Raw genomic sequence first — 70,819 nt, 5'->3', positions numbered from 1 at the left:
ACAGCCTATTAAAAGCATATCTTTAAAATTTTCTTCTTTAGTGCTGAAAAGGGTATGCTTCAAGTAATATTTAGTTCTTTCTTCAGAAACAACAAAGGTTAAATCTCCTTGAAAGAGAAGATATTAGATAAATGGCCAGAATAGGTATATAAGTAAATGACACCTTAAAGGCAATTCCTTGCGGTAAAATAAGTCTACTTCTGCACCCAAGCCTCGCCATATAGAAGCAAATTCAACAGCAATATATCTGAAACAGATAAGATCGAGTTAGGAAAAAACAACATGTACACAAAAATATTTGCTTTATGCATAAAATGAATATTGTGGGGCATATCCACATACCCTCCACCAAGTATCACGGCACGTTTTGGTAACTCATCTAGGCTTAATGCCTCATCAGAAGTAATAGCCAATTCCTGATATGCAAATATAAAAAGTAGGGCATGTCAGCAAAGAATAAAAACCTATAAGGGCTCGAGTAAACTAACAAATCCCTTATCCTACATTTTATCTCCTATAAAACAATCATATTAAACTTACATGCTCAAAATATATTTTGAAGGACTAATACCATGTACAATTATCAAATGTCACAGAAACAACTTCATGGCAAAAAGATCAGCGACAACTGAAAGCAGTTTAGAATCGACTGAAAGCAGATAATGTGGCTCACATTATCTTAACATACCAGAAGGCATACAGGAGGAACTTGGCATCTACTTTATAAAAAATATTTTCCAAATCCGATCACATTTTCAGATATGGCATTTAAAGTGACTGAACGGACAACGATATGAATCATGTGACCATGAATCATATACAATTAACCAAGATTTAATAAATTTGATAAAGAAGAGGAATCCATGAATTTAATGTATACTAAATAAATGGTCCAACGGGAATAAGAATTTTCAAGAACATTTGGACATTTCTTTTTCTAATATAAGAAACATTTTCAGGACTCTTCCCATGAGCTGAACTAGAAACGGTCATCGGTAATATGGTAGATGTACAATTTAGAGTTGAAGACTTAATGGTGCATGGAGAGGTAGAGGGAGACTAGAATAGGCTTTACTAGAAACAATAGAATAAAAAGATATTTATATGCACTAAGATTTAGTTAAATATGACACATTACACAGAGCTCAATGATGGGAAAGGATGCACATGGCCAGCCTCAAATAGCTGTTGTGAAGTAAAGCTACATGTGGCCAATGGATGAGTAATTGGCACAGTTGACTCTAGTAACACCAAACTCATTAACACGATCCTATACAATTGACACCAATTTCCTCGACTACATTTTTGTTTAGCTTTAATCACCTTGTGACACAAAATTTGCTAGGAGCGAAAATCATGAAAAGGTTTTGATAGATTTTACATATCAATATCCTAAAATATTTAATTTCATCCTCTCTACAGTTCTTCTGTTTATGCAAACACATACCCAAAAAATGTAGAAACAAGAAATATATAGGCATCAAAACTTGCAAATCCACAAAGCAAAGGAGCTCAACTACAGAATTAGAGTATTGAGAATCGAGTCATCGACAATGTCAAAATGTCTGTACAACCCTTAAAACGCTAAAAAACTAAAAGCCATATGTCCTTGTCTCGTGAAAATTGCATCAAGTGATTACCAATCAATCGGCATAATTTAAAGTTGAGAGGCACATCTGCTACAGTGCTCGGTACACCTGAGTGTACCGCTTGGTACACCTGGGTGTACCGAGCGGTATACCATACCGTACCGGTACCGAGCCCGGGTCGAAACGCCGGTACGGTACGGTACGGTACGACGAACCTTGGTTGAATCTATATTATACCATAGAATTTTAAACTTTAAGGGTCAGGAGAATTACCATTCTGCATATGTAATAAACCTCAGAAAATTTTCATTTCCAAAGTAGAGACATGTCCTACTTAAGTTCAGTCCCTTATATTATAAAACCAACCATCTAATTTTTGATGTTTAAGTCAGGATATACTCTACCAAACATCTAAATTTTAATATTTAAGTCAGGATATACTCTACCAAACATCAATGGTATATCCATTTTGGTGAATTTTATGTATAGGTAAGAAGCCACAAATTTCTTTTTCATTTTTTAAGCACTCAGGGTGCTTCATAATTCAATTAATGATAAAATCTACAATCCTGAACTACCAGTTACTGTTTTTAGGCTGGTATAATGCAAAGTATATCCATGTGTATAATAAATTGTTTAGTAACTTTAGTTAAGCAGCAGGTATGCAAATGTAAACTACATCAGTATAAAGAGTGAGCTACAATTCAATACCATCTCCAAGATGACTAGTATGAACATATCATGCAAGAGGACCAGCAGTCATATAAGTTAGGATGTAGGCTTTAATATCAAAGATCACATCAATGCAAATTGTAAAAGAAATTTTGGCTATGTTAAACTCTGGATTGTGCCTATGATAAAAAAATTATCATTATGAAAATCTTAATAGCACTAATCTTGAAACACATGGCATGCTCATGACTCACATTCACTAAAAGCTGTTTATATTCATACAAGGAGAAGTAAACAATAACATCAGACATTAACCACATGCAGATAAAGAAAATTTAATGATTTAGATATCAGACTGGACTATTTATAGCGCAAGTACCTATTAAAAAAATTATATGTTACAATTTTGTCAAAAACAAAGATATAACGAGACAAACCTCTCCTGGAATATTTACACGCTGAGCACGACTACCAGTGGCAATCAATATATGCTTTGCTGAATACTGCTTCGTTGTACCATCCGCCTGCGTCACTTCTACTAAATGAGCATCTATCAGCTTGCCCTCTCCTTCAAACATTGTTACACCAGCATTTGATAATAACCTCTTGTATATTCCATTTAACCGAGTGATTTCCTGTGTCTGTATGTCAATCACAGAAGAGATCAGTAAGTTCTTAATTAAGATGATTACAATATAATGTTCAAGTCTATTTAACAAATATTTTGGTCTCCAAGGAGCCATAACCAGTTGAATCTACACACGAACATCAGAGATAGTTTAGTAATGAAACAGAACTATCAGTACAGGATAACATGCAGGTCATATCATCAAAGCATATGTGAATTACGTTAAGCAAACTTCAGCAGTAAAGGGAGAAAGTTCATCAAATTGACAGGATTCAAAAAAGTATGTCAAAGTCCACAATAGAATGAATGTGTAGCTATTGATGTTACAAGCCAGCACCTAGTGGGACTGGGACATATGAAAAAGTCCACAAATGAAAATAACATTAACAAAGTGCCATGTTGCAGATAGCATAATACACATGAGAGGTACATGCAACCTAGTCTTTCTTCGTTGTTGACAATCCATAAAGAACCACAAATAAAACTTCAGAAAAATAGAGTTTCAAATAACTTTAATGTAGTACAAACTTCTGAGGTCATGTTGCAAAGTGCCACAGGCAAATGCTACAGAAATGGCACCACATGCAGTTTGATCTAAGCCATTAACTGTATTGAAGATGGCCACGGAATTCCATTGGTAACAAGAAGATGAGTCATTGGCCGGACAGGTTTACATACAAGAAAAACATAATTTCAAGGCTATAGAAGCTTAGTTATTGACTCTTATGAAATCTGCCATTCTGGTGAAAATCCAAATACCAATTAATTGTTACAAGCTATTTTACATTATTTTCCAAATTCTAGATGAAGTAAAAAGCTACTTCAGAATTCATGCATCTGGATAAAACCACGATCAAGGGTTACAATCATACTCATTGGTATGAAATTCATGCACAAAGATGACAAAGTGGCATGGATGAACACAGTCTCACTTGACACTGTATGCCAAGATTCGAAATGATAATGCACACCTATGCACAGTAAATTCAAATTTGTAAGGTCAATTCTATTTGTGAAATTGGTTCATGGTTACTTACACATCATGTTGTGGCCAAAGGGTGCAAACCATATACATACATGCGAAAGAGGATTCATAGCTTCCTTTAGCCAATGTTAATTTAAAGAGATATTAATGTAGATTAGCTATCTGAAGGTTAAACCATTAATTTGAAATTGTAAATGTAGTGAGTGTACATCATGGACAGCAGATATTAATAATACAAAGAAATACAGAGAAGAGGAGAAATCAGTGTTGCCTTAAAAAAAAGGGAAAATAGAAGTGGCATATAGAAAGAGGATAAAAAGTTCTGTTGTATTCTCAAAATAAACCACAAAACTGGCATTCCTATTACAGTATTATTCCTTATGAAACATTGAAAATTCTATAAAACTACTAAAACTATTCCAGAACAGAAGCATCTAAGCAAGGTTTCAAAGTTCACCCATTTCAGTAACCTACCAGACTGGAATGGTACCAGTACACCAGGGCGTAATACTGACTAATACCACCCAGTATCATTCAAGTAAAGATCAAAGTTTGTCATACCGTGACATATCGCCTAGTATGGGCAGTGCATACTAGTATGCCCTATCATATCATGTGTCGGTATGTCGGTACATATTGTATCAATGGCCAGTCGATACATCGATACAAACTGAAATGACAAACTATGGTAAAGATATTAAAAAAATTAAAATAAAAGCTATTGTAATGGTACCGACTTATATTTTTCAGTGTGGATACTTGGACAGGTGAATACTACATCATATTGACCAGTATGGTCCAGAACTAAATGCTTTCATATCATTATTTAGTAACCCAGTTAATAATGGGCAAACAAAAAAGATACTCAAGGAACCGATCAGCCAGTTCTGTTCCATCTCTGACTTCTGTCCTGACTCGAGCTGTAATCAACCAGCCCTATCAAATTGATGATAAAGACTCCTGAAGCCCATGAAAAAATAATGCATGGACCATTGACTCTATTAATAGATATAAAGCTGGATATGGATCCAAAATAATCCTAAAACCTTGGACTGCATGCATAGACTATCCCCACCTAATGGGAGGCGAACAGAGAATGGAAGCAAAATAATAAGAGCATCAGTCAAGTTTTTTATTCTGACCTTATTGTGCAAAAGTTTTTTCCAATTAAAGTCAACTTGATCACTGAGCTCCCACCCAAAATTTCTACAATCCTGTAAAGCAAAGGCCACCTTGACATGTTAAGCATCGAAAATCATATACTGTGGTCCGAAAAGGTAAATAATGAATTTCCATCAGAAGGTGAAAATAGAGAACATGAAAGTATAACTGTCATATATTGCAAGATCCTTGATTGCAGAACAATGAAAACCAAAATTATCAGTCATACTAGAAGGATTTCATGTACATAATAAACTAGTTTTGGTGTATTTGTTTTCACTATCTGCAGCCGTGCATATAAACAAAACATTTTTCTTCCCATTTCCTCCTTGAGAGTCAGTATATTCTGAAATTTAAGACCAAAAGCATAAATCGGGCATCACATATATAATGCAGCACCCCACTAACAGAAATTAAATTTAAACAAAAAATGTCGCAATATCCTTTTAAAGAACCACTTTAGAAGCCAGTGCTGGAGGAAAAGAAAGAAAGAGAAACTAGTTTGCAAAAATCTACTCCAAACATATGCATCAAGCCACCGCAAACACGATTCAATTCCAAATAACTTCTTCTACCTTTCTGTTAAATCCTTCATAAGAAAGGTACACATAGCTAGCAGGCAAACCCATTGTTCCCCAAGAAAATAAAAAGCACATTATAAAAGCTGCAGGAAACAGGACATGCCAAAAAAACAATCATGACCATGACTACAATAATACATGACACGTATTAGAAGATAGTGCTTCGTTAAGCCTCTGCACCAGGGTTTGCCGTACCGAGCCGTACCGCCCGGTACGGGCGGTACGTACCGGTCCGACAAGTTGTCGGTACGCGGACCGCCCTGTACCGGTCCGCACTGTAGCAGTGCTACAGTAACACTGTAGCGCACTCGGTACACCCGTACCGTACCATACCGAGCATGAGTCGAAACGCCGGTACGGTACGGTACGGCGAACCTTGCTCTGCACCTATAACAAATTGTTGTTGTTTATCTTATGAAGAACCAAGGACATAGCAAAAGCTTTACCAAAACTTAGCCTTCAAATTTTAATTATGTGAAGAAGGATCAAGCAATGAAAACACCCACTCAAACAAAAAAAAAGACAAAAACAAAGAGGTGTGCCAGAAAAGATATCACTGTGGCCATGCCCAGAAAAAGACAAAGGCATAACATAACTAATGTCAAAATTATTCATGATAATCTAGACAATTTGCAGGAAAATACAACGATATCCTGTAGTCAAGGCAACGATTATAGACACATAATAACCGAGACTAGAGCAGCCTACAACCAGCCTCCCAAATCCAATATCCCAACCATACAAAGAAATCTCACATTAACATATCTAACCATTCTGCAACATTGAAGAAATTAGAAACAAAGACAAACATTACATGGCATACATGGCATACCTGTCAAACAAGCCTAAAAAAGAGCAGTTCTTCACCTAAAAAGCATAACCTCTAAGAAATCAACACATCAACACAGAGACCAATTGCATTTTTGATCAAACACAAGAGACAGCAGATTCAATAATATACAAGTGTAGAACTCATGCTATAGAACATGGTATAAGGATTAAAACAAGTAGCATATAAATAACAAAAAAGTTACACCCTACACTCAAATCATAAGATAAATGATGGTTCTTTCCCAAATATTACCAGGGTTCAATAAATTTAGGCCAAAAAATATTTAAGGAACTGATAATGGCCAATTAGTTGATGTGCCTTGGGAGTTGGGGTCATGGTAAATTTGCTCCTTTGCAATCAACATGAATAGAATTAGAGTCACAAATATAGTCTCTACTTATAAAATTAAGGCTGCATATATTAACTTTTCCTAGACCGAGACCCAAATGATGTGAGCGTTGTGCACTAGAGCACCCTTGAAATGGTCTCAATCGATCGCAAGAACCATTATCACAAACTTCACATCCAGCATCAGGTTAGCACAGTCAATTTTTTTATTGTGTGGAAAAAAATGTTAATTCAGTAAATATTTGTGAAAACTGCAAATAATAAATATTGAAGTACAATAACAAATGGGAAACATGAATGCTGAAATTGTAACTTTAATTGTGACATACAAATCTATCTATGACATTCACAAATAGTTCATCTAATTTGTTGATGATTTGGGAATGATCCATACACTGATAATCTCGCAAATCAAATAAACCACAGAACAATTCACCCATGGAAGAAAATTACATATGATTCCCTAAATTTTTCAATAATGGTGAAATTCTATGAGCACCAATCATTCATCTTTTTTTCACACAAAAGATCATATGCTTGTGCCAAATGGTCCAAAAATATTTTTATCCCATAGTGCATCAGGAGTTCGGGACTAGAGAAGCCTAAACCAGCAGACAATATAAACAGCAACCGTTAACAGTAACCAGAAAATAAAGTGATGAAAATAGTTGGGAGCATGTGTACATTTATGGATAGAATACAAAGAACATAGGTATCAGAAATCCCTGAAGCAGCTTCCTATTCGAATTACTGCCAGGGAGCAGAGATATAGGATATGCTTGCAGTCACATCTCACAAGCCAGAATTTGCTGAATAGCATAATATTGGGTTAAAATTAGAGCAGTTTAAATATGTGGCCAAGATCATACCTCAAATTCACCTCTAAACTGTGCACCATAAACCAGAATCTTTTTAGGGACACATCCACGTATAACACACCTGAAAATCATATGAATTATGAGCAGAAAGTGCAATTTCTTAGCTTCCAAAACCTTCCTATCAAAAAGGAAAAAATAGAACAGTTGTAGCAAGCATAAGCTATGGATAGGACTATAGAACACAAAGATTCTATAAACCAAAGGCACACACAACTGACAGAAAATCACTGGAGTTTCTGTAACAAAACCAAACACGTGTGTGTTTCTATATCAAAACCACAAAAGAAGGAACCAAAGTTTATATATCGAAACCAAACACACACGGAACAGACAAAAGATCACTAGAGTTTCTATACTAAAACCAAACAAATGAAAGCAGGAGCAAAAATCAAACTTACGTTCCACCAATTCCTCCAATGACTTCCGAGCTGATGGGATGAAAAGGAAGCTCACAAATGGCAACCTGCATCATGATTTTACAAGCAGGCATGTGAAAATTCAAATCAACTACTAACCTACCCAGAAGAAGTCTGAACTAATGAACCAAATCGTATCAAACAGGTCAAATAAACTGAAGACTTGAAATCAAATAAATGTATGTGCAAAGTCAATAGATTTACTTCCCAAAGAATAATCTCCTCCAATAGCCGAGTAGCAATCCCACTTTGAAGCACAGACCACGAAGTAAATATCGAAATTAACAAAAGCAAACCAACAGATGCAAAACAGATAATAATTTTTTGCTATAATTGGACCGTGACCACAACACACTGGTTACAGCTATCCAAAGCTGGGATCTCTCTCTAAGCTAACAAATCATCATTCACATACTATATGTTAGTTTTCACGATCATACAGATTAAAGACCAGCCAAACCGTCGATTGTAAAACTCTCTTGAGATAAATCATTCCCCAAACGCACAAAAGATACAAAGTAAAGATTTTTGCAAGGAAGAAAAAGAAAAGGGAAGCAAAAATAGTCGTAATCCCTGACCTTGGCTCCAAAGGAAGCAGAAGTCCGAGAAGCTCGAACGCCGCCGCTTCCAGCCCCGATGACAAAGAGGTCGAAATCATACTGTTTCTCTTCTTCTATGGTCTGGCCGAGCTCTCCATCAATCAGCATCTTCCGCGCCATGACGATTCCCCGTTGATTCCAACCCCAACCAGACGAACTTCTCAAGAATGTTTCAGACCGTGATCAAATGGATTCAGATGCTCGGAGACAACGCAGAATTACCCAAAGGAAAAGAATAGCACGAGAGGCACGAATCCCGATCCCGACCCGATCGGCACTCCGTCAACCAAATCCACCGATTGCGAAGTAGGCAAACCGAAACTGGACTTCCACCGATAGGCAACAGTTCGATTTCGAGACGATACGATCGCTTCCATTGTATCTTCCAAACCTATCTATCAAACGGCTCCTAAGGTTCCACGTAGTATTTACTCTATCACCCATTTTCAATTTTTGCCCTCGAAATTTACCCAATGCCGTACCCGATTGTTTGATTGGATGATAATTCGCCGCTCGAGGAGGCTCCACTGTACCGAAACGCAGGGCGGCGGGCAAGACGTATATAATCAATCTCAGCCGTAGAATTTTCCAATGAACGGATGGGATGTCGCGATCAGGAGAATCACCTTAATAAGTGGCTCTTCGGTCAATCAAATGGTCGAGTCTCTTTTATCGCATCACCACCGTTGATATCGTTGTGGAAGTCGATCTCGTCAAAGTAAGACTTTGCTTCGGAAGGGACCGAGAGAGGAGATTTAGTTTGACGTTGACTAGTAAACAAAGGGTCGAAAACGTTTTAAATGTGGATGTTCATGTGGGGAAAATGTTTTAGATGTTGATGTTTATGTTGGATGAAGCCGTCGGCGCTGCCCTCATAGGAAAAGGCCATTGTCAATCTATGATACTCGTAGTTCTAATGAGAAGATTTTCGCATACCACTTGTTATATGTAATTCTAAAACTGAGTTTATTTTGATTGAGTGGTGAAAAAAATGATGTTGGAGGAAGAAGATATATGTTCATTCTTACATTCACAATGAACTCCTATCATCTAAAACATTTAAGATATTCTTCAAATTCTTCCTAGATATATGATCATCTTTTGAGGTATTACAACATTTTTCACAGGTATTTTGCTTCCTTACAAGATAATCTTCATCAATCCAAAAATATCCATGACCATCTATTACTAAATTAAGTTTATTTTCAACATCAAAATGATAGGACAACTTGATCCTCCAAATGGAGGGTGGATAGCCATTGGATAGGGCTCCTCCTCCTAGATTTGGCCAAATGCTGGAAGACATCATCAGTGAGAACATTTTTAAGTCTCAATCTCAATGATATACTATATTCATGTATTTCTTTCCCCCCTCCCTTTATTCTGCCTTTACTCTCTATCCTTTATTCTACTGCTATGAACTATTCATCTATGTTCTGGGTTCCAATCGTATACAGCTAAATTTTGATCTATGTTTCCTTGATTGTTTATCATGATTGATGGTTTGATCTTGGTCGATGAAGCAAACAGTAGAAGACCAACTTACCAAGTTTATATCTTCAATAATACCACCTCTTTCAATGATATATTGGGATATGTGTACAAAAGCAATTACCACAGCTACTGGTATTTGCAGACTGATGCTTCACAAGGAGTCTGTCATGAAGAAGAAAACACAAATGTGCAGGTCCATTAAAATTTACATAATGCTTTGTGGCTGAAGGCCGCAATAAGGACACAAAAAAAATCTCATCTTGACCATATATTAGTCAATTGAAATTTGATAACCATGCCACAGAAGAAGAGAGTGATGGCAAAGGAGGAACAGAACCAGTGTTGAACAGTGAGGAGAAACCTCGCTACCTGTTTGAGACTGGGTTGGGGCCGCTGGGGACCTCATGCTCGGTTTCTTGGAACTTGGAGGTGGTGGTCGAGGTGGAGTTCTTCGGGTGTAGCTTCATGGACTGAGATGTGGAAGGAAACAGCAGGCGCCGCGCAGAGGAGGAGACCACCGAAGTCTTCAAGCGGTCTGTTGCTTGAGTCAGTGGCAGGAGAAAGAGGCACAGGAGCAACCAATACAGCAGCACATGTGATCTCCACATTCCTTGTTCTTTTGCCATGCAGGGATCAGTCGCAGCACCAGTAGCCCACGAGGAGACAGCATCCATGAACCACTTGAACCAGCAACGAGGGTGAGCTTTCAACTCAGTAGCAAAGAAGGTGATGATGAGAAGCAAGGCCAAAGCTTTAGACATGAAGTAGGGAGGGAGGGAGGAAGTTACATGACTACCCCTTTCACTCACCATTTGAATTGATTGGTTCTTGAAGACCCCATTAAGTGAGAACAGGTGCCTGCATGGATGTGTCAGCTAGACTTCTGTCAAAGGGGCAGCCACTCTGAGACCTGTCCTTACGAGGCCTCGAATGTTGAGATCATAATTACCTTCAACATAAATGATTGCACGCTTAAGCTGGATATGGGTGACACCAAAAGATTTGTCTTGAGTGTTCTCTACTGTAGATCTTTTGATGACAGAGGATGAAATGATTCAACCCAAAAGAAGCCAACAGATGGTTCATGGTTGGAGGGTGTAAGGTTGCATAATATGGGGTAACTTTTTGGTGGTCAGTGATCAGTCTATTTCATCTTTACAGCATGACTGCCAAGAAGTCCATTGAAGTGCAGAACTGATGATAGAACCATCTGGATCTTGTTTGAAAGTGTCAGAGTGAGAGAGAGTCCAGCTAAGTTCAAATATCAGCAGTTAAAGACCACTCTTAAACTCACTTAGCTCGTGAGATGACTCTGCAAATCTAAAAATCCATACTAGCCATTTGGACATCAAGCTAGAGGAACCAAAACAGAAACATCTGCTTGTGAAGCGACTTAGCTAATCTAGCATTCAATGCAGTACTCGGCTACTTTAGTGATAGGAAACTCAAAAGGAACAAGTGCTTTGGGAATTGAGAACAAAAAGCAAATGTGATGGCTTCTGTTGGTGGATGGTTTCCATAAGAGAACTGTTTGATACTGAAGAAAACCCCCAAGTGAGAAAAAGGATGATATGAGGGAAGGCTTGGCAAGCTTTTACAAAGAAACACAAAGTAAGGCATCCAATTTTAAGCATTCACCTGCCTATATTCTGTGAAGAGAGGAGAAACTTTTGTTGGGTATGCAATCATTTAAACTTCTTTGCTACAGTAAAGAAAAGGAGAGCTTGATGTCCTCTTTCACAACTTGTATCTTTTGACTTCTTCTCGTGACCAAATCCTTTGTGATTATGTAGAGTCACTTTTGAATATTTATCTTCATCTCAAGACAATGTGGGTCATAAGCCATCTTTTTCTAGCTCAAGGAATAATTGATGTTTGATGTTTAATATGCTTGAGATGTGCCCCCACAGACACCTTTAGGATTTGGTGAATGAGAAAGTGAAATCTCACTTTTGTTTCTTTCATCTTCCACTCACAATGCTAACATCATAAGATGATTAGGAAGCTTGATCTGGTGTTGGATTTAGAGATTTGGCATCCTTATATCAAAATAGAAACAACAACAAAGCTCTATATATTACCCAGATGCATGCATTATGGAACTTTTAGCACCATGTCTTTGCAAAGTTCATAGCTTCTTGCCCTCCATTTTAAGACATACATGAAATATTAAGATTTCTTTGGCAATGGATAACTTGATAGCAAATTCAGGTGGAATAGTTGACTTCAATCCACAGGGATAAAGCTGCGAGAAAGCAGTAGTGATACGCCCACTGAGGCATAGCATCTGATACGCGAGCATTTGGATCAGAATGCTGGAAAATATCTGGGATTCTGTGAATCATATATAATGCTGGAAAAGACACATCAACTGCTGTTAGGAATCTTTCTTGGAAGAATGGCCTGAGTGCAGTTGGATGAACATATCAGACAGGTTTAAAATGTTAGAACTACTCATCATTATTGATAGAACAGCAACTGGTAAACCTAAAAGGTTAACATTTATATGAGAAGTAGTGTCAACCTTCATTTTGTGGAGAGGAAATTGGAATTTTAGCTCTCCATTTTTCACACTCCCACGGGAGATGGGAGAGGCAATTTCTGTGATTATTATCTGAAGCAATATATCTTGGTGATATTTTTTCCGTTAAATATTTCCTGTCTCATCTGATATTTTTTATTTTTTTTAATACCCTAAATATCTTTTGCTATCACCTAACAATCTCCCTCGTCACTTTCATTTTATTGTAAGGTCTCATTACTTTCGTCCCGTTGTAACATCTCCGTTCTATCGTTTTGATCTTATTGTTTTCATAGTATTATGTCTATCTCCTTCCCTTTTGCAAGGTCTTATAGTTTCGATATTATAACTTTTGTTCAATCATGATTGTCTTCTTCGCTTCTACTTTGATTTGTCTTATTTCATATATATATATATATATATATATATATATATATATATATATATATATATAGGAAAAATAATATTTTTAGCAACACTAAAAAATTGAGGCTAAGTTCAACTACATCAAAGTTTTTAGAAAGATAAGATGTCGTAATTATTTATATATTATAATATAGGTATTTGTGAATTTTATTAATGACAGTGTGCTTATATATTTGTGAATTTTGTTAATGATGGTGTGCTTATGATTATCTTATTTATTTTCTATGATAAATTTAGGAATATTGTAAGTTTAGTTTGATGAAAGTTAGAAATGACGAACACAAATGAGAGATGATAGAGCATAATAACAAAGAGGAAGACAAAAAGGATGATTAACCATGAGGAGGACGTAAGTGAGATACAAAATAATAACGAAAGATGAGAGAAATAGTTCCACCTAATATAATTGAGATGATTCATGGAAGACAAACTAATTATGTTCCGATGGCTCTCGATCCACTAATTCAAAAATATTTAAAAAATTTACTACCCCTAGTTAATTTCTAAATATTAGATAGCTCCACATAAAAATTCATAAAGTTAGCTCCTTTTTTTTTTAGATAAATCATTTTGAAAATTTTTAATTATAAAAATATAGTAGTAATAATAATAATAATAATAATAATAGATATTTTAGTAGTAAGCTTATATCAAATGATAAAAATACCCCTATGTCTTCCACCAGTCACCTTCTATCATCGTAACTATCATTGTTGCCCCTTGCTCGTATCATGAGCGTGTTATGCCTCTTTTCTTCCCCTCCCCCCTATATTTTTTGAGGATGCGACTAAGGGATGCTGGTGAGGGTACCAATCATTAAGATAGCGAAGAGGTAATCGTTTCCTCCTTGGTGAAACCTGTTGCCTGCAAATGGCATTGCATAGAGACAATAACATAGGAGGAGAAGGAGGAAGGAAAAAAAAGTCAGGCGCCACTCATGATGGGAACTAAGTGCGAGTGGTAAAAGCCATGGGTGGTGGCAATAGTGGTCACGAGCGATAACGACAGAGACGATGATAAATGATGGAAGGTGATAGATATTTTCATCAAGTCAATGAAAAAAAGATGCCTCATGTAAAAAATCTATTAGAAGGCATCATTTGATAAAAATCCAATTGCTAAGAGTTTTTTTTAGGTAAAATATTAAATAATACAAATATTAAAAAAATTAGTTTTTGATCGAAAAAAATATATATATATATAAGGAACGCAATCAAACATCCCCCACCAATTGAGCTGTCGTGAACAGCTAATCCTACACCATCCTTTATTTGCTTTTTTTTTACGATAAAAAAAAACATAGGATTATTCCTGAAGAAAGCATATACTTTTCGAAATTTCCTATAGAGCCCCTCTACTTTGAAAAATTCCAAAGCAGCGCCCTTTGTCGTTTGAAAGAACCATTTTACCCATTCTTTCGTCGAATCCATCGCCGCCTCCGTCATCGCGCGAGGGCTCGTCGTCGCCCGTAGCCCCCCTCCTCTGTAGCCCTCGCACAAGGGCTGGCCGCCCCCTCCACCGCGTGCGGGTCGCGCCCCCACCGGCTTCGGGCGAACACCATCGGCGCAGGCTACTGGGTTCTGACGAAGGCGACGACGTAGGCGGTGGTCGACAAGCTGGGCTGAGCGAAGGCGAGGCACAGGGGCGGCGGTGGAGGAGTAGAATAGTCATTTAACATAGAGCGTTTTTCGAAAATTTTCAAAATAAGGATGCTATGCGAAAAGTTTCGAAATATAAGGCCTTTTTCTCCAAGAATTCGCACAGGTCGTTTCCTCGGCTGCCAATTTTAGCGATCATCAAAATTAGGTCTCCTTCCAAACCCCAATTAATCCCGCCTTTCCCCCTCTATAATCGCATCTTATCGTCGATCCGGAAGCTATTGCCTATTTCTCGTGGTTTTTCTTTCTTTTTTTTTTCTCTTCTCCTAAGGCCATCCACGACGATCCAAGGTCAATCCTCCACCTCCCCCAAAGGTAGCATTTCGAAGGAAAAAGGCCAATTTAGTTATTGTTTCATGGATCGCGTAATGTTGTTGTTGTGTTGATTCTAAGATTTTCTTTTTTGTTCGGGAAGGGAGGAGATCGAGGTAGTACCTGGATTTCGTCGTGGGGAAGGCAAATAGTTTTTTGATTTGGATTTGGATCTGGGTCTGATCAATGTTCAGCTGTTGCGTCTCCGTTCCTGAGGACTGGGGGGAACCTGATGCTTTCTATGCGATCAGGCCCGAATGCCGCGACGATGTTCCGGCCTCTCGTTTCAAGCCCACGGTATGCTACCTATGTTGTATATTGAATGGTTAACATAGAACGTAGTGAGCAGTTTCTTAAATTTTATTATACCATAGTCAGATTTAACGATCGAAGAGAGAAATAACCACCACCTTAATCCTAATAATTGAAAATGCCCTCGGAAATTCTGCTGTAAAAGAATGTTCTTTGCCATTCATCTTGTTTGATCCACAGTCCCCAGAAAAATGCTGTGGGTGGATCTGAACAAAAGGAGGTGCCCCTAACAGTTTGCAGTGTGTGAAAGGGGAAGTCGTTCATTTTTGTTTCGTTCACTTTACTTCTCTGTTCCGTTGCAGGATTAGCATAAATAATTTATGCTCTCCATCTCCGAGTAGTTATGTTTTTGTTTCCCAATTTATGTTTCTGCTCTAGGTATCTAAAAAGAGTTGGTATGATTCCATGTGTCACTTTTATAAATTTGGTGTGCGTCTTACGTAAAATCTGAAACTTGATAGCAGCAAGTTTGAACATATACTTGCTTTAAACTTTGTACTAATGATTTATGTATTAACTGATGTTTGTTAAATATCAACTGAGGTTGAGTAACATGAGTAAAATTTGAGCACAGACAACTGACTATCAAGGTGAACATTACGTCGGATCTATTTCTACAATAGTCACATCTTATAACTAACTGCCCCTAACAGTTTGAGTTTTGCTGACGATTGTGCACATTTTTGTAGTTATTCCATTGTCTTACATGTCAACTCTAATGGTCATCTACTTTCCATGTTGGTCTAATATGGCACGACATCCTTAGATTGAAAATGTAGCCTCTAAATTGTGCTTTGCCAGTTTGAGGAGAAGTGAATTGAGTAACTATCAAATCAAAAGTGGGTAATCCAAACATGGGAATTAATGGCTCACTTACATTTCTATTTATAGGGCGGCTAGCGCCCAGAACTCCTAATTTATAATGATTTTCAATTAGCATGGAATGATTATTTAAGGTACATGATAACATGCTGGAATAATACTGAAATAGATGTAAGATTGTTAATTTATTGTAATTCTATTTGTTGCTTTATGGTGTTAGCATCCCTAAACTAACGAGCTAGGTCTAACTCCAGGCCACTCAGAGTCTAAGCTCAAGTAAAGATCAAGTTTGGGTTTGATTCGCTCCATAACATCTAAAAGAATATCCATTTGATAGTGTAAGCTATATTTATGTATATTTAGGTTAGCAATTTCAAAAGGCGCTCGGGCGCTCGCTTAGGTGCTCGAGTGAGGCGAGGCAAGACCCAAGCACCTCACAACACCTTGGGGCAAGGCGTTTCAATGAAGTGTTACTCGAGTGAGCCCGAGAGCTGGGTGCCTCGGGCGTGCACCCGAGCCAAATCGGATCAACTTCAAGCCTAGGTTTGATTGGGCGAGTAAGTTGGTTCAATCGAACCAACTAATGTAGGCTGTACCGACACTTACCCTAACATTGACCCAACGAAAGAAACTAGAAGCAAAAACTTGCTACTCGTCTGTCGCCTTCGTATGTGTTGTTCGCCACTACAGCTTCGTCTGCTGCCTACGTATGCTTCGTCCGCTTCGTTCGCCGCCATCGACAACCTTGTTCGCTTCGTCTGCTATTGCAACTTCATCTGCTGCCCCCTCTAGCTTTGTCCGCCATAGTCGGCAACCTTGTCCACTTTATCCGTCGTTGTGGCTTCATCCGTTTTCCGTTGCAGCTTTGTTTGCCACCTCTCCAGCTTCGTCTATCGCTGGTTTTCACTTTCCCCCACTTTCCTTCACAGATGCTTGTTACTTCTCCATCTTCTCATTTTATAGGTAATACTTTTGTGGAGTAACTTGCTGCACCATATTGAGGTGGTGCACTATTACTCTGTTAGGAGTTAAAGCTTAGAGTTCTAAGTTTATCACATTATGATCATATTTATCAATCATAATATATATATTTTAAAAATTTTAATATTTAGGAGCACCTCACTTCGCTTGGGCAAGCACTTAGCGCCTTGGGCATTTTGAGACCTTGACACCTTTTGGCGCATTGTGCTTTTAAAAACACTGATTCAAATTGGGGCTTCCGTGCCACATCTTTTATGATCCTCCAAATGTGACTGAACAAAGAAACAAATGTTCAACATAGTAAAGATGTTCTGGATGATTCATATCTATTCCTTCAAAGAGAGTAACTTTATATAAGCTTCATGACCTTGTGTTGCATAGCCCATCTCAGTTGTATTGCTGCTACTTTGATTTACATTTGCTAAGCAAGTAGGACACTCAAATGATTAGTTTAAAGACCAACATTACACACTCATGTTATGTCACTAAATCTTTCATTAGGTAGATTATCTGGAAGTGTTGTAATATTCCTGATAATGACAATATAGTTATATACAACATATTTTATTGTATTTTTTTTCACAAATGCTTATGTTGCCTCATCAAACACATGACTTGTTCATCTGACAATGCAGCCTGGAAAAACTCTCAGTGCAAGACGGTGGCATTCTTCATTCTCTGAAGAGGGACATTTGGACATAGCAAGAGTGCTTAGACGAATTCAACGGGGGGTGAGTAATTTGTCATAAAATCTCTTAGAGACTTACCTGATTTCATCGGTTATTCAAGAGTGTTTCTAGTCACTCTTGATTAATGATGATACTTGTTGCTGTATGGATACTTAACCTATTGGTTCTTACACAGTTACACTATAAAAGTCTTAAAGAGTAAGGAATTATATGATGGCAATGTTGACTAATTTTGTATATTGGCTTATAGCAATGTCATAGTGATGCGGATGATTGTTTCTCTGTGTTTTTGACATCATCCATTGCTGCATACTAGTATCATTCATACTACTGACTGTGTAGATGAACAATGTATATTACTCAACTATGAGACTTGCAATGTAAAATCCTTCTCAAGGAGAATTATTGTAAGCAAGCCTTCTTTTTCTTCATTTCAGCTCATGTTTGTCCAGATCGCTATCTTCGCCTCGTTCCAATGATCATGACCATACATTTTAATACTTGACGAGCAATAGGGAAAAGAGCTAACACTAGAAGATTTGATCATCAAGCATGGATGAAAAGGTGGATGGTGGTACTGAAGTGATCACTGGTTAGAACATCTCAAATTAAGAAATTATAACTGGGAATATTGCTGCTAGAGAAAAAAATAACTTAGATAATTTGTTTGACCTTGAGTCATATGCAATCCTCTTAGGATATATATGTTTCCGGTCCAAGGGATATAATACTATGAGCTTTGTCATATTCTAGCTATCTCTGATTTTGCTTACTCATGTATTTTCATGATTCTAGTTCACTATCTTTCCTAAAGATGTTCATTGTTATCTTATATCTTTTCCATGTTTTTTATGCTTCTACATTAGTTTTATCCAAGGTTCATCGTACCACGATGTATCGTCCTCTATAGGCGGTACATACTAGTCCAATTAAGGACCAATATGGGTGGTACATATCGATCTATCGGTATACCCCACTGTATCATGTGTTGGTACGTCGATACGTACCGTACCAACATTCAGTTGGTACACTGGTACAGACGGGTAAGGCGAACCATTATTTCATCCTAGGTTCATCGTGCCGCAACGTATTGCTTGGTTCGAGCAGTATGTACCGATCTGGTAGGGGACCTATATGAGTGGTACATTGGTGTAACCATGTATCGTGTGTCGGTATGGCTCGGTACAGCTCGGTACGTACCATACCAACAGCTGGTTGGTACACCGGTATGAACCGGTAAGATGAATCATGGTTTTATCTATTGTCTCATCAATCCATTGTAATTGGCCATTATACATCCTCATACAGATCATTTTTGTTTATCCCATTTTATCCTTTAGTGGTGAAAAGATAGTGCTTCTAATTGCTACCTTCTTGTTCATACTTGCTTCAGGTTCTGATTTATTTATTGTGTGGTATCCCATACTATATAGTCTACACAATCATGGACCTTGTTCTTTGACAATGTCTTGCTTTGAGTGTGAGTAGTGGGAAAAATTTATGCTTCATTCTAGCGTAAAAGGTGAGAAAATTTGAGGCTAGGAATCATAGTAGCAGCTTTAAGCCTACAAGAACTTTAAGCAAAGAATAAATGCCATCTCTACTGCACTATCATCTTGCTATTTGTTCCTGTTTGATGCTTTGTTGTATGTAGCACTCACATGGTATTTGGTAACTCGCATAGAAAATTGTCAGGTATTTACCTGTCTTTATATGTATGCAAATTTCAAATGCCTGTACAAAATTTTCTGTCTTTTTTTGACATTCTTTTCGCCATCATGCTGGCTTGCTAACAGAGTTGAAATTCATGATGGAATTGGATGTGATTATGTCTGTTGATGGATGTGTCCATAGCTTGCATTAATTTAAATTCAACCTCCTGGATCACATATCCACAGAACACTTGTGTTATTTCTATTTTTCTTTGATGAAAATGTACACGAATCTGAGACAGTTCATGTGTTTTAACTTTTCTAAACAAGATTAGAGAAGCGTAACATCTTTGTTGACCTTGGCCAAACTCTAAAATATGTTCTTTTAACTTCCTGGCACTACATTGAAGTGCTGTCATTTTTACAAAAATAATCACTTAGATGTTGTTTCTTAAAATATCTAATTTTTTGTGACCTAAATCTCATTTCATAATATCAGGGTGTTCATCCAACAATAAAGGGAGTTGTTTGGGAATTTTTGCTTGGGTGTTATGATCCTAAAAGTACCTTTGATGAGCGTACTCAATTAAGACAAAATCGGAGGTAATAGTTCTCTTTCTTGTCAATTAGATATCCAATGACAAGTTGAAACATTATAAGATTATTATCTTCCTTTCCATCTTTTTTCCCATTCTATTAGTAATTAAAAATTTGTCTTGTTTCACCATATTTTTTTGTCCTCTTTGAAACAAAAGTAACAAATCAATGTGGCTTTGGCAGGTCTGAATATGAGAGATTAAAGTCACAATGCAAAGAGATGGAGAACACAGTTGGTAGTGGAAAAATGATTACAACACCTGTAATTTCAGAAGATGGTCAACCTATCGAGAATCCTTCAAGTAATGGTGCTAATTTGGGAGAGGAACAACTACCAGAAAATAAAACAGATAATGTTACTCAGGACAAAGAAGTCATCCAATGGAAGCTTACCTTACATCAGATTGGTAAAATATCTATGAACATAATTATCTGGAATCCTTCTGAGACTTTTACCAATAAAAGTCTATTCCTTCTATTATGTAATATAATTTGACATGAATATCATGTGAATTTGCTGGAATGCTAATGACATTAAATGATAGCTTTATGCTGGAACAGGAAAAAAAATGTCTTGGTCTTGAAGAAAGTGGGTTAAGCCCATATTTTCAGGCTGCAAATTTCTACATTCATATGTCTTCATAACCTGTAGTTATGTCATAGTATTTCAAGAATTTATTGTTATATTTGCTTTAGAATTCCTTCTTTGTATATTCAGTAAGTTTCCTTGCTTGTTACAATGTCAGAGTACATGGTCATGGACTATAATAATTTAAATCTTTATGTTGGGTAACGTCGGAAAAGTGCTTTGATATCAGATGTGATGTAGGACAAGTTGCTTTATGTAGGATAATTGCATGGAGAGCAAAAAAAGATTTTTATTTTTTTAGCTTTTGATAAGGGAAAGATAAAGTGAGGAAGTGGAATATAACAATGGTGAAAGGTGATGATGAAAGATAAAAAAGAAAGAAAATATAATACCAGATTCCTTCAGTTTTTTAGAACCACATCTAAAGATAATGGCCTCACACCAGATGTGCCTCATGTATAGATGATGGTGTCAGCCTAATGGGGAGAGATGTCAAACTCACTGTGGCTCTAGGAATTATGAATTGGGTTCACAATTCATATATATTTTAGTAAATACAACTTAATTATTCCATCTCTAGGTCACAACCAATTTTCCCCTTTTGTGTCCACTAAGTTTAAGGAGAAAAAGAACACAATTATGAAAATTACATAATAATTTCTTCTTTCCTTGTACGAGGAAGATACACCTGTAGTTTTTTTTTTCACAAATAATATTCTTTAATATCTGATTAATAATTAAACAAGGCAACGAACAAACCAGACAATACCAAAAAAGATTGAGATATTGTCATTTCACCATATTATAATGTAGTAAGCAAAAGTATAGCTTCATCTAGAAATTCCAAATTCAGCTATTTGCTGGCTCTGTTGTCTTTGTTCTTTGTTTCCTCAAGTGTGAACTAATTTGTTCTGATCATAAGTTTAGATGGTACTTAATTTAATAATTTGTTATGGTAAGGGAAGTCTTAGCTTTCATGACTATTTGCTATCTAGGCTCCTTTATTTAGAAAAACTGCTTAACAATATTGTTACTGGAAACTACATAATTCCCTAGTCTCTTCATATTACTTGATTCCTATTGCTAAGAGCTAATGACTGTTATTTCTGTGTATAAAAAAAATCCTTGAAAATAGGTTTGGATGTCGTTCGTACAGATCGGGCACTTCAATACTATGAAACCCCAGAAAATCAAGCAAGGCTATGGGATATTCTTGCGGTTTATTCATGGATAGACAAGGAAATTGGTTACTGCCAAGGTGAATACATTTCAATAGAACAAATCAGAAGAATTTGATGCTCCTTTGTTTAATCTTCTTTTATCCTTTTCACTTGCCTTCTTCTGATATCCAGTTTGTAAACAGGAATGAGTGATCTTTGTTCACCGATAATAATTGTCATTGAAAATGAGGCAGATGCTTTTTGGTGCTTTCAACATCTTATGCGTAGAGTGGTATGTAATTTTTTTAAATTTACTGGAGGTGCTTTTCCTTGGTAATTAAAGTTTATGTTGTCGGAATAATCGTTGTGTCTTTAAATGCAAATGTACTCCCATGTTTATGTCATACCTTATCTTGAAATAGTAATAGTGTTGAACTATGTAGCACTTGGAACTTGTACACTTATCTAATGCATAGACTGTTGATATTTTTTATTAAGTGAAGGTGCCCATATTGTAATCAAAGTTGACTCTCGTGGAATGATCTGTTTCTTTATATACACACAGATTCCCATGGGCATGTCATCAAATATCTCGAAATGGTAACTGTGTTGTACTATGGTAAAAGTAATTTGAGGCATGAGAAACTTAATGTATACTATTAAGGATTAAAAGGCAGTTATCTGTTTGTGATAACTTGGTCATACATGAGATAAGAAAAGAATGTCCCAGTATACAATAGTTCCCTTTTGAGAAATAATCATGGAACAATCCCTTTCCTTGGATAAAGGCAAGGTGGTCAATGTGTCTATGTATAAATATATTTGTAAATTAGGAAGCATGTAGGATAGATAGAGGGTGAGAAATGATATAGGGATGTTACTGATGTGGGTGTTGGAGGAATCAAATTGAAGCTATGGGGATATAAGTTAGAGAAGAAGAGGAAAGACACGAGACATTAAGCGAGTTTGAAAGGAAAAAGAAGTCCAAAGGCTAGAGTTGTTTGTTCAAAACAAAACTTACCTTTTTGGTTTATGTAACACCCCTATTATTCCTACATCAGAAGTGAGTTAAGATTAAAATTGACTTATAAAGGTATGATAGGTGTACTACTATCACAACTTTGATTTAAGTATTCTGGCTGATAGTTTGGGCTCAACGAAGTTCCATTAGGTTGGGTTGTGACAATTGCTATCAGAACCGATCTAGTATTAGGGCATGATGAGAGGATCGAGTAAGAAATGACTATTTATGAATAAGATCAGAGGATATGCCATGATATAGAGCTATCACTGGGCTACGCCTCACATGCACTATGTTAGGATTTGATTTGAACTATATTAAGCCTTGATGAGAATGTCAAGCCCTTAAGTAGAGGAGATTGTAATACTCCAATTAATCTTATATCAAAAGTGAGTTAAGACTAACATTGACTTATAAAGGTATGATGAGTGTACTAAAGCATTTTGACCAGTGATTTTGGCTCAACAAAGTTGACAGGCCAATTATTTCATTAGGTCAGGTTGTGATAGTTCAAGAGAGAAACTTGTAGTAGAGGGTACTGCTCTACCAACTAAAAATTGACTTATTAATTATGTTGAAGTGGGCATGCTATATTGCACTGTTATTTAATAGGTCGAGCTGTATGTCAAATGCCTTAGACTAAGGATTAAAAAAATTTATCAGAGGTAGGGTTACGCTCAGTAGCCCAACCATAAGAGGCTTACCATCCATAATTAAATCTTGGGCACTCGAGGGGTATCTCTACAATCCAACACCTCTTTTTATTGTCATGGTTCCTTCTTTTTCCTTGTTTAATATTTTTTCCATGTAACTCTAAACACTTTCTTCTTCTCTTTCTCTCACTTCCTCCAACTCTTCCTTTTCCTCCTTGCCATCTCTCCCCCACTGACTGGTACCTTGCCACCACCACTCGCTGCCTTACCATTGTCATCCTGCTGTGTTTCCCCGCCTCACCATTGCCATATTGCTGTGTCATCACTGCCCAACTGCTGGAGCACTTCTTCCTCCTTTGCCTCTGAAACGGAACACATCCGCTTCTTCCTTCTCTGCTATATCTTTTCCTCTGCCTCCTCTACCTCCATCTCATCCTCCTCTTTGTCTCCCCTCCTCTCCCCTTACCTCCCTCTCTCTTTGGTCGGTGGTGATCTGTACGCCAGCATACCCTACCATCACTACTATGTGCCACTACACCAGTACATAGTGGGCCCATATTGGTCTGGTCAATGATTTGTACAGGTCTGATACTGAGATATAAAAGCTTGTCTTAGACAATTGCGAAAGTGAATAAAGCAAAATTTTAAATAAATCAATATCGACAACCGATAGAACAATATGATATTTGTATATTGGATGGTATATAGATCTATACCATCCAGCATAAATATAATAAAAAAATGAATATTACTTGATACCGACCTATATGGTCTGTTACCAATCCTTGGTCGGACAACTTGTAAAACTGTATCTTATGGTCTGACCAGTATATAAATCCTTGATGAAGGATGAATAAATTTGCTTGTCTTTGAATCATGAAAGAACCTGATAGCACATTTTCTCATGGTGAAATGAAAGTCTCTCTTTGATTTCAAAGACCAGTACATGCTTTGAAAAGAAGAGAGAGATGTGCTTGCATGTATTGGTCTTTCAAAGCATCCCTCTCTACTTTTCAAAGCATGTCTTTCAAATCATAATTGCATTTGGATTTAAACAGTGCATTGGGTCTTTTTCAGATTGGGTGTATAAAGAAACAACTATGTGCTCAATTGTATTAATCTATCTGTGGACATCTTTAGATTGCTCTTTGCCATCTCAATGCACATATCTTGCTTTTTTATTATTTAATTCACTCAACAATTTGGTCTTTGACTATAATCGAAGTGGTACTTCAGCATGTTCAAAACTTCAAATCCAAACTTGGATGCCTTATATGTTTTATTCCTTATTTACTTTTACTTTGAACAACTCTGTAGTCCCATTGGGTCTTCCTAGTGACAATGGAGACTATTACGACGTTGTCAATTGGCATTTGGCTTCCACAATTTGTTAGACATCAAGAATTTTTGGATGATCAATTTTGTTAACTAATCTGGAGTTAATTATTGGTACCAAATCCATGAATGCTTTAGTAAGGCTGTAGTATCACACAACCATTAAGGATAACAATACGGTGGGTTTTGCAATCTCCATCTTTGACCTGAGGTCGATTTTGTGCACCCTATTCTCATCTCATGGATCATCATACTGTGGCAACCAGTTGTATTGATCTAGTCAGCACTGACATATTGTGCGCCAGACGTATTGGTTTTTATAAAAAAGTAAAAAATGGTTAGAAATTCACAAAAATCCCTTTCTAAGGGTTTTTTAATACTAATCTAATGGTAATTTTATCATATTTAAATAAGAATAGAGTGTATATGAGGCATAAATGAATAGGAATTTATCTTTGAACACTAATTGCTGATTAGGAACTTTAATCACAGCGAGAGTGTGAGAAAAAGATCGAGAAAGAGAGTGAGTGAGCCTGAGTGAAAAGGTGGAGGGAGGGGATTAAAGCTCTAAATGAGGCCCAACGGTCAATTTAATCATTGGGGTCAAACTTGGCCCAATTTAGGTTGGTATCAGTCAAATCCTGATTGGTGCCAACCTGTGTCGGTCGATGCAACTTGAGTTTGGCCGATACTTGAATTTTGTTTGTCCATTTATGACTGCTGGCGGATCGGTATGTATCACCCATTTCATACCGTTTCAAGTGGTACTTCAAACAATGTCCCATCTTATCAGGTTTGATGATTCTGACCAAATGGGAGAAGGGATTGGATGATGGTGCCACAACTTCAAATCTAGGGTTGATGATGAGGGTCATTCTAGTAATAGAGGAGGTTGATGGAACTCTTATGTCTCACATCCCATATGGATGGAAGGTATTGCAAATGAGACAATGAGAAGGAGAGAGAGTGGGAGGGAGGGAAAAACAAAAGATGCATTGAGAAGAGAAGAGGGAGAGACTGAGAATGAAGAGGAGCAAGGAGAGAGTAAATTGAAGGAGGAGGAAAAATACAGACATAATAAAGAATTCAGAATGTGGAATCATAAGAGTTAAAGATTTAGATTAGGATTAGGTGATACTATATGAGAGACTCTATTTTAGTTTATTCGAAGAAAACCCGCACAAATTGGAGTAGATTTTGGTCAAGAATTCATAGGTTCACTAACTATTGTCCTACTTAATGGCCAAGGAGAGAAGAATCAGATCTTTATATAATGTACCTTCATATCCTAAAAGGAATAGAGTGATTTTGAACTAATTTCAAACTCTTTGAGAAAAAGAAAGAATGGCAGAAAGGAGAAAAAAGGAGAGAGAGAGGCTACAGTATGTAGTTACTGGGATAAGATATACTAAAACAACTTATTTTTCCTGCTCAATACTGGATTGATAGTAGATGTTTCATGTTGTTACTATCTCCAACTCAAATTCTTTACTAAGGAAGGGTGGATTCTGAGACAAAGAAGAGTTATGTAACAATGAAATTCAAGCCAAAAGTAAATTACTTCAAGTACAAGGTGATGTGAGAATTATTAATAGTTGATCATGATTGTTAATTTAAACCAATTAGACAACATGGGCAATGCTGACTTGAGGTGTGGCTCTATGTTCTTAGGAGCCTTGTGATACCATTTCAACTTATAAACTTATATTCTTCGTAATGTAGTTCAAGTTCCATTGTATATTATGAGTGACCCCCCTTAGTCCCAAAAAAATATGTAGTGTGTGAATGACCAAGATGTTTTACCATTTTGATTGTTTGAAAAAACTAGCTTCTTTTGTGCAGTGCTACAAAAAATATGCTGCACAAATTAGCAAAACCACACTGAGAGATATTCTCAAGTAAAAAAGGGAATTCTAGATACTTTGCTTATTCCATATTTCTTGTTTCTTCAATTATTTGCTAGATCATGTTCTATACTACTTAGATTAAGATATTTTATTAAATTTCTATTTTGCTTCCCTCGTGTTTTTCTTTTCTTCGTTAAAACTTGATGTGTTTCTGATACCCTATTTTTATGTCATAAAAAGTAGCTAGATGCTTTGGATTGAAATGACTCGTATGGTTTGTTTTTGTCATTGTCAAGAGAGAGAATTTCAAATCCACATCTAGTACTATTGGAGTTCGGTCTCAACTGACGCTACTCTCATCTATATTGAAAACTATTGATCCAAAACTCCATGAACACATAGGTATGGCCTCTATCATTTCTGTGTGAGTATTTATGTCAATTGTTCATAATTTAATTTGCTTCACATTTTATCTTCTTATCTGATTTCCAATGCACTGAACATTCGCTGAAAGTTGTATCATCACCCGTTAAATTATCTGTATATGAAGTGTTGGGTACAGTCCTTGATTAACTTTTTGAGTTCAGTCTCTGGACAAGTTAACATATGAACATGAAAATGTTGACATCTATGTTTTTTTTTTGAAGTATTATTTGAGTATTAACATTGTGAATGCTCTACCCAACCTAAAATTGTTTGGAAAATGAACAGAGATCTTATTTTGGAGAAAAAAGATCTTCATAATCCTTAAGATAAACAATGCATTATAGTATCTTTTGTGAACTTCTGGTGAACGAACATTATATTCATCAAATATCACTAAAATACTGGAGATTCCATCACTATAAGTAGATTTTTTTGCATATCATTTGCTTTTATCTAAAGAAAATGAGTAAACACAAAGCACAAAGTATGAAATGCTCTGAAAAATGTCATACTTGGATATAGAAGCCAGCCTGTAGAGACCTGATTATCTGGTAACAAATGGAACCAAAGAAGAGAAACTTTCCCTTGATGAGTCATAATGTTCAACCTGACCAGTGAATTACCTGACTAGCTTAACACTATTTTGGCCTTATGGTGTGTAAATATACGTCTAGAAGATGTTTATAGAAGGATTGTGATATTCGGAAAATATTAATTTTTTTCTTGATCCTTGTGGCTGATTCTTGGATTCTGTTAGGATGAGTTTCAATTAGCATCCTAAGCGTGATACATTATTACTTTCTTCAAGTTTTCTTGTTCTTTTCCCTTGATGTTTATTCATGGATGCTTAGGTTACTTTTTTTTCACCTTAAATTCCTTTTCCATCTGTAAGTTGGAAGTGCTAATTCATGAAAGAATATCAGTTGGTGGCTTATTGTCTTGTTGTTGATACCTGTGTCCTAGTTGGTATTTCAGGCATATCAGCTTAATATGTAGCAGTCTGGTGACACTATATTATGTTTTTTTTAATTCCTAAAACAATGTTCGACAGCACATTAAGAAAAAACGGATATAATTTTCATGAATTTCTGAAAAAGATGTTTTAAATCAGTGCTATTTAATATTTCTGATGAAGAAAATATGACAGAGAATCTGGATGGAGGGGAGTTTTTGTTTGCCTTCCGTATGTTGATGGTCCTCTTCCGTAGAGAGTTCTCATTTGTTGATTCTTTGTACCTTTGGGAGGTAAGCTTCTATTGGATTATTCCTGTAGTTGCTTTTTAATTTAAAATTTCATACTGCAAAACACCATTATGAACGTCAGTGATATTTAATAAGATTGAAAGTGCATTTGCTCCTCTCATCCCCCCACTACCAATTTCTGATTCATCACATGTACATATTGATGGGTGCTGACGGAAGATTATATGTAACTGTTTATTCTTATTCATTCAGCTGATCTGGTCTATGGAATACAATCCCCATCTCTTCTCCATCTATGAGTCAGATGATTCAGCTAAAAAAACCGAAGATGGGTCAGGAAATGAAGATCTAATGCAGTTTGGAAAGTTTGAGAGGGAGAATGTCAAGTCTGGTCAGAAAAACCAAGAAGCCACTCTATCCATCTTTTTGGTTGCCAGTGTTCTTGAGTCCAAGAACAAGCGGCTCCTGCAGGAAGCAAAGGGTTTAGATGATGTTGTGAAGGTTGGTCCATTTCCTCTCCTTCGCTATCTTCCTATCTTCTTCCCTCAACTCTTCCTTGCTTTTGGCCTCTCATACTGGTGGGCTCTCATGGCAGATATTGAATGATATTACTGGAAGTTTGAACGCAAAGAAAGCATGCGACGAGGCTTTGAAACTTCATATTAAGTATTTGAACATGGTATTTATCTCATTTAATTTTATTCTAACTCTTAGTTAGGAATGTTATTTCTCAAGTTTATTGACTAGGTATTCTCTTTTAGGCAAAGGCAGCTTAGTTGGGAAGCCAGAGATTGGGAGGACCATCTGCCGGGGAGTTATGCAGAACAGGAAGGCATCATACAGAGAATTCCATTTTATTTCACAAAGTTCTCTTGTTATTCATTAATTTCTTTCATTCTTTCACACTGCAATATGATTTTCTTGTAAGCTCAAACGGAAGATGAAATCTGAGTCTACCTGTACCTAAAAAATATAATGTCTTGAAGTCTAATGAAACTTATTGCATCTGAGAAACTTATCCTAAATATGACTTTCTTTGCCATGTGTATTCTTCTGTTCTAAGTTGCCTAGTGCTTAGTGATAGAGTAATCAAGTGTAACGTAGCAATTGCCTCAATACATAAAAGAATCAAGATCAAATCAGGCGTTTCCAACTTCATCTTCAATTCCAAGCCTATATATGTCTGTATGTGTGTTTCTATTAAATCTGTTGTGTTTTTCTGTTTTAAATATTGTAACCCAAATTGAATTTCTTATTATTAGATAATCTTTTGCTGAAATATTTATCAATATTGCACGATTTAACTATATAAGTACAAAAATCAACGAAAGAAATTTGAACATTGGACAATAATATGTTGATACTTGCAAAGACAATAAAAAAAAAAGCACTCCTTATAATAATCTCATTTGGTCATACCATAGAATATATATATATATATATATTCTGTGGTATGACCAAATGATAAATATATAATACAAAGGATAAATGACGAATAGGCGGGGAATGCTTCCCTCGTCCTCATCCTAGTTTCATCTCTCATCCTCTATCCTCGTCTCATTCCCCATTTAGATGGGGTGAGTGTGGAGATGGAGAATCCCCATTGCAAGCGAGGAACTTTACGTGTTCTTCGTATATTTATAATTAATTATTAAAAAAAACTACTATCAAACCTAATTTATAATACTAAAATTTACATATAACAAAAGATAAATATAGCTAAAAATAAATAGAATCAAAATTATCAAAACAAAGATAGGGGGAAGATAAAGAGATCGACGAAAGTAACAGGACTATGATGGTGGAAGAGGCAAGGCCACGAGGTGGGCGGGAATGATTGCAATGAGGGGATGAGGGTGCTTTGATGAAGGGGGAAGTCGAAAAGAGGAAGGAGGGAGAAGGGAGTGTGCGATGGGAAGAGGAGGAGAAAAAGAGAAGAATATTAACGAATCATCATAATCATTCACTATTTATTGTTTGTAGCCATTGATCGTAAAAGGAATTATTGTTTGTTGATGAAGGGAGGAGGAACGATGAAGACATAGTCAAATAGTCGACGCCTATGATTGGGTGCGCACAATGTATGGGTTCACGAGAAGGAATTATTATTATTGAACGAGAAAATATTTTATTTAATTTAATTGAACCAAATGATTCTTAATTGAATCATAATCAATTCAATCAATGTCACCCAGTTTAATTTAAATAACGAAAATTTGACACATCTAATGCTTGAGCTTAGGATCTCAGCCCATATATTAATGAGTTGGGTATGGGGTGGAGAATACTCTTTCTCGTCCTTGCCTCATATTTGTATAAGTAATATAAAATACTTTTATCCTCACCCTATCCCTATTTATTTTCTCTATGTTTGTAGCATTAGGGATGAGTCCCCATGGGTATCCATACCTATTCCATGGCAAAGGTGGGATTCAAGTCTAGGATCTTACGATATACTATTAAATTTTTTTATTAGTTAAGCTAGTTGACACCCTCAAAATAAATTAAGAGATAAAAACCTCATCTAGCATAGGGCTAATTATAGATTAGCCCATGTGTACCTGTTTAGAATTCCGATCCCTAGATTTTAAAAAAATTATATTGGAATTCTTATAGTTATGAAAGTGGAACATCTAATTCCATTTACCATAATATTATCGGTTTTACTAATGAAAGCACGAAAATGATGAGCAAAAAGATAATTTCAACATCTTAGTTGGACGAGAGGTGTGGCAAAGGGAGTGGAAAAAGAAGACGATGAAGATGCCGACGCTCTGCATTTTCGTCAATGTCGCTCGATAACTATATCAGTGCTGATGCAGATTCAAAACGATGAAAGGACTGCTCGACATCTACATCGATGTTGATACAGATGCAGAGTGGCGTTGCTATGCATCTACATCGATGCCTACAATGATATGGGGAAAGGTAGTGCTATTTTGCATCTACGTTGATGCTGATACAAATGCCGAGCGATCTTTTTATCACTCTACATATGTATTAATATCGATATAAATGCTAAGCAGCTCTTTCGTCACTCTATATCTACATTGGTGTCGACAGAATGCAGAGCATCAACATCTGCGTTGTCATCTTCCTCTTCTCCCTTTACCTTGTCTCTTGTCATTGCTCTTCCTCCTTATCCATAATAGCTACTCACGTCTCCTAGCGACGTCGTCATTTGCCACCGTCAAAACGTAACTAGGATATTGAAATTATCTTTTTGTCCATTATTTTAGTGCTTCCGTTGATAAAATGGATAACATTAAGAAAAATAAAAATAGATATTTCACTTTCATAACTAAAATGATTTCAATATAATTTTTTAAATTTAAGAATTCAGATGTAAAAAAGTATAACTAGAAGACGTAATACGTAGCCCTCGATCATTCTTCAAGAATCAGATGCTATTTGTCCAATATGATGATTTGAACTTAGAAGAATATATTTCATCCAATTAATTATCAATACATTATTTTTAATGGTATTTGTTGGCGTGATATGCTTTGCTTCATTATAACTTATTTTAAAGTCACTATTTTATAATTTGATGAAATTTCTTTAGGCTTGTGAACAAAATTAAAATGAAACGAGTTTAAGTTCCTAACTACAATATTTTTTTTCCCAAGTATGTAATGCTTGTAATTATATTTGATTCTATTTGATATATTCTTATGTATAAGAAAAAAAAAATGTAGTTATTAAGCTTGGAGCTCCCTCAAAGTAGAAAGTGTTATGTCATATAATTTACATTTACCTTTCTAATATTACTTTAAATTAAACATGAATAGATTAGAAAGTCACTTGAACTTGGACATTAAAATCTTTTTGGCATACTTACTAAAAATATTAATAGGTATATCTTAATAAAATTGAAATTAAAAAACATAATATTTGATTTATTTTTAATTATAGTTAATATTTGTCCATCTTAATTCATCCATAATATATTACACTATTTTCACAAATTTGAAGGGTAAATTTATATTGTCACGTGCATGACACGTGCTCGGATGCTCCATGTGTGAGTCGTCAAAACCCTCCGCGTCTGTCCCCCTCCATATCACTAGAACGAAACCCAGACTACTGTCGGCGGAGCCTCGCGCGTCTCTCTGCTTCCCGGTGAGACTTCTTTGATGCTGCTGTCCACGATGGATCTAATTGCTTGCTTTAGTTTTCTGTTTCTCTCTTGTGTTCTTTAAGGGCTTGAACGAGTGATTTGCTTCGGTGATTTCGTTTTCTTTGAGATGGTCGGTCTATCGTACTTCATGCTTATGATTGTAAGGTGTTGCGATGGTTAGGGATTCCTGCCGACGAAGATGTATCTGCAGTTCTACATAAACGAGAATGGGGACAAGGTGTACACCACCAAGGTAGCTGCTTCACTTCAGATTTCTTTAATTGCAAACAGTAATCTTGTGGCTGGATTTTGACAGAATTCCTGTTTTATCTTACTTCGGATTGTCCTATTTAAGGGCTTCAATTTGCGTTACGATGTGCAACTACATTAACTTTATGGTGTTCTATGGTTTTCTTTCTGCAGAAAGAGTCGCCGGTAGGGATGGCAACCCAATCCGCTCATCCAGGTGGCAATTTTTTTTTTATTTGCAGCATTCATGTTTTTCGTTTTTCTTTTTTTGCACACTATAAATTTGTTAATTAGTATATAGTTTTGAAGCTGACGGAAGATCAAGTTGAATATTTGGCAACAAGAGCTTGTTTTTGTTGTCAAATTTCTCAATTGAGGAATTCTATGCTACTAATTTTGTAATGCATGACTTACTTCCAATGCATACTTTTGTATTTGTTAAAACTGGTTTAAACGAGCTGGACAGAAACGAAAAAGCTGTTGTTTGTGTTTGGGCTAAACAAACAAATTGTTGCTTCTGATTGACTTGTGCTTGTGAAGGTTTTCATAATCTTGAACAGAATAAATCTGGGCTGAACATGAGTTTAAACTTGAGTTGTTTGTGAACTTAACTATCATTATGGCCCTACCTATAGGATAGGGAGGAACAAAGATAGGGTCTAAAGGGAGATGGGCAGAAAAAAATGGTGAAATGAAAAATGATTTGTGAAAATGGTAGATCAAGGATGAGGGTCTCTCAGAGAAAATAAAGAGAATATTTCAGAACAAATGCAAGGTGATTAGGGTTAGTAATTGCTCTTTATACAACCTTTTAGTATAGAAAATCTGATTTTCATACATCAACATCTGTCAATCCAGGTGATGAAAAATATGTTTTACTAATTTTTTAATGTATTTTCTAAATTGAGCTTGTATCAAGCAAACAGCAATCTTACCATTGAGATCTTGTCTCATTAAGGAAATAATTATTGGGATCTTGTTTAAACTTGGTTGATTATAATTCCAAATGAACTGAACTTGAATCAAACACAATCTTGGATTTGGTATGCTTGCAAACAATGAGCTAATTTGATGGGCTTAGTTGGCACATTACATTAAATGTTTTAAGTACCAATGTTCTTTTGGACATTCGCATCATAAAAAAAAGGTTCCCTTGTAGAAGATGCTTTCTTAGGTGAAGTGGTATTTACTGAGAGGAACTGATCACTTACACTTCAAACTTAATGTCAACCCAGAGCTTTCCTCTTGGTCTTATGCTATTTGAATCTCAACTCTCTTTCTCTAGTCCATCTGCTCAATGGATCTTAATTTAAAAATGATCGCTTGGAGTGTGATTGCCACCAAAAATGATTATAGCTTCAATCTACAATAGGTTTGTCGATAATTATTGGGAAAAGATAATTTCTTTGGCAGTTGAAGCCAAAACTAAGTTTGAAGCTTGGAATCATCTTGGTTTCAGTTGGATTGGCCAAAACAAAACAAGTTACGTAACAGGAGAGGGGAAGTGATTTCATTTGGATTGGACAGACATACTTCTTATTGTCTATTAAGTGCAATTTCCAAGATTTGAACTGCCAAATTTCCAATGCTTTTTTTGTCCAGCTGTCCACTAGAAACAAAACTTTAAACAATTTATTTCATGTACAACTTCTAGTTATTTTTTTGTTGGCACTTGGCACTTCATGTGCAAGCTTGTACTACCTGTCAAGCATGTTCTTGAGATTGATAAATTTTTTGTAGTTATTTCCTTTTCAAAATTTTTCATTATTTATGTTGAATAATTTGGGAACTTAGGCTGCACCTAACATGCGATTATCTTTTGCTAGAAACATGTATGCATTTTTTTATAACTGCTATTAAGTTATAGGCTTTACATTTGTAGTTGGCTCAAGTTAGTTAAAAGGGTAAGTAATTCTTCATCTAAAGCTCATATCATTGCATTTATCACTTTGATAAGTATATTAGTCCACTTTTGATTGTAGGTCTGCTAGGAACGCTTAGTTTCTGGTTGGTTATTCTTACACATTATTGATTAGCTAGATTAAAACTAAACAAAAGAAGTCAGCTAAAACTATGGCATACTGAAGAAACTGCATACTGTTGAGTATATTGTCAAATTTGTAACTAATCTGAGCATCTAAATGCTATAATAAGTCGTCATAAGTAATTTGTTATTTATGTATGAGAAGTTTCGGCAATATCATTTGAGATTTGTTACTTATGCCTGAAAGGTTTCAGCAATAGCATCTGCTCATTGATTGACTTGTTTTACTGTTAGTCATAAGAGAACCTGATTTCATGCCGTATAAAGTAGAAAATATATAACAAACTGTTAGTCATAGGAGAACCTGTTTTGCTTGGCATGTGAAAGATTCGTATTCCTTCACAAAGTGCACTAACATTTCTTTCTTTGTTATGTAGCTCGCTTCTCCCCAGATGACAAGTATTCCAGGCAACGGGTGCTTCTGAAGAAACGGTTTGGGTTGCTTCCAACCCAGATGCCATCCCCAAAATACTAGGTTCTTTGCTCCCCAGCTCATAGCTGTTGACTGCAGCAAATATGATGAAGTTGATCTATTAACATTACGAAAATTCTAAGCTTTCTGTGTGACTAAGTTGACTATGGCCTGTCTTGTGCAACCATTACGTTCAAAACTTGCTGCATATTGAGTATCTGATGCATATTGAGTAATGTACTTGTAGGGAATGTATTGACCACTTCTTTGTCAATTGTGCATCAGCTCTCTCTGTTTCTAATATGTAGGTAACCTCTTAAATCTTTCTCTCTACAGAAAATTCATGAGATTTTGCAGGTGCCTACAATTGCATACAGCAAAACACTCAGCTGACGGCTATTTATTTTCTATGATATGAGGGTTTCAGAAACCAAAGGTGGAAGTTAGCAGTGTTTCTGAAAGCAAATCCTCATTTCTGATTGAAAATTGGCTGGTCCTATGGGTGTCACAAGAACAGTCCTAGGCATGAATTGAAGAAGCAATAGTGCAATGTAGTTCATATGCTAAGAGATGCTAATGTCTTGGAGGCCCAAGAAAAGGCCCATCAGTTGATGGCACCTCTCTGATATGGATATCTTGTAGTTGAACACAATACTCATGCCATAAAAAAGGTTTCATATATAACACAGATTTCTTGCAGTCATATTTAACTCAGGGTTCCAAAAATGTTTTAGATTTGGCACTAGAGTGTATGGAATTGTGTGATTTCAGATGTTGCCTGCCTGATATTGTGAACTACAGCATAATCCTACAAACCCATGGCAAGCTATCCATGTGGTTTTATGTGTTTGTTGCCTTCCTGCTATAGTGAACCACAAAACTCTGTCAATGCTTTTGAATTAGAATAGAAGCCCTATCAATTATGTGTGAATTCGAACATAAATCCTTTTAATTATGCAATTATGTGCTAACTTGCAGGATGTTCCAATGAGATCAATCTGATATGACTGGTTTTACTTATACTTGATATTAGCTATATTTCTGTGGATGATACCTATTTTATAGAAGATCATATAAACTATCCAAGTTGAAATTTAGTGGAGTCGGATCTGATTCTGATAAGCGTGCTATTATGCGGTTGTGTTGCGTTGAAGGGTCCCAACTGCTTACTATCGATGCTGACGTGTCATTCAGCCTTTCGCAATCCACAGCCCAGCGTGGGGCTCACCAGATGTCGGTGTGTCCCACTAAGGATGCGTCGCAAGGATGCCACGACATCATCTATGAAACCTTCCAGATTCGTATAGCAGCCGTTCATTGGTAGGAGCCCCACCTGCCAATTGTGGGCTCCGTCAACTCTGAACGGTCGGATCAACGTAGGATCCTTAAAACAACTGGAGAGGCTCGCAACCCATCGCAATAACAATAGAAGCCCTCCTCGTTCTCAACTCCGCCGCCTTCGCGGATCACTGCAACCGATCTGTTGGATCGATCGATCCATTCAATAGATCGAAGGAGAGGGACAGGGAGGAATCGGAGGTGCTTCGCGATTGCTGTTGTCGTGATCGGGGAAGGGAGGATGACGGAGTCTGTGGTGCGGAAGAAGCCGGGAATGGCTAGCGTAAGGGAGATGCCCGTCCTCCAGGACGGGCCACCGCCGGGCGGGTTTCTGCCCGTCAGGTACGCCCGCCGCATCCCTAGTAAAGGCCCCAGCGCCGTTGCTATCTTTCTCGCTGCTGTTGGTGCCTTCTCCTGGGGCATGTACCAAGTCGGCCAGGGCAACCGCGTCCGCCGGTCAGTTGATGGCTTGCTTCCTGATCCCCCCCCAATTACCCTTCATAAATTAGAAATTTTCAATTTTTGTTCAAAAATCTAAATTTTCTGTTTGGACTATGATGAACTACTGGTTTCTCGATCTCGTTTTTTGTGTAAGCAGAATCATTAAAGCTAATTTGATGGATTTTTAATGTGTGCATGTAAGATGTTTTTTCGATTGGAATTGACGGAGGAGATTTGAACTTTACACTCGAGATGTTTTATGCCAACGCGAGGAGGTATAATGTGAAAAATGCCAATTCGTGGATTGTTAATTAATTTCTACTAGTCGTCTATATGGATAATCTATTGTTTCGTAGAATAGAGTTGTCTGGAGGCCCTCTTCAGTGTTCTGCGAGAGAGCTTGCGGCGTTCTGCAACATGGCTTTAGGCTTTCGAAATATGCAAAGTCCTAGGTTTAGCCTAAACGCTCTACTAATGAAAGATCAAAACAAGGATACACGTTGTACAACAGGCACCAACTTCTCTTGATATGTATGAGACAAACAAATTTGTACGTTCATATGGTTATAGGAAGAATGTTAGTGCTAATCACACTCTTCCCATAGGCTAAAATAGTTTGTGATTGGATTCCAATAGAAATTTTTTACCTTTTTTTTGTGGCTTGAGGGAGGATCTTCCGCAATAAAACCATCATTCCTAAGGTCAGCATATCAAATCACATATGCATGTTTAAAAGTTAGTTCATTTGAGCCAAAGCACACTGTCTCCTGCCAATAGCACACTTTATCTCAGGCTTATTGCTGGAATCTAGAGATGCGTCCTTTGCTAATGAGTCACAGAAGTCATATCTTAAATGGCAGTCTATTCCCCTATTCCACTCTCAGAAAAACATCTTGCTATGTTGGCATCCAATGTCTCAAATCTGATTATGAGTGTCATCTCCTACCCAACCTCTAAGTAACTATGCTAACAATAATTGGAAAAAATAAGTTCAGCCAATAGATCCTGCTAATTCCTCGTTAGAGCTATTTCTTCTTTTATTTCAATATTCTAGAACATATTATTGTCTCATACATATATTAAGTTCTTGATTTTTTATACCATTAAGATCTTAAAGTCAGTAAGGATCATCATGGTTAGGCAATTCCCCAGAGAAAGTTTCATATTCTGTCAGGTTCCATTTAGATTATATTGTGAACAAACTGAGGTCTTTGACTTCTTTAAGGGACCAAATGAAGGGAAATATAGTAAGCTCTACTCTTGTTATTTGTGTGATGTGTGTAAGCTAGCTTTATCACAAAGGTTGATTCTTCATTAAAGTCATAGTGCTTTCAAAAGACTTTAGCTTTAACTGGGCCTACCATCAATTATGTTGGTACATAATGCATATAGTGGAGCAGTAATACTTCCAAAATTCTTGATGAAGTATTACTGTTTACTTTCTATTGTTACTGTTTACTTTCTTATGATCCTGTCTTATATGTTGGGAAAACAAGGACCAAGATTGATGCATGATGCTTGTGTGAAGAGCAGAATTGATGGATATAGTGGTTTGGAAGACCTCTATGATGACATGGTAGATGTTATGTTCCTCAAATGGTAGCCAATTGCTGGGTGATTTGACTGGAGTTTCCCTTGACACATTCTTAATAAGCACACATATCCATGCTTCTTTATAATATCTTAATTTGCTTTCTTTTTATGGTTGGATAGTTTAGTTAGAATACCTTGGTGGTTATGCGCTATGATCTCTCTCTCTCTCTCTCTCTCTTTGTGGATGGGTTTTGATTAAGAAAAAACAGAGGAAATTTAGATGTTAGCATAGGAAGGAGGGGAAGATATTTCATAGCATCTTTGCTGTCAAAAGCAATGATGATGGTTGTAGTGGTTTGAAAGAAGCCTATGCTGGCAATGGAAACTTTAAGTTCATGATAGCCTACCTTTGGCCTATTCTGCCAAATGTTTACCTTGACACAGTTTCTTTAAGTACTCTTGATGATGTGTGCTTTGACCTCCCTCCCTCTCTCTTTCTCATATGGCACGCAACTTTTGATAATAAATAAAAAATAGGGAAATAATAGTGTAAATATGAGAAATTAGATATTAGTAGACAGAAGAGGAGGAGATGTTTATTGCATATTAGTCACTTCAGAACAAACTTCTACAAGATGTTCATGCCTAATGTTTACTAATAATGCTTGAACCTGTTAAAGAATATGTTTAAAAGGATACCATCCCAAGTTTGCGTTAATATCGCTTGGAGTGATTCGAGGCTCATGATGCACAATGGTAAAATAGTCTCTTGAAGTGCATTTGTTAGCGTGAGGTGAATCAAGATCCAATTCATGTGAAAATGCATTACAGACAGTTGTAATTATAAAGCGAAAATCATGATGTATATTATAAGCTAGTTCATGAACAACAATTGGTGTTTTAAAGAAATATGAGGAGGTTAGACATTACAACTAGGAAATAGAAGACTAACCGAAAAAGGAGAAATATAGTTAATAAATAAATGATGGCAAGAGGAAGGTTAGCATCAATAGAGTAAAACAATAGCAAGAAGAAAAGAGAAAACTGAGAATATGAAGAGAAAGGACACTGAATGGCTGAACCTCATTTGCTATGAAAACCTACATATGCTTTCTATTGAATTTCTGTTCATTCTCCTTAGATGGTTTAATCTAAGAAACAAGAATAGGTATGTAACTAAACCATCAATTGTTAAAAAAAAAAAGATATTGACAAATAAATAAAGATACACTTTCTTTAGTGTCTTATGCCTTTGGTTGCAACACGAGTTTTTGTTTATTAAGTCCTTGCACCTGAGAACATTGAATCCTTGTATTGCTTAAGCGTTCACCACAAACCTTGAGCAAAAGCAACAAACAATTCATTTTTTTTTCCAAGCAACAATTCGCATAGTGGAAAGATAAGAATTAAGAAAAGAATACATCAATACAAAAGAAACATGGCATTTGATATGGTTAGAAAACATAGTCTCTGGATCATCAAGTGAAAATGCAAAGAAAAAAGTGGATAAGTTTGAATGAATAATGTAGAAGTTGTAACCATTTGGTTTGTTGGACATGATTAGGAACTAGCAGAATTGGTAACAGTGACCACCTTTTCGGTACAATGATATGTGCCCCTGCTAGAACAATATGACCACGCACAGGTAATACTTCAAAACATTTGCATATCATTTCAAGCATGTGTCTAGAACATTATGCGATGAGAAACATTGGATTCAATTTGCTTTGTAACTAAAAACACATGATACAAGTATGCACCTGTAATGTTTCCCTTTTTGCATGATTCTTTATGCTTCTATTTTTTATGGTCTCATTTTGGTTCCTCAAATATGGTTAAAACCTATTATACACTTGTGGAGGCTGATAATGTGATAGTTGACATTGAGGGAGTTGGTGTGACGTCATTGAGTTTCAAGAGTCTAGCAAAATATGAGAAAGGGATCGGAAAGGGAGATACCACACAAAACCTAAACTCAAATCTCCTTAAGCTTTAGTGAGTTAAGTCAACTTGATCCTGATTGGTTCAGCTTGGACATATTAATGATCAGGCTATGGCCTAATAAATAAATTTCAAATGGCCCATAACATGGAAAAATAAGAATGAATCTGTCACCATGAGGGACTTGATACAGTATGATGGAGACCAAATTAACTTATTTGTGTTTCTTAAGAACTTTGAAATTCAGACTTCTGCGACAAGTCAAGCACTCAAGGATTCAAATGAATAAAAAAACCTCAACTAGAGGCTTCTGAAGCACGTAAACTTGTAATAGTTTATTAGATGAATATTGATGTCTTCTTTTCTTGAATGCTGATGTTTTTCATTTAATTAAGATGGATATATACTGTTAGATGGATTGTTTGGTTGTTCATGCTAAGCATTAGATTATGATTATGAATCTGAAATGATGATTACTGTTTTGCTAAACATAGCTTCTTTTATGGTTAATAGGTTTGAGATTCTAGTTGGTTTCTAATTATATAGTGTGGTATGCAACTACATATTCCAACATTATGAAGAAATGTGAAGTTTTGTCATAGAAAATAGTTATATGTTTGAAATATTTTAAATATTATATTTGTGTTTTCATTTTTCTTGAGATAGAAATGTATTTGAATCATGCGATATCAATATACATCTCTAGTCATGCTACAGAACTAGTGACTTGTATACTCCATGATCTATGCTGACATGGAGCTTTAAAGCTTGGATTATGTTTACCTTGATATTGTATCAAATAATTAATGCCTTTAATCAGAAAAATTGCTTGTCAGTGGGACAACAAAAGATGTGATATTATTTTTCATTTTATAGTCTGCATTTAAGTAGAAAAAGACACGCATTGTTTTGTCTAGCATGAGGTGCTTACCACTCGGCACCTGAGGCCAACACATTTCACTCTCCTTTTGACTAACGAAGTTGAAATTCAGAACCTTATAGTTTGGACCTAAGAAATTTTATTTCAAATTGTAGCTACTCAGGATAATTTTTGTATTGAAGTTGTAATTTTAAGTATAGCTAGTGTGTCTTATAGGAGCTAATTAATGGGGCATCTTGCAACTATACTTTTCACATGCATCCGTTGCAATCTTTGTATTAGAATATTGTCGTCCAATCAAATAACCCTAACATTAAAATATTATATTTTTAGTTGAAACTGTACCTTTACATGCACTTGATATGGGGCTGAAGTGAAGCTGAGACCCATATCCTTTTTTTATACTTTAATACATCTCTAATATGTATATGATCCAAAAACAAAACCATCTATCAAATAGTCCATTCCTTCTAACAAGAAAGAAGTCGCAAGGGGAATACATGTGGCTGGGATTTCTAGCTGTGGTTACAACAGAATATAACTGCTAAACTTGACTATCACTTATTTTAAAAGGATGACATTCCATTATTTCCATAAATAGTTGAATGAATTTTTTTTTTCTATTTGAAAGAACTGTTGGAGTGCATGTCTTGTTGATTGAGTACCTCGACTGCTTCCTGTTGTGTGAGATCTCAATATCTTTGCATATAGGCTTCAGGAGGACCTCATTCAATGAAAAGTAGTCTTCAATCATGTCTTCTAACCTTCACTCTCATTTTAGTGGAGACGGACTATGCAAGTCCATGTGACAAAAGCTTCTGAACTGTAGTGGTCACATCCTGGACATCCTCCTATATTCAACTCAAGTATTACTAACAGTTTAGTGTCTGGATTCTCACTTGTATTAGTCTGAATTTGTCTACTTCAGTTGGATTCATAGAGTGCTTTCCCTGAGTAAACCTCCACCCAGCATCAGCATCTAATGTGTTTTTCTAATCTTTCTGGTTTCCATCATCTAATGATGTGAACAGTAAAATACTGTGTTTTTTCATATTTAGGTAACCAGTCTTTCTCCTACTTATCACATTCTTTTATGAACCATGGAATTCTGTTTGTTTTCTGTTTATTTTATACAACTTTAATTTTTTTATGAAAAGTTCTTCCTGATTCAGTGCATTGAGACTCATATATTGTTTCTAAGTATGCTCCCATGATTTGAACTAGTGCACTTAAGGAAGAGAAATATGCCGCCCGCAGAGCCATACTGCCAATGCTACAAGCTGAAGAAGATGAAAGGTAGATAAGCTTTTTAAGTTGCCTTATGCTAGTTTTTCTTTCCTATTGATGCTAAATTGGGAGTACACTATCCCTTCTTGTAGGTTTGTCAAAGAATGGAATAAATATCTGGAAGAGGAGGCCAGGATCATGAAAGATGTTCCTGGATGGAAGGTAGGAGAGAGTGTGTACAACTCCGGAAAGTGGGTGCCTCCATCAACTGGTGAGCTGCGACCTGACGTCTGGTGATGGTTGATGTCTACCTGCCATAAATTTATTGAAGTTTGGGTGCTTATGAACACCTTAGAAACTTTGCTCTTCATCTGGCACTCAATCTTGTCTATTTCTTTTCTGTTCATCCGCGGAAGAATGACTGATACTACTTCCTAGCTTTCTTTCGAACTAGTGTCTTTGAGTTGACATCTTGGTATGTCAAACCAAATGAATAAGATGATGGGTCTTGAAAGCTATCGAAGCAACCTTTTTTCCTGTTTATTCTATTTGAATTGTGACATGATAATTCGAATATGGAATTGTTGGTTGTTGAAGCAATGCAGTATAGCAGTGTTCAATTTTGCAGCATGATCTATGGAAGTCTTTTTAGGTTTTTCTTTCCTTTACTTTTTGTTTAAGCAGGTAAATCTTCATTTGGATCATGACCAGAAAATTTAGTGCTTTCAGCTGAGACTGCCTGCCTTTGTTGTAGGTTTGGATCTCCTAGAGATAATAACAACCATGCAGGTTTACAAAGGAATCCAACAAGTAATTATTGTTAGGGTTAATTATAAATTGTTTTTTGTAATTAGATGTATATAGTATCTTGGTTCTTATACTTTAAATATTTATAATAAAATCTCTATGATTATGAAAGTAAAATAATAAATAAAAAAAAATTTAATCATTTTTGTTCGTGGTAGTAGATAGTGTCAGTAGTGGTAGATGGCGAAGTTGTTGAGAGTGCGAATGATTGTCGTGGATGAGAAGAACGACAACGAGTGGTGAGGGTCACTCGGCATTGATGTAAATGCAGAGCAGTGTCGCTTGGCAATTACGTCAATGCCAACGCAATTGCTGAGTGACAAAAGGACCGTCGATGCAGATGTCGAACGGCGTAGCTTGGCAACTACGTAGGTATCGATCTCCATCTGTGTTGATGTCGACGTAATGACAGTTGTCGAGTGACAATAGGGTTGCTCGACATTTGCATCGACGACCCTTTCACCACTTAATAAATACATCAATGTCGACGTAGATGCTGAGCGACACCGCTCTACATTTGTAACGACATCGATGTAAATGTTGATCGATTTTTTCGTCACTTAACAACTGCATTGACGCTAACGTAATTGTAGAGCGATGAAAATGTCATTTAGCAATTGCTTCGATATCGACGCAAATGCAACTCACCCACAATAATCACTCGCGACCCCTAGTAGTACCATCGTCCACCACCACCACCAATTAGAATGTTGAAATTATATTTTATCATATTATTTTCGTATTTTCGTCAATGAAACCGACGACATTAAGGTAAATTAACCTAAATGTTTCACTTTCATAACTATTGGGATTTCAATATAAATTTTTTAAGTCTAAGGATCATAATACTAAAGAGGTCTAACTATAATGGATAATATGTAATTAACCCTTATTATTGTATCTAGTTCCTGATTTGATCCAGAATAGATAGTATTTATTGTTCTGATGGATTTGAGCGATGATAAATGATATCATAACCAAATATACCATTAAGCATTACTAGAAACTCAACTAGAAAAAAATCTATTGAAGATAAAATTATAATAAATGATAAGAGAACCATTATAGATTAGATGTCTTGTGCATCAACTCAAGAAAATAGTAAAACTAGATATTATTATTATTATTATTATTATTATTATTATTATTATTATTATTATTATTATTATTGTTATTATTATTAGATCTCATATGTGGCTTAATTTTAGGAATCGACGATTCCGATTTCCCAAAATCAGGAATCAAAATCAAATCGACAAAGATCGATTTTAGAATCGAAATTGATGGTTCGGATTTTGATTCGAACTGTTAAATTTTTTTATTATTTTAATTATAAAATTTTAAATATAAAAAATATATAATTTATTTTTTAATAATAGAAATAATTTAAAATTATGAAACCATCGATTTCGATTCTTGAAATGTAGGTTTCAGAATCGACGACTCTGATTTTTCAAACCTAAGAATCAAAATCAAATCATTCCAGGTCGGCTCTGATTCGGTTTGGAATCGATGAACCATCGAACCAATTTAATTTTGGTTCAAATCGAACCATAATCAGGTCTTCTACTGACATGCACCATGTAAGCAAATTACAATATCCGAATTTAATCTCACATCATAAAAAATAGTAATGTTAGAAAAAAATATCGTCGATGTCCCAATCAATTGGATATGATTCGAACCCATATTCGTAAAATTGTTCGAGATAAAAATGCCATGCTCTCCAAGTACCACCTGCATGAAGATCAAAGTTATGATAGGTTTTCCAATCTAGTCACTCCGATGCTAATAACTTGATATCCCCAAATATGAAATTAAATTAAAAAAAAGTGAAAGGGCTCGTACCTTAAACGATGGGAAGGAAAAAATAGATTGATGGAGAATGACATGGATCTCACGTAACAATCAATGTCGACTGAGAGTAGATTCACTATTAAATAAAATAATCAATTTATAAGGATATATTATTGTTGATTTAAAACTTAAGTTAATCATCCGAACACACCCGATCGTGACAATTACTGAGTGGTGCGAGGGACAGCCATATTATAGTCCAAAAATCCTGGTCGATTGATTTTATCATCTGCGATTCCGCGTGTCACCTTTCGATCAGTCAAAAACGTTGACCAGCTACCACCGTACGTACCAGTCGATCCACAACGCAAATGGAAACGTAATTAACCGAACCGATATAATACCGACATCCACCTGGTTACCAAAAAAGTAATAATAAGAATACCGACCAATATGATCCGACACGGGTCGATACACAAACATGTAAACACCGATCGAGACGGGATATCCTGATGATGGATATAATTGGAACCTATTTAAGTTCTTCCAACTCTTTCACAGAGAAAACTAAGCTCTCAATGCAGAACAAGTAAAAGCTGTAGGAACAAAATGACGCTTCTTAAACTTACAAGCGCTTGTGGTAGCAGTCTAATTGATGCCCAGCTGCCATTGCATTCGACAACCATAAAGACCAACATCCCATCCACTCTTTCTGCATATACATGGATTGATTTGGATCAAACATTAAAACCACCCAAACATTTCGTACCCAAAGTAAACAAAATCTAAGACTCTCATAATGTATGTATAGACTTCATCGACCGTTCTGCAGATACATGGATTGGATCAAACATTAAAACAACCTAAACATTTCATACCTGAAGTAAGCAAAGCATTGATTAGACTTCTTCCATCCCAAGAGTGACCAGGGTATGAATTACAAACAATCTAATGAAAGCACCATGAAGTACAAACATAATTCAACAGTAATGTTTACTCTTAACAATGCATAAAGACACTCACCAAAGTATTCACGCAACATGCCTCGGGTAATTAGTGCATATAATGCACAGTTAAATGGTCCAAGGGGTCAAGGATTTATGCACTAATTATATACCATTTAACCATGCATTATATGCACTATTGTGCCTGATTAATCTTATTTCTATGTGCCTGATTATATACTACTTATCCATAGGAGTAAATTATATGCACAATGGATGCCGATATGTAACATGCCTCTTATTTCTCTGTCCCGCTGTCCGCATCTATTGTGCCTGATTATATAACACTTATCCGTAAAAGGAGTAAATTAAAAAAATAAAAATTATTATTAACATGAATATTTAGGGACCAGCATTTATAGTTTTTGAACAGCCAGCAAAAGTTCTAACAGGACATAGAAATAAGAGTAAGTAGATTGCATGCAATTATGAACTCTTTACAATACGGGACATCTTCAGAAGAATCATCTTTAGAATTCATGAACCTGAAAACACACCAACTTCTCTTACATCAAGAAGGTAAATAGTTGACGTTGCTTCTCGATGTTACAAAAGCACCCATAAATTTTGTAGCACGTCATTCACCACAAATTGCACTCTAGATGAGTTCAGTTGTATATTCTCTAGAATTAATTGCGAAAACTGTTCAAAGAACAAATAGATATCAATATTTTGCAACCATACTGGCTTGAAATGACTAAAATAAATACAGAAAGAAATATAATTGGTAAATACACATGGTTTCCATAGTCAACTCTTTTAAGTGCATAACATGCCAATGTGGTGTGCAATGCAACAGTTCTACAATCCAAAATTGAACACACTTGAAAAAGGTTGATTATGTCCCAACTGCACTCCCCATGTCCTGAATCATCAATAGTCAGTTACGCATTTAGGGGACTTCCTGGTCTCATGAACTAGTCGTGCATGATACAAAGAAATCAGTTTTAATGTATAATCAACCCATGATGAACAAGACAGTGCTAATAAAAATAGAAGCTTCAGATATAAATTAATTGAAAGATCTAATATAGTATATACTTTTAAAATAAACAGTGACATAAGAAGCTAACTAGTTAACAAATTAATTTTTTCTACTACTTTACCAAAACATGCCAGAAAAATGGATTCACCTAATCGCACTGTATTCATCTACTGTGTTTCTCATGATCATGCTAAGTTGATACCTCAGGTGCACATAATCTATAACAGTTCAACTGTCTTAACAGGACAGATTTCTCACAATTTTCGAGAATGAGTGTCATACCAGAAAAATAGCAGCATGGTAAATTGTTTATACTGATGCACAATGTCTATGTACCAGTTAGCAATATGTGATAAATGCTTAGGCATGTGTCCAGGACAACATTTTGCTTTGCCCCACAGACTGCATGAACTTGGCATGCTGCTCAGCCATTTTTTGTTAACAAGAGAATGACGAACAAGATCACATTTGCATGCAACCAGTGAAGTCAACAGGCACTCGCGTAGAAGCCTAGGCAAGGCGAGGTGTGGCCCGATAGTTGGGCTAGGCAAGTACCTTCACTTGCGCGCACGCTTGAGCCTAGGCGCCAGGCAGCCCTAGTGCCCACCTGGTTCAAATCGGGCAAGATCAAGTTCACTGGATCTTGTTCAATCCAACCCTGCACCGTGCCCCCGCCCGACACACGCATGCAACGAGACAACTTGTGGAAACCTAATCAGCGAACATCAGCTCTTCCTCTGTGTCGGCAGCAGCATCTTCCTCTCTATTAGCGAACGACGACAACAGCATCTTCCTCTCCATCGGCGAACACCGACGACAACAACATCTTTCTCTCCAATGGCTAACGACAACAGCAATAGCATCTTCCTCTCCATTGGAGAATGACGATGGTAGCAGCGTCTTCCTCCAGCAAGCACATTGTCGGTATCCCTGTCTATCCTCCTCTTTTGACATAGCCGCCAACATCTTCCCCCCTTCTTCACAGCGCTCTTCCCCTCCCCCCATCACGTCTCCACTCCTTGTTCCCCCCACCTTCGTCGTAGCCATCCTCCCCCCTCTCGCTATGCCCCTGTGGCTAACATCTTCCATTGTCTTCTTTCGTTCCCCCTGCTGCCAACGTCCCCTCTTCTTTGCCTTGTCATAGCCGTCTTCCCCCCTTACTGTGTCACAGCCTCCTCCTCCCTACATTGGCATCTTCCCTTCTCCATATGCCAACGGCCTTCACTGTATCATCCTTTCACCCCTGCGACTAGTGTCTTCTCCCCCTTTGCTCCATTGGGGCCACCCGCCAGCTTCACTAACAACCTCCTCCTCTATCTTCCCTTCCCAACCCACAACCACCCAACTGACAGCAACCCAACCAACAACAATCAGATAGCCACCCCTCTCCCATACCTCCTCCTCCCTCTCCTCCTTAGACCCTTCATCCCTGCACAGCTCCCAGTTCAGGGCAACCCCCTCTCCATCCTCCTCGTTCGTTAATTGTTTTATTAATATAACTTTGAACAATATAATTTGGTCATTCTATGTTATTTTTTATTTTAGTGATTATATATATTAATCATGATATATATTTTTTAAAATTTTAATAATCGGTAGCTCCTCGCTTTGCTCGGGAAAGCGCCTCGGGTGTTTTGGCCCCTTGGCGCCTTTTAGCGCTTCTCGCCTTTGACTACATTGTATGGAACCATTCTAGTATAATCTGAAATGGTCTGCAATCACATGATTCATAAAACCAAAGGAACCAATGGCGCCATTGATGGCTTTCAAGAGTATATCAATGGTGCAAGCACAAAATGCATAGGGAGGCAACTTGCACAATGATAATAAATACCAGCAACATGACATACCAAGTTTTCATGCGTAAGTCAAGGTTGTGATCTTGAAGCTTCACTTGTGCAGAATACCTTTCTTTGGTAGTTTTGGTTTCTTCTGAATGTAATTCTAGAAGTATAGATGATAAACTAGGTTTAGAAAAAAAAATCAGAGATTTAGCCAAAAGACAATTTATGTGTACCTTTTGCCTTTCCAAAGCTTCAACATCTGTTCTTTCCCTCCATGTGCTTTTACGCAACTTTATAGGACGATTTCCAACGTATTTTCCTGCAATATTTGTGTATGGAATGAAAAGAAAGCCACAAATTAACTAGACTTTATTTTGCACACAACAAACGTATGCCTCATGCATTATTAGAGGAAATACATGCCATTCATTTCTTTGACAGCTGCTGCAAGGTCTGATGGGTTTGAAAAGCTGACAAATCCATAACCTTTGGTTTTTCCAGTTCTCTTGTCTCTTATCACCTGGGAGAGAAGACTTCAAATCAACAAGTTATTATATCTACATATTGGATATCCAAATTAACATCATTAACCTAAAACAAACTAAAATGAGGGAATTGTCACAATTAGCCAGTGCAGCCTGGAGAATTGAATAAACTTAAGGTTAAAATTCAGGAAAGTGTGAACTTGGTGACCAAGGTTCAAGTCACAGAATCAAATTCTCCTCCATAAACCAAATCATGTGCATGGGCTTGCCATTGAAGCTTGAATCAAGCTTTGTCCTACTGAATACAGGGCAAGACTAAGAGCTGCAGAATCTCTTAGTATTAGGTATAATTCAGATGTGATCATAATATAGTTGTATTTAATATCTTTGTGAATTATACAGAGAGATAAGTTTGTTTAGTTGTATTTAATATCGGTAGTTCAACTGCAGTTAGAGATGTGTATTGCTAATAATATAGCATTTCTGGTTGACCAAAAGTTTGTATATGGATCCTGTACAGTTCTAATCATCTCAAACTCCAGTAAACATTGGCAGAAGAATAAACAATAGGAAAGAGAAATGCTGCTGATTATATTTTCCTCATGTGTCAGTTTAAGGGTTTGGATTAGGAATTTACATCTGTAACAGATTCAACACATACGAATGACTTTCCCTTCCTTCTAAGCTTCTTATCCCAAACTCTGGTCCTGATATTTCCCATTTTATCCCCTTGCAACATGTCCTTCTTAACTATAGATTTTGGTGAACGATAGAATCTTGTGGCTTTCCCACAAATCTGAACCACGGAGCCCACAGGTGATATTGCTAACTTCACCTGTCAGCCCCAACATAATTCTTTTTTCTAGTTGAGTCCTGGTATTTTATCCAGACCCTAAATCAGAACATCTAGAGAATCAAAGTTCAACCAAAAAGAAAGAATGCATCATTGATACCAATCAACAAAGGAACAAGAGCATGAAAATAAATATTAAAGAGTATGACTGAACAAAAACCCACTCTTGCCATGTTGAAGGAGGGGAACCTTGAAAATGCTTTTGAAAGGACATCATCATTGACTTCGTTGCCTAGATCTCCACAAAATAATCGAAAATCATCTGCATATCAATAAGCACGAGAGTTGAGATATTCCACAATATTGATAAAAGTTACCACAAGAAACCTATTACATGGCAAGTGAATAAAAGCGTATAGTGGTGAAAGTGCTTGTAACAAGTGACAAAAAAGCATCATTTATTGCCCCTCAAATAACTGTAATGAAAAATCTGGTCAACCAGAAGTTCAATTTCCGAATTGCGTTATGAAATTTAAATCACTTCAACCCCATGTCTGAATTACTCTTCAACATTAGACCCACTCATGTCAACAGAGGGGTTCAAGGATTAATGTGTGCAGCTTTACACCTGCAAACAGAGAGATCGCTTTCATGAATCATGCTCCAGTTACGTAGGTCATAAAAGGAGCAACCTTGTTATGTCACCAAGCTCCATAAAACTCAAAATGCCCCAAGTATATTCTTCGCTACAAACCATTATATCAGTACAGTGCATAAGGGATAGCTAACAAAGACAAGACTGCATGGACATCAATGTAGTTGCCCAAAATTTTGTGTTTAACAATGTATAATTTTCAGCAAGTGAAAATTTTAATTGCTGAAAGATTGGTCAAGTTTTTCGTGTTAAAGTCAATTATCAGTTATTTTTTGTAGATATATATGGTCATATGCTGTTATATGGAACCAGAAAAATTGTGCATCATATACCAAAGTAGGCACAAATGGCTTGCCTCCATAGATGAAACCTTCACTTGAAGGCAGAAAGGATGTCTGACAGTCAATATCATATACCAATACACTTCTGTTAAACCAAACCTATCTCCTCTCTTCCCCACTATCCTATCGCTTACATTCTACCATTACATAAGCTAAGTTAAAAGATTGACTTACAGAATAATAATAATTTCATCATATAATGTAAGGAAGAACAAGAATAAATAGAGAAGCAGGTATGTTAAAGCTAAATCAAGACTAAACCTTCCACTATATATGCACCGCTTCAACAATATTAGTCAAACATCAGATCGTTGCAAACTGAGAATACACATAAAGAAGAAAACAGTATTAGGACATTATGTATCTGATTAGTGATCATACTCTCTGGCCATTCTGCCAAAGTTGGATCCTCCCAACTCTGACCAGCTGCTTTACGTGGTATTGCTTTCTTTTTTGTGTCTGATTTATGGTCAACTTCACTATTTGCAAGTGCAGCTTTCACAACCTCTATAGCCTCTGGAGTGATGGTTTGTGCATCCCGTTGAAAAAGTTGTTGTGCCTGTTGTATTAGATAGAGTAATTACATTAAAAACCTTGAAAATTGGAAGAGAAAATCCATAAAGTGTGTATCACAATCTCCATAACTAACACACACAACAGAACTTTAAGGATCAAACATGGAGATACCCATTTACTAGCAACTAAAACTAGCATACCTTAACCCTTTTAATGCCTAGCAAACGTATGAGATAAAAACATCAATAACTTATCTGCTTATACATCTTCTCTAATACTATGAAGTTGTTCACCTCACCCGCTAGAAATTCAGAGAAATACACAAGAAATTACAGAAACAGAAAAACTCAACCAATCAAAACCCTTTAATTTCACCTGTGAATCCCATCACCAAGTAGGAACAGGCATGAATTTGAGATAGAAATCTCATCCCATGATCTTCAGAAAGAGGTTTTCATGTATGAAACAAAACGGAATACCATCCTACAAATGATAAAAAAATAAAAGATTTATTGTCTGGATGGAAAACTCAATTGAAACAAGAAGTTAATGGGCATCATGCTTAATGCTATATCTGCTCTGTCCTCCTGTTAACCTAGTGGTTGACAAATCTCTTCCTAGGTTCTTCTAGAAGAGGACCCACTTCGTCAAGTACTCAGGAAAGACGACTCAAAGCAGGTGAAGCCACCCCCTTCACCTCATAACAAACAACAAGCACAATGTGCAGGTAAAACAACAAGGACAACAAGGATGTTTATCGATAATTTCATCAAAATACAAAATCACATATATCAAGTCCTAATCAATTCACGTATAATTAGAAATCCACACTAATAAACACTTAGACCCTTCATGGGGAAAGTGCAATTTTCTCAATGACCATTATAATACCACCGTATATTTGTTGGTTAATATCACTTTTAATATCGATATCATAAGTGGACTAGGCTTTATATTATTATTAGTGAATTTAATCAAAACATAAAGGCAAAAGATTGTAGTAGAAAACATTTCAGGGCTTACAGCTCCTATATTTTCTTTTTTTGTGACGGAAAATCGGAATTAGATATAAACAGTACGTCCCTCCTGAACCCTACTATAAATTCCCGGAGATCTTGAACTTCACAACTCCCTCTTTGGCGTAATATCACGCAATGGTTTCACTACCATTACAGGGTATAAAGGAAACAAAAGACCAACCACCACCACGCCGCAACAAAAAAAATCAAACTCCGCTAACAATTTCACAACAAATTTCAATTGCAAAAGCAGCAAAGATAAGCATAGGAAGAGCCGAACCTGCTGGAACTGCGGAAGCGAATACATCCCGGCGACGACGGGGGGCGGAACGGGGAACGTCTGCGCCATCGTGGGGATCTTAACGGGCGGTGGGATCTGGGACGGCGGGAGATACTGCTGCTGAGCCGCAGGGTCGGCGTTCTGGAGATGAAACGGGAGAGGGAAGTAGGTGGTGGCCGGGTAGGAGTACAGGGACGACGACGAGGGATTCGAGCTCGAAGCCGAAGCCGATTCCGTTGCCATAACAATCCCCTCAATGGATTGGAGAGAACGGCGAATTGGAGATCGACAGGCCCTTTTGCATAAAGCGTAGAAGGATTAGGGTTTCCAGATCGCGGCGGAAGACGTACTTTGATTCGCTTGGTTCGGCCCTTTCCCGTATCATAAGTTCCTATGCGGCCACCTCACGTATATATATATATATACATATATATATATATATATATACATATATATATATATACATATACATATATATGTATATATATACATACATATACATATATATACATATATATACATATATATATATATATATTTATATATGTATATATATATATATATATGTATATATTTTATTTGCTTCGCCTACCGGATTCGGTGGACCACTTGATCTACCTATGTGGGTATTGTGGGGGCCAGTAATTGTAGTGGGTAATTATAAATCACCCTTCCTCAAGCATTTCTTATGAAAATAATGATAAGACAAATGTTCAACTATTAAAATTATTTATTAAAAATTAAACTACATGTTGTTTTGATTTGAAATCCAAAAGCATTGCTTCAGCTACTCAAACAACATTCTTTTCACACACTACTCCAAATAGGAATGTCTCAAAAGTTTCTAAGAGAAAGAGAGTTAATAAATTAATATGTTTTTAATAAAAGATAAGTGATGAAAATAAAATTTTATCCCAATAACCTGCTATTAAGTTCAAAATTTGTTTACCAAGTAAAAAAGAAAAGATAGCTAAATTTCTTGCATTCTACATTCTAATTAAAAAAAGATAACTTGGGATGCCCAGAAGCCTTGACGGTGAGCAGCTAAGATTAACTCCTAATTAAATGTCTGTATATTTTATTAGGGAATAATTATATAAGTTTCTAAATGATATTATCAACTTTTCTGCATTTACAAATATTACAAATCTTAAAGTTAGCAAAGGGAGGGTTAATTATATATTGCCCGACCCTATAATATCATAGTCTTTGTACTTTAAAAAAATTTATATTATGATCTTTATAGTTTTAAAAATAAATAAATAAGTTCATTTATCATAACTTTCGTCAGTTATATTAAAAAAAAACATAACATATAGCACAATATATTGGATTGACGAGAAAGTATTGGACAAAAAGATAATTTCAATGTCCTTTTGTTTTTATTGATTTTATCGATAAAAATATAATTTCAAGAAACGAAATGAATATTGAAATTATCTTTTTATCCATTGAAATTATGATGTCACATGTTATGTTTTCTGTCAATACAGCTAAGAATGTTAGGAGAAATATGATTATTTGTTTTACTTTAAAAACTATATGAATATTAATATAAATTTTTTAAATACAAAAATCATGATATTAATAGGATCCAAATATAAAGTATTATATATAATTAGCTCGGAAAGAGAGGAGATGAAATAATATTAATGCTCTCGCTGTTAAAATGCATGCTTACATTTTGTTGAGCAATTAAATTGGCTGCAAACAAAATGTCTGAATTTGATATATAATTCGGAAACTACTATATAGATCTATCAAACATGTTCTAACCAAAGACCTATTTCCAGACTTGCGAAGCAGCATTGGAAGTCGGAAACATCCTCTACCCAATATCATTCTGCTTGTTCTCGTAGATTCATCCCTGTCATTACAGTACTACTTGTCGTCCTTCTGCTGCTACTCATCTGAGCTCGAGCCTGGAAGAATATGGCCGCGAGCTAGGAACAAGACTCGCTGTTTGCCATCATGGAAGCATGACGACAACACACTAGCAGCTGTGTCTTATCTCAGCCATGGCCACTCTCCTTCTTGCATTGTTTACCTCTTGCATCTCATGTGGGGTTGGGAGAGAGAGTTCTCGTGAAGCTGCCGCCTGCAACTTGAGAACATGACAACAAGGACGCTTGTCCTTGCTGTTCATTGCTGTTCTAGGTGTCATTGCAGGCTTATCCTCTACAACAAGTCTAAAGATTTGAATCTGCAGGCTTTGGCGCAACTTCTGAAGCATTAATTTCCTTTCGTCTTAGATTCATTCTTCTGACTCTGAGAACGAATAAAAGCTTTCTGTAGGAAGGCCTCATTGTTCTAACTGGAACTTCACAGGGTTGGAGGACCGCTAATCCCAATAAAATAGTCTGCACTTAGTTTTCACGAGCTTAATAATGCCCATTTGCCATGCATGCTTCCCTTTCAAGAGTCTAGTCGCCATCGATCTGTCCTACATTTTTGCTTGTAGACAACCTCTTGCCCAACTTCTCAAGCCATAAAGACAGTCCCCAGCACCAATGCCAAGCGTAGCTTTAGGTTCGTAGCATTTAAATCTGTTCTCATATAGATCACTGTACGGAGAATGAGATGACGATAGACGACAACATCAATTCCAAAGTGTAGAAATCAATCTACAAATAACACCCAAATGGTTAACATGCCAAAACACTATTAGTAATGATCTAAATTAATATGATCACTCATTCTCCTGTAGAATTGGATCAATATAATTCTCCTGTAACTCCTCTACTGTTGGGAGGAGAAAAAGAATTCAAAATCGAAATAATATACGAAGAAAATTATAAGATTTATGGATTATCTCCACTCATACCTTCAGGACCCAAAATATTACTTGCATTTTATTTTCCTCTATCAAAATCTAAATATATATGAGATAAAAACCAAATGCTAATTTTTAAGATTTTATTCTTTTATAATTATTATTTTTTAGGATACTGTCTAAAGAAAACGTAAAATATTTATCGATAAAAACATTAAAATTATCAAAATTATATATTGACAGAAGAAAGAAAAGAGATGATTGGAATCGATTGGCTCATTAGGATAAGTTAACAGATCAAATGCAGCTGAGGTATGGAGGATTTTTGTCTGTTCCTCCTTTGTCGCCATTAACGGTGGGATGTAACTCAAACAGAGGAACAAAGAAAATCTCAGAAAGGAACTGACATGACAATAGGTCGATCACCTAATAAATCATGGCGTCCAAAGGCATTGGAATCAATCAAAGTAGCATATTAAACATGAGCTACTTGGTGCTGATGGCGAACAAAGATAAGAGGAGGTTTTGTTCTTAAACGCAAGGCTTCCAACTCAGTTGGGCCATCCAAATAATGGCATTTATATTGGTAGGACAAGATCTTAATTTGAAGCAAACAAATAGACATGCATATCTCTGGAAGCAACTTCACTATCCAATCAATGAGACTAATTGGAGCAAACACAAACACAAAATTAGATCTTGTCATAAGAAAGATAATGCTCAGAAGATCGACTTCAAGGCAGATGTTGGGGATACTGTGGTGCTTTTTTTTTTTGTTTTTGATGAAATCAAAACAAACAAAGAAAATATGGACTATCTTCAAGTTAGATTTTTTTTTTTTGTAAAAGATAAATGGAGAAGATGGAATTCAAGCTCAAAAAATATTTATACATATCCAAATATGCTCCAAATTATTTTTATTTTTCACCAAATATAATCTTTCTATTTATATAAATAAATTATATACATTAATATTCTAAAATCTCTTATCCAATAAATTTAACATTTAAGATAAGATAAGATTTTCTCAAGTACGAGGAAATCTCTCTATTCTGTCGAGAAAAATCTTTTATTTGAAATTATTTCTCCTAATTTATATAAATAGGAGAGGAAACATGTTAATGTATTGAAGTATTTTTATTTCTTCAATAAAACTTTTTTAATAATTGTTCTTATCTTCTATTATTTTCTTCATTGTATTAGCAACAACAATTACAATAGTAGCAACGATTTGCTCTTGCCCTATTCACGAAGTCTCTCGTTTGTAAACCATTCTTTGCATCGATCCTACTTACGAAGTCTCTCGCTTGTAAACCATTCTTTGCATCGATCCAAGATTGATATCTTTATCAGGAGCACCATCTTGCGGGGGCATGATAGAAGATAAGATTTTTCGAATTATATGAGGAAATCTTTCTATTAAAAATCGAGGAAAATCCTTTCTCTTAATTTGTATAAATAGGAGAAGGAACGTGATATCTTATATATTTCTCATTGAGATTCGTACTCTCAGATCAATCATCAAAGTATAACAAAACTCATCGCCTCGAACACATGAATTAATACGCTTACAAAATCACATTTATATGTGCACTACATAATAAGGCCATAAGAGAAGCTCGTATATACACAGTATATACGTGTGAATTCGAATTCAACAGAGATACATATATATATATGTTCGGATGTCTCAATAAAGAGAGAGAGATACGTATGTTCATCAACATCTCACATCTCATGACACGATGGGGACCAAACGAGCAGGCGATTTGCTGTTTGATTTGCGTAGCATTTTTCATCTCACTGTCACACACAGATGGATCCATCCGTCTTCGTTTTATCTTGCAGCAAAGGCTGCTTGTCCACTGTGGCTCCTCCATCACCGCTGTACGTACGACGACGGCGATGAAGCTGACGAGGGAGCAGGTGCGTCCCACTGACACATGCTAAAAATTCCATGGCTATATTATATCTTCTTATAATTGCAAGTGTTAATTCTTTTCGCAATGATTGAAACTGTTATCATGATGATGCATACGTAAATGACGAGGAGGCTGCCACGGTGGTGCCATTTGTCGCCTTCGCAAGTGGTAAGTCGTAGTAGGTCCTGAATCCATTTAGCAGGTGCTATCGATCGGAGCCTGATTAATTGCTGGGACAAAGGAAGAGTATCGAGCTCTCTTTCTGCTACGAACAAAACTGGGGTTCCAAATCATGGAGTTCAATTATTGCATGCGCTTCTTTCCGGCCTCTCAGATGATGACCTTACCGACGATGATGTGCTTCTTCTCTCTTAGTTGCACATCTCTCTCCTGATTGGGACCGACCACCGTCAAGATTGCTGCCAGGTTGGACGCATAGAGCAGTGGTGTTCATATCGGTTCACTCGAATTAATTTTCGATTTAATTCAATTAGAATTATTATAAGTCAAACTAGTTTGTTAGTAATTTTCAGTAATTAAAAATAAATAAATAATTCAATTCAATTTGATCCGTCATTTATGAAATTACGATCAAATTTTAAGATATAATAAACTTGGTTGGATTGATATTTTTTGATTTAAATTAGTTTGATCTGATCTGAATTGATTAACCTAATCGAGGAAGAATACATCTGCTACGATTTGAATCCAATCAGTTTTGGACTAGTTTGTGATTTAGTATTAGAGTAGGTTGATTGATTGCCATTCGATTTCAACACCGCTAAAACATGCAATGCAACTTTGTTGTTTACTCAGTACACTTATCAGCCGCCTGCATTATTTGATGCATGATTTCTGTCTCCATCAACGCAATGTTCATTTATCGTCATCTGCATCTCTCTATGTTTTCGAGAGGGCACTCAGTGCACACATGTTGACAACAGAACTGATGGACTCCGGTCTCTTCATAGATTCTCTCCTACCCTAAACTGGAAGAAAGCCTCGTTTTTAATCCTATCTTTCACCACGGAGGGAAGCATAAATCCGTCCTAAATATTCATCTGCGGAATATTTGTTCCACGGATTATAGTAATGGAGTTACTGAAGGTTCGTAGATTTCTTTGTCTATGCACAAGTGGCCTGGATGTCCCACCTTGCGCCGTCATCTTGCTGAAGGTTCGCAGATTTCTTTGTCTTGCACAGGTGGCCTGGATGTCCCACCTTGCGCCGTCATCTTACTGAAGTTTCGCCGATCATTTTTCCTGGATGCAACAAGTCGTCATGGTCGTCTGAAATCATACTGAAGTTTCGCCGATCCTTTTTCCTGGATGCAACAAGTCATGGTCGTCTGAATTCGCATATACCAACCTAAATATGTATTCATTTTTTCCTATTTTTAAGACTGCACATCAAGTGGGCTTCTTTAACCTCTCAGAGGAGATTTCTTGTGGCCATGGACGTCTGCTAGCATCTTCCCGGAGATTACGACCCCTGTGCACGCCTCCTTTGCCGATATGACGGGGATTACGATACAATAGTACAGGCTGCTTTCATGACCTAACCATCTCTCTCTCTCTCTCTCTCTCTCTCTCTCTCTCTCTCTATCTATCTATCTATCTATCTATCTTTCTATCTATCTATCTCTATCTCTATCTATAAGTACCCGTAACTCCAGTGAAGGATTTAAGCTTTCCTTCGGTTTCCTTCCCCGGCCGGAAGACCTTTCCAGATCAGATCAACACCTTTCTCCTCATCCTTCTTCTGTTCGTACCTCTTCAGAGAAGATATGGGTCTAAGGGACATCGAGTCGACTCTCCCGCCAGGTTTTAGATTCCACCCAAGTGACCAGGAGCTGGTCTGCCACTATCTCCGAAAGAAGGTAGCCAATGAACGAGTCTCCGGAGACACCATGGTGGAGGTGGATTTGCACACTCGAGAGCCATGGGAGCTTCCAGGTGATTCACCTTCTAGATTTATAGGTTGCAAAGATGATTCTAGGATATATTCGACTGTTTGATATGGCCTGGTAGTCATCCATGGATTTGGATCCTTATCTACAAAGAATGTACACCTTATAAGCATGTATCATCATTTTCTCCACTTAGATGTTTCTTTCCTCTCTATATCATCAGCTCTTGCGAGAGAATACGTCAAGAGCAGTTTTTGTTACTATCGAGGAGAAGCTCCAGGATCTAGTTTGTCTTATCATCTTTACAAGAGTCCAACCCGGTCTTACTCACTGGGTGTCACATGCATTGTTCCACTAGATTACGTACACTTTGTTGCATTCATGTAACATTATGTCTGCGTGCAACGTATGATGAAACCAGAGGTGGCAAAGCTCAGCGCCAACGAGTGGTACTTCTTCAGCTTTCGTGACCGCAAGTACACCACGGGCTCGCGCACAAACCGAGCAACAAGGTCGGGATACTGGAAAGCCACCGGTAAAGATCGCACAGTCTACGAGCCTACAACCCATGCAATGGTGGGGATGAGGAAGACACTGGTGTTCTACCGCGGGAGAGCCCCAAATGGGATAAAGACCGAGTGGGTCATGCATGAATTCAGATTAGAATCCCCTTGTACACCCCCAAAGGTACAGCTACTGCATGTCTTGATCGTAGAGAGCTTGATCTTTTGGTTGATAGGATTTGTTTTGCCGTGACAGGAAGACTGGGTGCTGTGTAGGGTCTTCCACAAGAAGAAGGGGGATACCATGAGGTGCAGCTTGGAGAATGAGCAGGAGAACAACCACAACGTCGGTTGCTTCTCGTCATACATGGAGTCATCCCATCCTCAGAACGAGCAGCAGATGGAAGATGGATGCTATGAGCAGATAACCTCATCATTCGCCTTTGTCGACCCACAGCAAGATGGCAACAGCTTAGACACGCTCCTTAATTTGGCAGCATACCATTACAACTTGCTTGGTTTCCCTCAGGACATGTACAACCCAAGAATTATAGAAGTGGGCTCCGGAGTTGGTGGGGATGACTGTGGAATGGTAGTGGAGACAGGCTTGGAAGAACAGCGTATGCTGGGAGGAGGAATGGCAAACCTTGGAGAAGGTACGAGCTTCCAAGGTGGAAAGGATCAACTCTTCTTCTAATGTTCTATCATCACTTGATTCATTCATTTGGGTTCGAGGGAGTGATAAAAGATGGCCAATGTACATGATGTGGTGTTGTTGAATTATAAGCTTCATATATTATATGTATACAGAACATTTGACATTGTAAATTTGGAGATATGTTTCTTGATATAGTTTTTATAATATTAAGGCATGATTGAATTGAATTAACAGCAGAGAGGCTAGATAATCAATCTATGAGTATAACATGTGGTTTCAAGTAGCTTGCATTAGTTTATTATCTCATCAAATAACTCAGAAATATTTGAGGTCATTACAATGTCTACATATTACTTTGTATTATATATATATATATATATATATATATATATATATATATATATATATATATATATATATATATATAAAATAAAGGGATAAGGGGTGAAGGCAAGATTTGATCCAAACCTTATGATAATATAGCAAAGTCTTTATCAGCCAAATTAGTCAACACCTTTTAGAATATGTTAAATGAGGTCTCATGCTTTCAACCTTTGATAAGTGAGTCTAATACGTCATCATTAAACTAATATTTTATGTATAAAAATTTACTTAAATAAAGTTTCAAACCTTTAACCTACGCTAAGTGACTCTGATATGCCACCATCAAACTAATATTTTTGGTGTAAAATATATAAGATGAGATTTCGAATCCTCAACGTTTGATATATAGATTTGATATAGCATTGTTTGATTAAATTTTTTATATATAAAATATCTCATGCCTCAAAAATAAATTTTTGCATGATGATATATTTGTGGTAATATTTTTAACCAAAGAGGAGGATATGAATATGTTAAGAATTTAAAGATGGAAGAGAGTCAAAGATAATGCAAATGGAAACCTAATTTTGGATTTCTCTTATAGATGTTAGAGTCTATAACATCTATAAGAGAAATCTATGGGGTTTGTAAAGGTCTTTCATTGTTCAATAGTATGTATACAGGAAGTATATTTAATTAATGGTGGATGATAATGAAGAAAAATATTCAGATTATAGCAAATTAGAGCATGGAGTGCCACAAATCTAAGTTTAAGTCTTTTCTTTTTCCTGAGGTGGGTTTAAGCATATATCCTTGGAAAATAGCATATATGATCTTTCAAATTAAATAACATATATACGTATATATCTACCTTGAAACATAAAAAATCTTCACATATGTAGTTGAACAACCAGTCCTAGATTAAGGATGGAGCATCTCCATTCTCAACCCGAATGGCGACGATAATATAATAGTGATTGCAATCTCTAAGAAAGAGTTAAACAATCTATCACACTTCAAAGCAATCTCAGTTTCTTGAGGGTCCTCCCCAGAGGAATCAAGGACCTCAGTGCCTATCAAATATGATTGAAACATGAGTTTTCTCATTGGTTAATGCGATAGATTGACATCAAAAAAATGGATTGGAATGATGGATACGGAAAGGATAATCATTGTGAGGCTTCCAAATCATCCAAGCAGAGTTTGCGATAAGATTTCTCTAAATCATTGCTTCAATGGTACCTTAATATAAAAGAGAAGTCGTGAAGCATGTTTTTTATGAACAAATATATGACATACCACAAGGTTTTAGGTTTTGAAGTAGGTTTGTGTTTGTATATAGCATTCTTAAGTGATTTTTCTTTATACTTTAATTATTGTGGTTTTTCTTGTAAGCTTACCTTAAGGAGGACCACTTCTATTATGTCAAGGTATGTGCACCACTTTCTCTGCTCCTTCTGTCAAAAAAGATGTTTCCTTCCATTGTAATCTGAACACATGCAATAGAGTCGATTGGTGGAAATCTTGTCTCCTGATCCGAATTCCATCACAGTGGCTGTTCTCCCAGTCTTCCCAACAAGTGTGCCCTTAATGCAAGCCTTGGTTGTCTTCTTGGATGAAATAGAGTTATTGCAGCAGCTCTTGTTTCCTCTTGTAGGACCACCCTCACTCAATTATATTGTTTGAATGGTCACTGTTGGTTCCTTGTAAGCCTACTTCTTTGAGGTCCATTCCTATTTCTTATGCTAGTTGTTAATCTTTACTTTTCTATCTAATAAAATCATATCTTAGGTCTATTGGTACTCTTAACCATTTAAATGTTGAAAATGATTTGTTCTGAGTTCTACAAATCATAATGTTTCTTTGGAAGCTAGTAATTAAGACAATGGTGTAAAGGTTCTCTAAGGATTGTGTGTGTGTAGTATGTCCTTTGTCATATATAGTGTCCTAGTAATGTGACAATAATATAGATACATTCAGTGGTCTATTTATGCCTATACAAAGTTATTGGATTAAGCAACTACGAAAAATGGAAAACAAGTCAAGCTTTGTGCTATTATCCTTTCCCTATTCCTTACTTTCAGGTTTTCATTGGTGCAAGTGTTTTGATTTTAGCAAGAAGTTTGTAACAGATAGAGAAGGAGATAGTTAAGAACTTGTTGGTGAGGAGCTAAGATTGAGCAACAAGGATGAGGATGACAACCATAATAAACATCACAATGCAACGTCGATATCTTAGAAAAAACATGTATTTAGAGGATGGATGACCTCTTGTATAGAGACAATACCATATAAAACATAATGGGTGAGGAAAACATCAACAAGCTTGCAACCTCATTGATAGAGATCAAGCATATGATGTTGATTTAAGGGCTATGCTGAGACAAGACCAATCAAAAGGGGAAATTGACACTTATGATGTTTACTTCTGTAGACATTGGATGAGAAGATATGCCTATAATCTACAAGACATATTTGTGGATCACAATTAGTTATTCACTGATGTTGTGGATTATCTATGAAATAGTCACAAAATGAAAACAAAAGCATCTTATGAAAATGATGCTTGTGATATTAATCATGAATTGATTTTAAAAACAGTATTGGAGTTTGACATGTTTATGATCAGTCAATTTCTTTATTTGTGAAGTGATGTCTTTAGGCAGGTTTAATTTGTGTAATGGCCATTAGGATGTGGTTAAAAATGTGGCTTAAATGACTATACATGTTTTAGAAAGATGTGTAGCTCAAGGATGTCTATACAAGTAAATAAATAAAATACTAGATCAATGATTGCAATGCAAAATGCTTTAGTTAATTAGTAGCAAGAATTCAAATATTTTGAATAAGTTCTAAAGTTTATGTTCCAAAGCAAGCAAACTGAATTGCTGATGTTCTATAAGGGGAAGCTTGATTGAACAATGCCTAATTCTCCCTTGTTGTACATGTTATCTTTGTGTTCTCATCTCTTCTACTAGTTCTTTATCCATAACAATAAAGAGACATTTTAATACATTTCTCTCTATAAAGAAAAATATCTGCCTAGAAACTTATCATTAATCCAGAGATATTGTGAATTAATTAATATGATGAATGTTTTCTCAACACATTACCTCATTAGCAAAGCCATCTGTTTTATGAGGACCACATCCATTAGTTGTTTGGGTGGCAATATCCTCAGTATCTTGTGAGAAGTATTGACATGTATACAAGTATGCTGAGACTATAGATTCCTTCCATAGTAGCTGTCATGCTAATGATGGGAGATCCCTTCATTTCACCATCTCTTGTCCTATTCATATCTTAGAAACCCTCAACACACAAAAGCTATCTGATCATCCTCCTCAACTTCATAGTTGCTTCATATATCCTCCCTCCTATTGATCTCTCAACAGTGATTTGTTTAACTCGACATCTACTGATGTTAGGTTGTGGCATGGGCATTTTGTGAGCTTGTGAAGTATATGACCTTCATGTGACATCATACTGATTGATTCTTGAGATATGATAAAGGACATAATCCCCCACAAAAGGATTTTGTTGGTGCAAATGCTTGGCACTACCTCAATGATCCGAATCAACAACCTGTTCAAGAAGAAGAGAGAGAACCCCTGTCAAAGAAATAATCTTTCAATAGCACATGTTTCTGATACTTCCTGTTATGTATTTCTTGCTGTTCTTATTGCTGTCTTCAAGAATAATATAGTAGAACATAGAGAATCATGTTGACCTACAGTTTCTTGATGTGACCATGGCCCACAGTGGCAATCACCCATGGCAGGTCACCTCCTCTGGTGGTCACTGGACAAGGATATCTAAGACTAATATTGCAGTGATTCTGAAGGGAGGCCATGAGTGCAAAAAGACTGGGTTTCTGCGTTCAGGCTGCTGCATGGGGTGGTGGATGATGTTGTCACAGAGAGAGAGAGAGAGAGAGAGAGAGAGAGAGAGATTGTGGCACCTGTGCTTACGCAGGTCGCAAAAAGTGGAGGAGAGTGATTCCCATGCATGCTTGCCACTTCTCTGAGCTTTTCCTTGCTTGCTTAGCTTCGTCTTCTCCAAAACCCTTTCTTCTCTTCTCAACCCTCGATCTTGTTCCATCCTGCACGACAACAAACCCAATTTGGATACTCCTCATCAACTGTTGACGTGACGTTGCTGCATGCATGTACACCAGCATTCATCTGGCGGACATTAATTTACCTTTTTGCGGACAGTATAAATCATGTTGATCATTCACATCCAATTCTGCATTGTGTTTGTCTTCACTCGCATCAAATTTGTCGGCATGAATGCTGTGTAGAAGGAATAAGTTAGGTCTAAAGGCTCCAAATGCGGTCGGCGCGCCTCTCATATGGCTGTACAATGTAGAATAACTTGTTGAAACAGTGAGAAGAAATAGTGGATTCCTATTCCTTGATGACTTTCCTCATCTCATCTTCCTTCAAATAAGTCAATATATGGTCAGATGATTAAATCAGTGACATAACCAAGTTAATAAACAAATAAATAGATGAATAAATAGGCATAATTTTATTTTATTTTTTAATGTTAAGGGATTTGATTCTTAGGCATTACTATCAAATGAGAGTCTTAGACATTCTCTATAAATTTATGTGGAATGAGGTTACAAACCCTCAACTTTTAATAAATGAGTTTAATAATATATTACTCAAAACTATTATTTTATATTAAAAAATGTTATAATTTAAATAATTCTAATACATCAAAATATCAAACGAATATTGTAACACCCCAATTTAGTTACACAGCTTAAGAAGTTAACTTGAGCCTAAGAAGTCTGAGCCAATGGTTTAGGTTCAATAAAGTTAATAAGCCAGAATTGATATCAAAGTCGACCTAAAGACACCATAGGGTGAAGCCATTGTAACTTCCGATTTAATCCCACGTCGAACTTAAATTAGTTTATAAGGATCTGGTAAAATATTTTATGTTATTTTTATAAAATGTATATAATTCCTAATGTATTTTTCATATTGTGTTTTCTTAATAGTTGTAAACATGGGCCTGTTCTTGTTTAGGTTGTTAGTTCATGAAACCCATTAATTAGGCTTAGAAGGTCCAAAAATTGGCAGGGAAGTCCATATTTTCTTGTGCAGGTCACATAATTACTTGAACTTTTATTGCCTTGTAAACCTACACTCATAACCTGTAGCTGATTCTAGTAGACATAGATCTGTTCATTCTAAATTATTATCATTTATCTGAATGCATTTATGCAGATAAAAACTAGAAAGGTAATGAAGGTTATGCAAGTCAATGATCAATCAATGTAAAATGAATTGAATGTAATCAGATGAAATTTCCAACAGTATCAAATGATTAGCCATAATTGGAGCATTTATCATGGATTAAATACAAACTTGATCAATTAGGCATATATCAATGCCATATGGCATAGGATTATGAGTTTTGCAAATCTTAATCTTGATAAGTCGCATCAAACCAGCTGTTTTGAATCACGAGAGATCCTTTTGGTGTTAGGTTTTTTTTATAATATTTTTATAGGTTTTTTAAGTAGATATTAAAAACAAATTTCAATTTAAATTACCAAAAAAAATTATTTTGTAATAGGTTCCAATATTAGTTGGTATTGAGTAAAAGGCCGTAATACTAATATACCTATTGGTATCAGTATAGAAAATGATTTTAATCATTTATAGCATGATAGTGAATCAATTCTTAGAAAACAATATAAATATGAAACTTTTTTTTAACTATTGAGAGCTATATTAAAGAGTATATTATTTTAACTACAAAAGATATATTTTTACTAAGCGTTTTTCCCTATATACCCCATTAATTTTAATTATATGAAAATCCATTAGTGCATGAGAATAGGTGCTGTGGTGAAAAGATGTAGTTGTGATATTTGCGTATTAATATCATAACTCAATCGTAGTAATAAATATTTTTTTTATAAAATGATAATCATAATAATAGTTTATATATCACTAATTTTTAGTGCTCTATTTGTAATCACCGATAATTTTCTCCCTTAACTTAAATTAATTATTATAAATAATATATTTTTTTATTTAAATTATTATTATTTTTTATTTGTGTAGTATCGTTAAGGAAATGATTATTAACTTCCTTAATCATGTGGACAAGTTAAAAATTTTATCAATTAATTAATTAATTTTTTTCTAATGAGTGATGCAATTTTTAGGAAGTAAATAGTTTATATTTTTTTTTGTATATTAATCATAAGAAATAAATATTATGTGTGAAAATAAAATAAAAAATAAATTTAAAAATTAAATTAAATAATTACTTAAGTTTTGGGGAGAGCTTGTCTTCTCCTATATAAAGGCCCCTCCTCCTTCATTATCACTAAGCCGGAGAGAATTGAGGAAAGGATTTTTCGAAAAGAGGATTCTTGATTCATATTTTAATTTTTTTAATATTAGGATTGCTATAATTTTATGATACATAATAATAATTTAGTTTCAAAATTTTATTAATAATAAATAATAATAATTGACTTATGATATTAAAATGATTATTGGATTTATTAAGTGAACATCAAGATTGATTTAATTATTAAAATTTTTATTTTTAGATTAATATAATAATTTTTAATTTATTTAATTAGATATATTTGTGTTTCAAGAATTATGTGTGAATTTTTATGATTTAAAATTTTTAATTCATGGATTTGAGTTATTATTTAATAATTTAAAAATATTAAAATCTAATTTAATAAAATGAGTTTAATCAGGGTCTAACATTGATTTATCGTGTCAACTCAACTCTTGTGGCCAAATACAACCCAACCCATATAGCCAGAAATAACCCAACTCATGTGGCCAGATATACCCAGCCCATATGGCAATGTATGACTCAACCTATATAACCAAGCATGACCCAGGCCATATGATAATGTACAACCCAATCCAGATGATAACGTATGACTCAGTTTATATGGTTAAACATGACTCTAACTCATGTATCTAGATATGACCTAACTCGTAAGCTAAGCATTGCCCAAAGTGGTAAGACTTGCTAGTTACAAGTGCCCTTTACACCAATCATATCAGTGATGACATGTTGTACAATCTCTTTGGTTATTATTATTATGGTATTTTCTCACTTTATATTACTTGATTAATATATTATAATATTCATGGATTTGTGCAATGAGAATTGGATCATGATGAGATCATAATAATGAGACCAGTTGACCTATACAAACAGACCCTGAATATTCTCGGTCATAGGTTACTTGAGAGGGATACGAAGATAATCGAAGAGGTCGATGTACTATATACTCATCTATATGATTGAGACAGTTGGTCTCATAGCTGCTTATGTTGGGACACTAGGGATATAATGCATGTGCTCATTGCATAATGAGTTCACTAAATGATCTGCTCATGGAATACTAAATGGTCAATGATACCTCATTGTCAAATAATGATTCTATGGTCTCAATTATGTATCTGATCCTTAGACTTAACACCAAAGATTTGCTGTATAAGTATTCCACTTTTTAATATCAGATTTATAGGTTTGGAAGTTTTAGATCTAACATAGTTGATAATTGGGAATGATAGCCAATCTTATGAAAGCAATTGAGTGTCAGTAAATGATCATCTGCTCTAAGTATCATGAGAAGAATGTCCCATGTATTCTCACTCAAGTAAATCCCTAGTCAGGATCATTCGGATTGAGAGAGAAGTTCTCTAGGAAAATCCAATTAGAGTGAGACTCGAGTAGATTCCATATGGGCTTCATAATACCATGCTCAGTATATGGTCTTTGAGATATTATATAGATGAGAGACTATAGATACATGATAAATGTGGGCAAACAAGTCCAGTGGATTAGATTCCCTTGTACTGTTTGAGGACTATAGCGTAGTGGCATAATACATCCATAGTCGATGAGTTGAGTGAATTATTATAAGATAATAATTCACTAGAAGAAGTTTTAAGTTAGAAGACTTCTGACAGGTGCAACTTATGGCCAGCTTGGTATTAGGCCTAGAGGATCACAAACATGTGGTGGGTCACGACGAGTAGAGGATTGAATATGAGATATTTGATGAGCCCCGATTTTATTGGATATCTGATAAGGCTCTATTTTATTATATCTTTTGGGTGAGACCCAATAAGAGCAAATAGTGATTATTGGATAGAGATCTATTAATCCAAGAGGCTTAAGGTGATTGAATAGAGATTCGGTACCCATTAGGGTAGGATCCATTAGGGTTAAGTTAACAATGACCTCTATAAATAGGAGAGAGGCAAAATGATCATAGGCTAGACCTAATTGGTTGCCTCCTCCTATTCTTCTCCCTCCCTCTCCTCCTTAGCCGTCAACCCCTTAGTGGTGTGTGAGGACAACAAAGAAAGAGTCGACCCTTCTTTACTTGTTGTTGTGAGGTGGTGTACGAAAGTTGCGATGACTCGTGCTGCAAAGAGATATGCATCGTCGTATCATCTACCGTGTGGAGTACTATTAGAGAGGAGGATATTTGATCTCTTTCATCCATGAATTTGGATTTACATTTTTCAGGGGTATACGATCTCCCATAGGTGAAAACATCTCATGAATCTTACGTAGTTTTTCAGTTTATTGAGTTTTTTTCTCCTAATCGTCGCATAACATTCCTATATCATTCTTTTAGGAAATTAGTTTTTGTTTTCTATTTTTCGCTACGCATGTAATGCCTCACTAAGGTTTCCTAGAAAGGCTTAGCGCATGTGAGTGAGGCTCAGCCCCGTCTACTAAATTAGGCCCATCAAGCTATGTGATTGGCGTTAGACACATCATCACTCCTCTATTCAACCTGTTGTATCTCAACCCCACCTATTACTTGGGATAAATACATGCGGTACATGTGACCTATCCAAAACTCAAGTGGGTCAGTTCGGTTCAAACTAGTATTATATGATAGAGTCTAATTTTCTCTTCCTTTATTAGTTTGAGCTCATTAATTAATTGAATAATATAAATTTGTTCAGTTCGAGCTAGTTTAGGATGATTTTAAAACAACTTAACTAGTTGAAACATCTCAACTTAATTAAAATAAATCAAATCTAAATTAATTTAGTACATGATGATTTCAGATTGGTTCTATAAGGATTTGAGGTTGGTTTCGTTAAGTCTTAATTGAATTAATCTTAGTTTAAGTCAATTAAGTCATTCGAATTGGGGTTTAGTTAATTGAGGACCGTTAAGAGATTGATATCTCGTGTCTTTATGATTTGATGAATTTAAATTTTAAAATAATTATTAATTTTTTAAGTTTATTATATTGATATGACTTTTACTCTATAGTATACCTGACTATGCTAATGGTCTACATTGAAAGTGCAACCTATGAAAAAAAGCTATGGGCTCATCATAGTACAAAGCCACCAATGAACATAGTTTATCATATCATATATCAAGCATGGTTCCTCATAATATTTTATCATATTATTTTTTGGATGTATATGTAAATGAATGATCATGATTGTTTATATATCTCTATCGAGGGTATGTAGGACAATTCTCTTCAAGGATTACTAGGCTGTTAAACATGACGGTTAGATAGTTCTTTCATCCGTTGTTAGGAGGAACATGTCCCAACTTGAGTGAGTGACGGATACCACTCTATCTGTTGTTGGGAGTATGATATGAGTACTTTCTATACATTATTGGGAGGAATCCATCCCATT

At 36.1% G+C, this 70,819-nt stretch overlaps 6 protein-coding genes across 10 annotated transcripts in view; 4 read left to right on the top strand and 2 right to left on the bottom strand.

The window, feature by feature from the left end:
* LOC135598321 (glutathione reductase, cytosolic-like) overlaps window positions 1–9,089 on the bottom strand; it is a 15,357-nt gene extending 6,268 nt beyond the window's left edge. The window contains exons 1-7 of the mRNA XM_065091919.1: window positions 8,669–9,089; window positions 8,073–8,137; window positions 7,666–7,735; window positions 5,017–5,088; window positions 2,699–2,902; window positions 343–416; window positions 164–247 (exon numbers count right to left, since the gene is read on the bottom strand). Coding sequence (XP_064947991.1) covers window positions 164–247; window positions 343–416; window positions 2,699–2,902; window positions 5,017–5,088; window positions 7,666–7,735; window positions 8,073–8,137; window positions 8,669–8,809 — 710 coding nt within the window. The 5' untranslated portion in view covers window positions 8,810–9,089. The remainder of the gene's footprint in view (window positions 1–163; window positions 248–342; window positions 417–2,698; window positions 2,903–5,016; window positions 5,089–7,665; window positions 7,736–8,072; window positions 8,138–8,668) is intronic.
* Window positions 9,090–14,536: 5,447 nt separating this feature from the next.
* Window positions 14,537–29,412, top strand: LOC103988979 (rab GTPase-activating protein 22). Of its 2 annotated transcripts, XM_009407685.3 has the most exons (12): window positions 14,537–15,103; window positions 15,204–15,397; window positions 17,851–17,946; window positions 20,056–20,159; window positions 20,337–20,560; window positions 21,878–22,000; window positions 22,106–22,194; window positions 27,055–27,160; window positions 28,332–28,429; window positions 28,640–28,888; window positions 28,983–29,066; window positions 29,149–29,412. In XM_009407685.3, exons 2-12 carry the CDS (start codon window positions 15,287–15,289, stop codon window positions 29,161–29,163), a joined length of 1,299 nt encoding a protein of 432 aa, XP_009405960.2. In that variant the 5' UTR covers window positions 14,537–15,103; window positions 15,204–15,286; the 3' UTR covers window positions 29,164–29,412. The 2 variants fall into 2 exon arrangements, with proteins under 2 accessions (XP_009405960.2, XP_064947990.1); XM_065091918.1 differs by lacking the exons at window positions 14,537–15,103; window positions 15,204–15,397 and adding an exon at window positions 18,342–18,496 and having other exon boundaries at window positions 17,854–17,946.
* A 3,014-nt stretch (window positions 29,413–32,426) lies between these two features.
* Window positions 32,427–35,486, top strand: LOC103988989 (H/ACA ribonucleoprotein complex subunit 3-like protein). Its single transcript, XM_009407695.3, has 4 exons — window positions 32,427–32,509; window positions 32,689–32,760; window positions 32,931–32,973; window positions 35,178–35,486. The coding sequence occupies exons 2-4, from the start codon at window positions 32,707–32,709 to the stop codon at window positions 35,273–35,275; spliced, it is 195 nt and encodes a 64-aa protein (XP_009405970.1). The 5' UTR covers window positions 32,427–32,509; window positions 32,689–32,706; the 3' UTR covers window positions 35,276–35,486.
* A 1,144-nt stretch (window positions 35,487–36,630) lies between these two features.
* Window positions 36,631–43,172, top strand: LOC135598320 (NADH dehydrogenase [ubiquinone] 1 alpha subcomplex subunit 13-B). Its single transcript, XM_065091917.1, has 3 exons — window positions 36,631–37,006; window positions 42,570–42,641; window positions 42,725–43,172. Exons 1-3 carry the CDS (start codon window positions 36,792–36,794, stop codon window positions 42,867–42,869), a joined length of 432 nt encoding a protein of 143 aa, XP_064947989.1. The 5' UTR covers window positions 36,631–36,791; the 3' UTR covers window positions 42,870–43,172.
* A 1,708-nt stretch (window positions 43,173–44,880) lies between these two features.
* LOC135582965 (uncharacterized) lies at window positions 44,881–53,431 on the bottom strand. 4 transcript variants are annotated; one of them, XR_010481525.1, is made up of 10 exons: window positions 53,039–53,431; window positions 51,605–51,782; window positions 50,452–50,549; window positions 49,373–49,469; window positions 49,183–49,268; window positions 49,016–49,109; window positions 45,806–45,888; window positions 45,388–45,590; window positions 45,228–45,312; window positions 44,881–45,116 (listed from the first exon to the last, which is right to left on the bottom strand). XR_010481525.1 is itself a non-coding variant. In XM_065091913.1 (7 exons), exons 1-6 carry the CDS (start codon window positions 53,279–53,281, stop codon window positions 49,056–49,058), a joined length of 756 nt encoding a protein of 251 aa, XP_064947985.1. In that variant the 5' UTR covers window positions 53,282–53,431; the 3' UTR covers window positions 46,577–46,822; window positions 49,016–49,055. The 4 variants fall into 4 exon arrangements, 3 of the variants coding, with proteins under 3 accessions (XP_064947985.1, XP_064947988.1, XP_064947987.1); XM_065091913.1 differs by lacking the exons at window positions 44,881–45,116; window positions 45,228–45,312; window positions 45,388–45,590; window positions 45,806–45,888 and adding an exon at window positions 46,577–46,822; XM_065091916.1 differs by lacking the exons at window positions 44,881–45,116; window positions 45,228–45,312; window positions 45,388–45,590; window positions 45,806–45,888 and adding an exon at window positions 46,826–47,097.
* A 6,014-nt stretch (window positions 53,432–59,445) lies between these two features.
* Window positions 59,446–60,942, top strand: LOC135597983 (protein CUP-SHAPED COTYLEDON 3-like). Its single transcript, XM_065091498.1, has 3 exons — window positions 59,446–59,688; window positions 60,064–60,329; window positions 60,402–60,942. Exons 1-3 carry the CDS (start codon window positions 59,520–59,522, stop codon window positions 60,840–60,842), a joined length of 876 nt encoding a protein of 291 aa, XP_064947570.1. The 5' UTR covers window positions 59,446–59,519; the 3' UTR covers window positions 60,843–60,942.
* Window positions 60,943–70,819: the final 9,877 nt, after the last annotated feature.

The sequence above is a fragment of the Musa acuminata genome, chromosome BXJ2-1 (genome assembly GCF_036884655.1).
Source record: "Musa acuminata AAA Group cultivar baxijiao chromosome BXJ2-1, Cavendish_Baxijiao_AAA, whole genome shotgun sequence".
Lineage (NCBI taxonomy): Eukaryota > Viridiplantae > Streptophyta > Magnoliopsida > Zingiberales > Musaceae > Musa > Musa acuminata.
This window is presented reverse-complemented; position numbering and strand designations above follow the sequence as displayed.

What these genes read in the sequence shown, in the direction of transcription:
- LOC135597983 (XM_065091498.1), top strand. Translation starts at nt 59,520, where the DNA reads ATGGGTCTAAGGGACATCGAGTCGACTCTCCCGCCAGGTTTTAGATTC. An exon ending in AGAGCCATGGGAGCTTCCAG is followed by an intron (nt 59,689 to 60,063) that starts GTGATTCACCTT and finishes TGATGAAACCAG; the next exon opens with AGGTGGCAAAGCTCAGCGCC. An exon ending in CCCCTTGTACACCCCCAAAG is followed by an intron (nt 60,330 to 60,401) that starts GTACAGCTACTG and finishes TTGCCGTGACAG; the next exon opens with GAAGACTGGGTGCTGTGTAG.
- LOC103988989 (XM_009407695.3), top strand. Translation starts at nt 32,707, where the DNA reads ATGTATCTGCAGTTCTACATAAACGAGAATGGGGACAAGGTGTACACC. An exon ending in ACAAGGTGTACACCACCAAG is followed by an intron (nt 32,761 to 32,930) that starts GTAGCTGCTTCA and finishes TTCTTTCTGCAG; the next exon opens with AAAGAGTCGCCGGTAGGGAT. An exon ending in AACCCAATCCGCTCATCCAG is followed by an intron (nt 32,974 to 35,177) that starts GTGGCAATTTTT and finishes TTTGTTATGTAG; the next exon opens with CTCGCTTCTCCCCAGATGAC.
- LOC135598320 (XM_065091917.1), top strand. Translation starts at nt 36,792, where the DNA reads ATGACGGAGTCTGTGGTGCGGAAGAAGCCGGGAATGGCTAGCGTAAGG. An exon ending in CAGGGCAACCGCGTCCGCCG is followed by an intron (nt 37,007 to 42,569) that starts GTCAGTTGATGG and finishes GATTTGAACTAG; the next exon opens with TGCACTTAAGGAAGAGAAAT. An exon ending in CAAGCTGAAGAAGATGAAAG is followed by an intron (nt 42,642 to 42,724) that starts GTAGATAAGCTT and finishes CCCTTCTTGTAG; the next exon opens with GTTTGTCAAAGAATGGAATA.
- LOC103988979 (XM_009407685.3), top strand. Translation starts at nt 15,287, where the DNA reads ATGTTCAGCTGTTGCGTCTCCGTTCCTGAGGACTGGGGGGAACCTGAT. An exon ending in CCTCTCGTTTCAAGCCCACG is followed by an intron (nt 15,398 to 17,850) that starts GTATGCTACCTA and finishes CTGACAATGCAG; the next exon opens with CCTGGAAAAACTCTCAGTGC. An exon ending in TTAGACGAATTCAACGGGGG is followed by an intron (nt 17,947 to 20,055) that starts GTGAGTAATTTG and finishes TCATAATATCAG; the next exon opens with GGTGTTCATCCAACAATAAA.
- LOC135582965 (XM_065091913.1), bottom strand. Translation starts at nt 53,281, where the DNA reads ATGGCAACGGAATCGGCTTCGGCTTCGAGCTCGAATCCCTCGTCGTCG. An exon ending in CGCTTCCGCAGTTCCAGCAG is followed by an intron (nt 51,783 to 53,038) that starts GTTCGGCTCTTC and finishes CTAATACAACAG; the next exon opens with GCACAACAACTTTTTCAACG. An exon ending in TTTGGCAGAATGGCCAGAGA is followed by an intron (nt 50,550 to 51,604) that starts GTATGATCACTA and finishes ATTGATATGCAG; the next exon opens with ATGATTTTCGATTATTTTGT.